General features: G+C 40.4%; 1 protein-coding gene across 1 annotated transcript; it reads right to left on the reverse strand.

Annotated features, from left to right (window-relative positions):
- Positions 1-14678: 14678 nt before the first annotated feature.
- LOC309975038 (myosin-8) lies at positions 14679-41812 on the reverse strand (the record flags this gene model as incomplete). Its single annotated transcript, XM_082859933.1, has 38 exons — positions 14679-14864; positions 16086-16181; positions 16747-16851; positions 17036-17206; positions 17290-17415; positions 18395-18598; positions 19788-20096; positions 21039-21163; positions 21259-21424; positions 21509-21692; positions 22850-23046; positions 23173-23291; positions 23626-23752; positions 24169-24558; positions 24645-24735; positions 24820-24965; positions 25042-25218; positions 25311-25553; positions 27223-27478; positions 28966-29102; positions 29194-29317; positions 29678-29795; positions 29881-29968; positions 31607-31674; positions 31783-32092; positions 32987-33157; positions 34650-34799; positions 34877-34995; positions 36084-36222; positions 36603-36706; positions 36798-36896; positions 37561-37624; positions 37759-37851; positions 37935-38043; positions 38144-38171; positions 40525-40681; positions 40767-40910; positions 41603-41812. 38 exons carry the CDS (start codon positions 41810-41812, stop codon positions 14715-14717), a joined length of 5814 nt encoding a protein of 1937 aa, XP_082716059.1. The 3' UTR covers positions 14679-14714.
- Positions 41813-72089: the final 30277 nt, after the last annotated feature.

Raw genomic sequence — 72089 nt, forward strand, 5'->3', positions numbered from 1 at the left:
TTTTAGAAGTTAGAGCCATTTACAGCAATACAGTTTGACTTGTTTATGTTGTATATGATCAATGTGTACTGAATTATACTCAATATTTTGTAATAACCTATAATGGAATATAATCTGAAAACAATATAACTGAGTCACTTTTCCATACACCTGAAACTAACACAATATTGTAAATCAACTATACTTCAATTAGAAAGAAGAAAAGATACTCTAGTTTCCCAGTGGGTAGTCTCATATAGGTGAGGCATTTCCAAGGACAGTTTGCATTAGTCAAAATGAAATTGTGGACAAAGGAGAAACAGATGGGGATAGGACTTCCACGTAGCATTTTCCGAAGTAGATTTGACAGAATGCTGACTCTGAGAGAAACTGTGAAATAAAAGGTCCCGTGTCTAAATGAGTTCAGGAAATGTGGCCAACTCTATTCCCTGTTGTTGGAGATTCACCATAAATACTAGCATGTTAAGGGGCCTGAGAAGCCTTGCAGTAAAAAAACACGAAGCACTTTTTTGTACCTGGTGATTTGATGTTGGAACACCATCTTACTCCCTGCTTGAGAAAACAAGAGGAGAAGGCTGAAGGCTGCAATCCACAGAGAACTTGTCTCATTCTTAATACCATTTGGCCCAGAAGAAAGCAACAGAGAGTGATCAGGCATAAACACAGCTGTTTTTATTCAAGGGACAGTCTTTTGTATGTAACAGATGCTCAGTCGATTTTGTTCCTGTGTGTAAATGAATAAGGACGATTCATGGGGAATCTGTGTTGAAAGATGGCTGAAGTGATAAGGCAGAAAAGAATGGAATCAGACTCAGTCTCACTTAATAGTAATAGTTTATATTTATTAAGAACTCACTACGTGCCAGGCTTTATCCAGATTGGCTCACTTAAGCATCATAATAGTTTTGTGGGGTAGGTGCTAACATCATTCCCATTTTTTTTTTTTTTTTTTTTTTGCACACTGCTCCACAGACTCATTTATTTATTTATTTATTTTCAACATCTTTATTGGGGTATAATTGCTTTACAATGGTGTGTTAGTTTCTGCTTTATAACAAAGTGAATCAGTTATACATATACATATGTTCCCATATCTCTTCCCTCTTGCATCTCCCTCCCTCCCACCCTCCCTATCCCACCCCTCCCATTTTATGGCTGAAGAAATTGGGTCACTGAGAGTTTAAATAAACTGCCTAAGGCCACACAACTAGTAAGTGACAGAAATGGGATTCAAATCCTCTCTGGCTCTAGAGCCAATGCCTATGACCTTTCACTTTTGCAAGCCCATCACTTTTGAGTGCTGGCAATGGGGAAAGGAGATATGAAATAGGGACATTGCTCCAAAGGAGGTGATAATGGACATGGGAAGAGAGTACATAGACACGAAAAGATAAATTACTTTTCCAAGGTTAAGTGCCAAGATGAGTGAGATGCACAGTGGACTAGATGTATGGACAAGGTATTTAAAACCCGTAAGGTATGTTGTGTATGTAATATATTCTCAGAATTGTTATTAATGATAATGATACTGCTTTGGAGGAGAGAAGAGATCTGAAGGGGATGGTGACTGTGGAGATAATAATAATGCTTTTCGTAATTCTTTCCAGTTTACATAGCATTTTTGTATATTTTATTATGTTTATTTTTCTCTGCAAGCCTTAGGGGGTTATACTGTTTATATTCTTATTATTCCCATTGTCCATATGGGGAACTGAGGCCTAAGGGAGTTAAGTGATTGACCAAAAGGCCCCACAGCTAGTAGGCAATGGAGCCAGAATTGGCATCCCAGGTTGCTGATTCCAAAGCCTTTTCCTCTATCCTCTACTCTCTCTTAAAGGAGGCAGATTTTAAGAGTACAGGGAGGAGGTTCCAGGCTTAGGGAACTTAGGGATTGTGGTTAGAAACAAGACTTCCCAGGGTGTGTTTCAGGAAGGTGGACCGGGCAAGCCTGGGTGGAAGGGTTGGGGGTAACATGGAGGTGAGGCTGGAGAAGTAGGCTGGGCTTGTCTGTGATGGGCTCCCAATGCCCATGGAAGGAGTCAGGACATTATTCTGAGATCATTGGGGAACCTTTCAAGGTTTTAAGCAGAAAAGTGAACGTGTGTGTGTGTGTGTGTGTGTGTGTGTGTGTGTGTAGACACACACATACATCTAAGATTAGTATAGAACTGATGGTAGAATAGAATGGAGAGGGAGAACCTGAGGTCCTAGAACCACTTAGCAACTATTTAGAAAATCTTGGTGTACAACTTGCCAAGATGATTATACAGGCTCTGATATGATTTATGGGAGTAGGTGGGCAGTTAGAATTAACCCCCGGATGACCCTATAAATTCAGATCTGTGTTAAAACTCTTCATGGCACCAGAGGGCTGGCTTTCACAGTGATTGTGCCCTGGTATCTCCTGGTCCATCCAGTAGATTCAAGAAGCGTATTGTGTGGGCTTGAAGTTGTCTGCCTCACTGTCCCGTTTAGGCCTGGCAAAAAGAGAACCCCAGGAGGTGAAAGGAATATGTTTAGCTCATTTAAGACCTCTCTGAGCTCTAGACTTATTATTATTATTTTTAATATTTATTTATTTATTTAGGATGCTCCAGGTCTTAGTTGTGGCATGCGGGATCTTTAGTTGTGGCATGCACGTGGGATCTAGTTCCCCGACCAGGGATCGGACCCGGGCCCCCTGCGTTGGGTACGTGGAGTCTTACCCACTGGACCACTGGGAAGTCCTCTAGACTTATTTTTTGAGGCCCTATCCCACATTAATATATTAAAATCCTCTCAACATATATTAAACATGCAAGTAATATCTATTTGCATTGAATATAAAAATAATCGTGGTGTCAAATGAAGAGGGCCTTGATTAAGCAGTACGGAAATGAGATGTAAAAGGAAAGAGAAAACCCAAGGGGTACCCTGAAGGCAGGATCCACAAGACTTTGATGATGCTGGGTTTGAGGAGGAAAAAGGAATCAGAGGATCCTACCTTTCGTCCAGCCTTCATTGCAGCCTAGAAATCTAGGGGCATGATAGCAGCCCAGGAGAAAGACTGAAAGGGGAGAAATATGAATTTAGATTTTGGACAGATTGAGATGGAGATGATGGTGATATCCAGCTAAGTAGGTAGAGATAAGGGTTCAGAGTTTACAGGAGACATTAAGACTGAAGATGTAGGTCTGTGAGTGTGAGGGTGTCACCTCTATGCCGTTGGTTGAACTTATTAAGGAAGTTGGGTTCTCAGAGAAAGGCTGCATGTTGAGGAGGTGAGAAGCGGAAATGAAGACAAAGAGAGTGGAAAAAAAAAAGGTTATTCTTCAGGTAAACAAATACCTGAGTGAGATCTTGTTCGAGTCAAAAGAGCCACGTGGATCCACATGTCACTTCTGTCATTTACTGCCGTAAATGGCAAGTCCCGTCACCTCCCTTCGCAGCTGTGATGTTTTCCCCTTCCGCTGCAAAATCAGAAACATAGTTCTGTTTCTGCCCAAGTCACGAGGATAGTGTGGGGATCCAATGAGGTACTGTCAAGATGTGGCTGTCTTCGCAGGCAGTCTGCTTCCAGCCGGTGCCAAACAGTATGCTTCAATCTGTAACAACCTTGACACAGACCTTGGCAAATAATCCACTAGCACAAAAAACGTAAGTGAGCAATGCAGACTTTACTGGAGATTTTGTAGAGCAGACTAGAAGAGGATTATATTACATCCCCTAAAGTATTCAGTTTCCAGCAGCAAGGACTTCCGCGAAGTCCGTTTTCCTTCACACTGATGCAGGTGGTTGATTTCCTTTCTTCCCCTGAGGTGTCTGCCCGACCCCTACGGGTACTCAGTTGTTCCTCTGTTACACGGGGCCATTTAGCTCTGCCACTGACCTGCATTCCTACTCATCTGGTTACTCAACAAAATAAAAGTCCTCAAGTAAAGAACACCACTTTTATCCTTAGAAAGTTTGGTGATCACCTATTTTTACTCACATATTCCCTTTGGGAGCTTCATCTTTATCCCACCACTATGCCCTGTAGTCCACAGCTCACACCCCACACCATCATTCCATCTCTCCCAGCCCTGAGAGGAGTTCTGTCAATGAGCGTTTTCTCCAGTCTTGTTACAGAATCATTTTGTCAACTCTAAAGTGATGGGAACTTTATTCTTAGCGTCAGAAGAAGTCAAGGGAGGTGGTATTTTCGAGAGGGTGGTATTTTCAAGAGAGAGGATGTAGTAAAAAGCTCTACAGAGAAGATGGAGAAAAGGAGGACCATGAAAAGGGCATTGGGTCCGTCAGAGAGGTGATCCTGACATTAATGTCAGCAGGATGGTGGGGGTGGAAGCTTTGAAGGCAAGGATTAAGGAGTGAGCAGGTGTTACGGAGGAGGAAAAACTTTTCCTGATTTCCCTGGGAGCAAATCTCTCCACCAATCGCTGTATAAGGCGCATTCAGAGGAAATGCAGATTTGGATGGAGAAAGCAGCAGCAGGGCCAAATAGAGAGGCCCAGGAAACAGGTGTAATCAATCAAGTTCATTCCGCAGAGAAGAAAGGGCAGTTAATTGTGCTGATAGGAGGCTCATCCCTTGCCCCTTACAACTATCTAAGAGCTTATGTAACAGATGAAATTTCCAAAAGCAGCAAGAAGTTCCCCAGCCAGAAACAGACATTTCTGGGCAAAAGTCACAGGACAGGTACATTAGTGAATGATACAAATTTATATTTAATCGCCTAATTAAAAATATTGAGTGAGGATATTAGATTCCAGAACTAGAGGGGAACCTTGAATATTACCTAATCTAACCCTGATGGTACAGAATCAGAAACTGAGGCTCTGGACAGGTTACCTAATTCATGCTAATTAATTAGACAGACCCCCCCCCCTTCCCATTCTACTCTCAGATCCAAGAGCGCTAGTTCAGAACTCTTTCAAGTGCAATACATAACCTTCCACACTGCTGGCATTTATACACTACAATTTTGCAAAGCAAAAAGTCGATGGGGGATTATCCAGAGAATTATTTAAACTGATTTTCCTTCAATCAGTGAGGACATAGATTTATCAGTTTTACAGGTTGGAAAACTGAGGCTTGGGAAGATCGACTAGTCATACGGCTAGTAAGCGGCAGAATGGGAGCTAGAACAAGTCTGGTTTGACTCCAAGTCCAGTCTGTGTTTTCACTACAAGACAGCTGTTTCTGGCTTTGCAAGATCCTGTTAAGACACTAACGCGCTCAGTATTATACATGCTTCTCAGCATTACACACAAACGAGGCATCTTTCTCTGAAAACATCATGGAGAGAGTGTGTGCATGGCGTGGGAACACTGTGTTCAGAGAAGAAATTCTACCAGTTAGGTCTGGCCAGTAAACTGGAGACTTTCTTCTCTGGCCTCATAATCCTGACTGATGCCTGTGAGAGTTAGGGTCTTCGTCATTTGCCCTTTTTTGTCTAGTAGTTGTATTTTGGTTTCTTCAGTGCTTAAAGTCTCATTAGAACTAAGAAAAGCGTGATCAGTTACTTTTAATTTCAACTGTTGGGGTATGAAACAACATAGCCAAAAAAAAAAAAAAAGATTTATGCCCTTGGCTAGGCCTAGCCCAAATGTATATTTACATTGTTAAGAGCTGCATGATAATGTAGTGACTAAGAGTGGAATTTTTTTTTTTTTTTTTTTTTTTTGCAGTACGCGGGCCTCTCACTGTTGTGGCCTCTCCCGTTGCGGAGCACAGGCTCCGGACGCACAGGCTCAGCGGCCATGGCTCACGGGCCCAGCCGCTCCGCGGCATGTGGGATCTTCCCGGACCGGGGCACGAACCCGTGTCCCCTGCATCGGCAGGCGGACTCTCAACCACTGTGCCACCAGGGAAGCCCTAAGAGTGGACTTTGAGAGTCAGAATACTGAGGTTCAAATCCTGACTTCACTATTTAAACTATTTGAATTTGCGCAACTTATTCTACTTTTCTGAGCCTCAGTTTCTTCACATGTAAAATGGGGATAATAACAATACCTAACTCATCGGGTTCTTGTGACAACTGAGTTAATAAATGCATGATAGGCTACTTTTTGAAAGTGACATGGAGTGGGTGAGGCCATGTCAACAGCAGAGCCTGAGACTTAGAAGCCAGGAACTTTCTCTAGAGAATGTACCAACCATTGCCTGTGCCAGAGGGCTCTGGAAGCCAGGACAGCATCTTCTACATTGTTCTTTCATCTCGTTTTTGTTGCTGTTTGGTAAGGCCCATCAGCTGACCACAGCCTGACTGCTGTCCATCCAGTCCTCCCACTCTACCCACGACATATAGCCAATTTCCTCTCCAGATGGCCCAGAACACTTTTAAGTCACCGCCACCCCCCACCTTCTCATTCCACACACTCACAACCATAACACAAGACGAGGAAGATGGAGCCTAGATACCTCAAAGCAGGGTTGACCAACCTTCCTAATTTGCTTGGAATTGAAGAGATTCCTGAGACTTCAGTTTTAAAATCAGGACAATCCTGGGCAAACCCAGATAAATTTATCACCCTACCCAAAAGGTGGTTGGGGGTATGATGGCAAAATCCTCAAACTTGACCAAGATGCGGCTAGATGGAACCAGCTTGAGATCTCTTACAAAACCAGGATGGTGATGAAATTCACATATGGTATTGCTAATTTTGAAGCTGTAATGCACAGAGCCGGTAACAGGGAGCATGCACTTATTCAATTTTTTATTCATCAAACATTCATTGAGGGCTTACTACATGCTGGGAAGATTTTAAGCACTAGGGAACAGAACAGGCAAAGTCTCTGCCCTCATGGAAATTTTATTCTAGTGTGTGCCTATGTGGGGACAGACAACAAAGATATCAAATGTCAATTAGGGATAAATTCTCTGAAGGAAAGGACAATTAGGATAAGGAAACAGTGGCTGTGTGGGTTTGAAATAGATCAATCAGGATAAGTTTCTCTAAAGAGATGATATTTGAGCACTTAGAGAAAGAGCAAGCCAGGAGAATGTCAACGGGGCACAGTATTCCAGGCAGAGAAAACAAGTGCAAAGGCTCTGGGAGGGGAACGTGCCTGCACAGGAACAGAATAAAGGCCAGTAGGGCAGGGATGAAAGGAGCCTGGGATACAGTAGCAAGGAATGAAGTGGCAGAAGCGGCTAGGGGCCAGATGCTTAGAGCCTTGCAAACTAAGGTAAGGATTTAGGGTTTTAAATGCCAGCTGTTATTATAAAGGTAACGCTATTCTTCCATATTCTCTGCTGAGGGTTGGCTCTGTTATCTGCTGTTTTTCTACTCAGCTTCGCTTCGTTCTGTCAAACAAAAAGTTTAGCATCTGCTCTTCATTTAACAAATGGCTTATAAAGACACTGTTCCAGGCATTGTGGATTAGAAATTGTTCTCTCAAACAGCTTACCATCTAGTTAGGGGAGGGTGGGTGGAGCACATTATTGAAAACACGTGAAAAGAATCAGTAGGCGTGGGCTTCCAAGGAAACACCTGATAACTACCAAGAAGAAACCAGGTTTCAATTTCCCAGGGAGGTGAGGAGTTGCTTCCGGTGCGCCCCAGGGCATCATGGGAGGAGTGCGCCACCGGGGAAGGGAAGGCTGGACGGGATTCCGCCGTGGTTGGGACCAGCCGGGAGACGCTGAGGGGCCGTAGCCGGTGAGTGTACGTTTGGAGTTTGTGAGAGAGGCAGCCTTTCCTCGTCAGCTCCGCGATTCCAGAGCGTAACTGTGTGTGTGGTGGGAGGGTGTGAAACTGGAAGTGGTGAGGGAATTCGAACCCCCGGCTCTTGACGTGACTGGGCCGCGAGGAAATTTCTGAAAATTCTCAAGTCGCCAAATCCCATTTGAAGTTTTTCAGTACGTTTATAGGCATTTGATTACATTGCATATACATATCCTTAGGGCTAAATCCATTTTGGGGTACTAAAAACTGTGGGTATCAATAGAATTATTTTTCAGAATATACCGGAAAAAAATATGATTCTTTTGTTCCAAAGATACCACCTTCCCATCCATCCTCTTAACATTTTTCGTAATTTGAGGGCTCTTTCTGTGTTGTACCTCAGTTTCCCCGAGAGAGAGCCATAAGCCATTGTTTCTGTGAGGAGCTGAGAAAATAGCCCGCCCTCTTGGGAAGGTCAGGCTACTATAATATAAGAAAAGCCCTGTTTTGGGTGTGTTCCCCAAGGGGAATGTTCTTCTTCATCAGCGAAGAGGCTTTTTTTTTCCTCTCGTGGGCTCCGGAAGCAGCATCTTGGTGGCGCTTGGAGCCAGGAGGGAGGAATCAGGCTGGTAAATTCCATCCTTAAGTAAGTTGAGGTTCTTTCCATCTGCCCACAGCTGATTCTTCAGCTTCCCACTTAGGAAGATGTGACCGGCTAAGTCCGCAGTGAAGGTGCCTGGGGACACTGGTGTCAGTGTAACATGTGGCCAAACCTCTGTCACAGCCAGGAGGCAGAATTTCAGTTTGCTCACTGACAGCTGCTGTGTTAGCCCCGGAATGTTAATGCTTTCCGAAAACTTGGATGAAAGGCAACAAACAGCTTTTAGTGGTTGTGCTAATGGTCTCACCCATTAAATGACCCTCTCCTCTTCACCTTTCTGTTGTCAGTTATACCCATGTCTTTGATGAGAATTGGATATGAAGTCCTGTTAAGAAGCACGTTACTTTTAGTGATTGTATTTAAAAAATATGAGCCTTTAAAAAAATTCCCAAAGTGAGGAACACATTGTAGAAAGATTGAAAAACATAATCAGACATACTGAAGGAAAAATTTAAATCACTTCTAAGATTTTAGCATAGAAGTAATCTCTACCTAAATTTGGATTAAGTCCTTTTACACCTTTTTTTTTGTTTGTAAACACATATACACTTTTGTTTGTTTTTTTTAAACGTGCTTTAAACAAATACACAATTAGGGTATCAGCCTGTAAGCATGATTTTGTGTTCTGCCTTTACAACTTAACAGATTATGGGAAATTTTATAATATTAACTTTTCTTCTACATCATGATTTTTAATAGTTACATATCGTTCCATCCTATGACAGTTTTCTATTTTGGGGCATTTAGGGTGAGCTAATTTGTTTTTCTTTTAAATATTCCTGTAAACATATGTGTGTATATGTTTATGCATATCTTTATGATATTTATAGAATAGATTTTCTGGGCAAAGGCTATGACTGTTTTAAGGTTTGCAGTAGTATAATGCCTGTTATTAGAGTCTCCACAGTAGTGATGTGGCATAAGAAAACAAAGTATTCTCTAATGATTGTTGCGGAACCCAAGCTCATATTGCTTGCCACACAACAGGTCAGCAAATCAAGAGACGAGTTGTTGGGGCAGGGAATAGTGACTTTATTCGGAAAGCCAGCAGACCGAGAAAATGGTGGACTAGGGTCCTCAGGTAAGATGGTCCAGAACCAGCTTCCCTGAGGTAGAATTCAGGCTTTTTTTTATACTAAAAGGGAGGGAGTGTTGTTAGCTGTTGCAGACTTGGTGTCAGAATCCTTTGTTTTTGCAGCTGTCCAAGTAGGTCAGATCATGGTGTTTCTGTAAACCTCCAACAAGACAAATGTTATTCTCTGTTCTGCAACTTTTTACTTCTATATGAATGGAAAAGTGTTACACTTGTAAAGACTAGAGCCTTGAGAATTGACTATCTTGTATATTTCAGGCTATAGGCAACAATTAAGTTGTAGCAAAAACAATAGAGTACAAAGGTTAAAGTAAAAGAAACAGATCTAATATGGAGTCAATTTTGTTATTCCCTAGTACATGAGCATGCTGATTTTCAGCTGTTGTAAATATGCAATAGTCAGTGCAACATGACTGCAAAGTAAAATGACAAATACTGCCAAATTTTCAGAATTTAATGAAGTTGTTGAAAGTGGTATTAGAAAACTGCTTGAATTTTGCAAAGCCACTGGCCAGGGTGATGCAGCAGCACTGAACTAGTTAATAATTAAAGTTCTGAACATTGACAATGATGATGATCCAATAAGTGCTTCAAGAGAGTGAGTTTAGGATCAAAGGATTAGGAAGACCCTTAAAATATCAATGAAGACATCATACAGTTTTTGCAAAAAAGGACATTCTTTATGATTGCATTGCAAAAGTTAAACATAAAGGGTGTCACATCATACAAGATTGTGAGAACGATGTTCCTTTCCTCTCAACTCCAACATTGATTCATTCTTTGTTCTAAGAATTAACAGAGATGCAGTTATAACGTAAATCTTGTGACGTATAAGAAAATAAATTTATTTCAGTACTTCTGGCTTGATTTTTATAATAAAATCCCAATCAGACTTTCCCCCCACAATTTACTGTATAATTTTGGACTTCATTTTAATTAATTTAGATTCACCTTAAGTGGTTGTTTTCTGAGGTACATGATTGTTGATGTAGAAAATCACAAAGAATTTCCCCCCAAACTCAGAACTATGAAGTGAGTTCAGTAGGGTTTCAGGGTATAACATAAACATACAAAAATCAGTTGTATTGCTTTATGCTGTATGCTAACACTGAACATGTGGACACCAAAATTAGAAATACAGGGACTTCCCTGGTGGCGCAGTGGTTAAAAATCTGCCTGCCAGTGCAGGGGATACAGGTTTGATCCCTGGTCTGGGAAGATCCCACATGCCATGGAGCAACTCAGCTCGTGCACCACAACAACTGAGCCTGTGCTCTAGAGCCTAAGAGCCACAACTACTGAAGCCCACGCGCCTAGAGCCCGTGCTCCACAAGAGAAGCCACCGCAATGAGAAGCCTGTGCACCACAACAAAGAGGGGTCCCCGCTCCCTGCAACCAGAGAAAAGCCCATGCGCAGCAACAGAGGCCCAATGCAGCCAAAAAAAAAAAAAAGAAATACAGTACAATTTACAATTACTTAAAAACAAAAAGAAAGAAAAAGAAGAATTTAGGTGTAAATCTAACAAAACATGTACAGGACTTGTATGCTGGAAACTGTAAAACAAGGAAGAAAGAAATTGAAGAAGATCTAAATAAATGGAAAAACATACTTTATTCATGAATTGGAAGAATCAACATAGTAAGTAAGCTAATTTTCCCCAAAGTGATAAATAGATTTAATGTAATTCCTATCAAAAATTATAACTCTGGCTTTAAAGTTTGACATACAGTATCCTAATTATTATTTTCCCAAAGCACTATAATTGTAGTATTTCCCCCAATGAAAAATTTTAACAGCTTTATGGGGATATAATTGATGTATGACGAACTGTACATATTTAAAGAGTCTCGACATATGTATACACTGTGACACCATCATCTGAATCAAGATAATGAACATGTCCATCACCCCCAAAGTTTCCTCCTGGTCCTTTGTAATACATCCTACTGTCCTTCTGTGCCTCCCATAAATCCTGCCTCTCTATCCCTAGGCAACCACTGGTCAGCTTTCAGTCACTATAGATTCATTTTTTTTCTAGAATTTTATATAAATGGAATAATAGAGTCTACACTTTTTTGGTCTGACTACTTTTCAATCAGCATTATTATTTTGAGATCCATCCATGTTTTTGTGTGTGTTAATAGTTTATTTTTATCATTTAAAAAAATTATTTTATTTATTTATTGTTGCTGGCTGCGTTGGGTCTTCATTGCTGCGGGCGGGCTTTTCTCTCGTTGCGGCGAGCGGGGGCTACTCTTCATTGCGGTGCGCAGGCTTCTCATTGCGGTGGCTTCTCTTGTTGCGGAGCATGGGCTCTAGGTGCACGGGCTTCAGTAGTTGTGGCTCCGGGCTCTAGAGCGCAGGCTCAGTAGTTGTGGTGCATGGACTTAGTTGCTCCGCGGCATGTGGGATCTTCCTGGACCAGGGCTCGAACCCGTGTCTTAACCAGTGCGCCACCAGGGAAGCCCAATAGTTTATTTTTATCATTTTGTAGTATTGCATTATATGGATTCACCACAATGTATTTATCCATTCACCTGTTAATGGCCATCTGGGTTGTTTTCAGTTTGGGGCTATTACAGATAAATATGCTGTGAACATTTGTGTTCAAAGTTTCTGTGTGGACATATGTTTTCATTTCTCTTGAGTAAATACCTAGAAGTGGAACGACTGGAACAAATGGGTAACTTCTTAACTTTTTAAGAGGCTGCCAAACTATTTTCCAAAATGGTTATGCTGTTTTACATGACCACTAGCAGGTGTGAGAGGTCCAGTTCCTCCACCTCTTGGCCAACACGTGGACTTTCAGTCATTGTAATAGGTGTGTTGTGATATCTCATTATGTTTTAATTATTATTCTCCTAATGATTCATGATGAGCGTTTTTCATGTGCTCTGTGTATATCTTCTTTGGTGAAATGTTTGTTTAAATCTTTTGGCTCTTTAAAAATTGGGTGATTTGTTTTCTTTTTAGTGAAGATACAGATTTCTGTATGTACTCTGGACACAAGTCCTTTATCAGGGGTATAATTTGCAAATACTTTTTCTCAGTCGGTGGCTTGTCCTTTCATTTTCTTTAACAGTGTTTTTCAAAGTGCAGAAACTGAATTTTGATGAAATCCAGTTTATCAATTTTTTCTCTCATGGCTTGTGCTTTTGGTGTTGGCATCTAAGAAATCTTTGTGTAAACCAAGGTCACAAAGATTTACTCTTATGTTTACTTCTAGAAGTTTTTGTGATTCTACTTTTGGTTTCCTCTTTGATCCAAAATTTAATTTAGGAGAGTATTTTGAATTTTTTTGTTTTAAACTTATTAATTTTAGACATTTTTGCGATTGAGGCCTGTGCAGTTTATACTGTAAAGGAATGAAGCTGATAGGGGTTGGGAGGCAGGGGAGTGTGGATGGTAGAAGGTGGAAGAGGGACAGGAGTGCATAAAGTACAATTTTTGTCTAGATTGTATTTTTGTTCTACTGCTTCCTTTCTAGATACCAAACTCCTCATGTTTATACTGCACTAAATCTTTCTTGTCTTATTCTTCCTCATTTTGTAAGTCCTTTCTCTCTCTTTCTCTCTCTCACCCACTCATCCATTCAGTCTGTCAGAAAACCCTATGTGCACTACCTTCACAGTACATCTAGAATCCATCTGCTTCTCGTCATCTCCCAGTGCTTATCTCTCTGGTCTAAGCCACTGTCATTTTTTATCTTTTATTTTGCAGTAGGCTCCTAACTGGTCTCACAGTTTCTACCTCTGCCCCCTTCAGTGTATTCTCAATGCAGCAGAGTGATTCTTTTTTTTTTTTTTAAAGACTTATTTATTTATTCATCTTGGCTGTGTTGGGTCTCCGTTGCTGCACACGGGCTTTCTCTAGTTGTGGCGAGCGGGTGCAGCGGCTTCTCATTGCGGTGGCTTCTCTTGTTGCGGAGCACGGGCTCTAGGTGTGCGGGCTTCAGTAGTTGCGGCACGCGGGCTCAGTGGCTCGCGGGCTCTAGAGCGCAGGCTCAGTAGTTGCGGTGCATGGACTTAGTTGCTCCACAGCATGTGGGATCTTCCAGGACCAGGGCTCGAACCCGTGTCCCCTGCATTGGCAGGCAGATTCTTAACCACTGTGCCACCAGGGAAATCCCCAGAGTGATTCTTTTAAAATGTGTGTTAATATCACTCCTCTGTTCAAAACACTCCAAAGATTTCCCATCTCACTCTGAGTGAAGAAAAAAGCCCTCAGGTGGCCCTGAAGCCCTGCATGATCCCTGGGGTCCCAGGTTCCTCTCTTATGCCATAACTATCTTGCTTATTCTCCTCTAGCCCTGCTGGCCTCCTTCCTGTCCCTGGGACATGCCAAACTGCCCCTGCCTCAGGGCCTTTGCATTTTCTTTTGTTCCCTCTGCCTGGAATACTCTTGCTTCCTTCAGGTCTCAGCTCAAATGTCTTTTTATTAGAGAGGCCTTGCTTGACTCCTCTCTACAGAGTACTAACTGCCTCCCTCTTACTTGTTTTATTTCTCATGAGCACTTATCTGACACATTACACAGCTTCTTATTTTTTTTGTAGATCTTTTAAAAAATTTATTTTATATTGGAGTATAGTTGATTAACAGTGATGTGTTAGTTTCAGGTGTACAGCAAAGTGATTCATTTATACCCATACAAGTATCCATTCTTTTTCAAATTCTTTTCCCATTTAGGTTATTACAGAATACTGAGCCGAGTTCCCTGTGCTATACAGTAGGTTCTTGTTGATTATCTATTTTAAATATAGTAGACACAGCTTCTTATTTGTTGACTGCCTTGCTTTCCTTGCAGAATATAAGTTCCCAGAGGGAGGGAACTATGCTTTGTTCACTGCTATTCCCATAGTACTGAGAGCAGTGCCCGGTGCATAGTAGCTGCTCAGCAACCACCTGTGGAGTGGGTGCATGAGTGTGCCCTGTCTGAAGGGGTAACCTCAGTGAGTGTTTTCCTTAGTAATTTGTATCAATCTAGAGAGATTTAATAAAATTAAGTCCAGTGAAAGATAATTGTGTGTGTGTGTGTGGTGGAGCTGGAGATTGGGAAAGGGATGCTGGGTGGTGAGAGAGGTACAAATATTGAATGTTCCACAAAGCCATATATAATGTTAAAAAAATAATAGCTAGGTGAGAACTGTGTTTGAGAATAAATAATTTTGGACATAACTGAGTCTGGTTCAGTTTATCAGTTCACTGTAGTTTTTATTTATTCAGCATTAAGAGAAAAACATCATAAAGCAAGTGACCCAAAATAGCACATTTTGTGCATTTCTTCAGCCCCTTGGCAGTATCATGCAGATGTGTTCACTCTGGACTGACTTTTGTGTGAACCTCCCGGCTCTTCACCCGCAGCTTGTTGACCTGGGACTCGGCAATGTCAGCCCGTTCCTCGGCCTCCTCCAGCTCATGCTGGAGCTTGCGGAATTTGGCAAGGTTAGCGTTGGATTGTTCCTCCTGAGAATAAAGTTGTGAGAGTTAGACTTTGTGGTTCTCATTGCACTTGTCACAAACAGGATTATTTCCTCAACTCAGATATTTCCTTCTTATCGTTTGTTTGTCATATCTGATTTCAAATCCAGACAGAGGGCTTCCCTGGTGGCGCAGTGGTTGAGAGTCCGCCTGCTGATGCAGGGGACACAGGTTCGTGCCCCGGTCCGGGAAGATCCCACATGCCGCGGAGCGGCTGGGCCCGTCAGCCATGGCCGCTGAGCCTGCGCGGCCGGAGCCTGTGCTTGGCAACAGGAGAGGCCACAACAGTGAGAGGCCTGCGTACCGCAAAAAAAAAAAAAAAAAAATCCAGACAGAACTTGTAACTTCAATTACATTTTTCACTCTAAAGAATGAAAGAAGAAACAGTTTTGAAATGGAAGAGACAAGCTCATTATGTCAAACTCATGTATACGTGAAATCTATTTATGATGTATGGACTGGGTGGAAAGGAGGAAGAGACCCACGTACGCTTGGTCACAGGGGTTAGAAAGTAAATGTAAAGTCAAATTCTAACTTTGGGAAAATGCCAGTTGAAATGTTTTTGCCATATATTTTGACTCTGGTATACAGAGATGGTGTGGATGGGGGGATGGGGATAGGAAGAAAGTATGCCCTCTGTTGGTTGGACTTACTACCGTTCGTACCTCTCCCTTTCGTGTTCCCTTTTCTTACCTCTTACCCACTACATTGTGTCTGGGAGGGTGGGGAACAACCAGGAAAAGTGAAGCTGGAGAATCTGCCAGTGCATCCTAATTTGCTACAGCGAATGTGCAGGGATAAGTCCCTGCTGATGACACTGGTAGTGAGGGAAGGAGTCAGCTGGGGTGAAAGATTTCTGTTTGGCTTTTGGGAACAGTTGATTTTGTGCATTTCTAGAGGGAGAGGAATATTTATCATGGTGGTAGATTTTCTGCTGGATGTTCTTTGCAGCTATCAAGTAAGGTGGGTTATTTGGAATTTTCTTTTTTTCCCCTGACCCCTACAAATTGCTTAATAATAAAAATGTCTTGAAGACTTATTCTATAATTAGGATTTGGGGGGAAATTCATATTTATATCATCTCTTTTAAAATAAGAATGACATATTCTTACTTGGTCTCTTTCTTTCTCATTAACACATTCTCTTAATACACTTTCTACCCTCAAAGAAGTTTTCTTCTTCCCTCAAGGGCTTAAAGATACTTACAGCCTCCTCAGCTTGTCTCTTGTACGATTTCACCTTCGCCTGTAATTTATCTACCAGGTCTTGCAGCCTGAGAACATTCTTGCGGTCTTCCTCAGTCTGGAAGTTTGAAAAAAATGGTCTGCATTGAATCCAACGAAATAAACCCACTACAGGTGGTGAAGTAAATCACTTTGATATAATGGCAGGTGGGCCTGGGGTAAATGTGGTCAACTCTGAGGCTTCCTTCATAGTATTAACAGTAGCCACTCTTGTTAAATGTCTGCTGTGTGCAGGCACTATATTGGAGAGTTATACACGTCTCTAATCCTTACCTCCCTACTCTGGTGAGTAGATGTTTTTATTCTGTTTTACAGGTGATGAATTAAGGTTTAGAGTGTTAGGTAACCTATCCAAGTTTATAAAAGTAAGAGAGGCCAAACCAGGACTAATACCAGTTTATCTGTCTTTGAAACCTATATTCTTTCCTCACTTACACTGTTTTCTAAAGGCCTTCCTGATTTTCCTAGCTTAGGAAAGGGTCTGTGATAGGTGATTGTGCCATTTGCCCCTTACATATATATCAAGTTAATATGTAGCTATTTGTGAGTACCACATAGTCACCAGGTTTTCAGTTTCCCTTTGTGCAGGAAGTCTGGATATTCTAGAAAGCTCTTCCACTTACCTGATAGGTGAGTTCCTTTACTCTTCTCTCGTGTTTCCGCAAACCTTTAACAGCCTCAGCATTACGTTTCTGCTCACTTTCAACCTCTCCTTCAAGCTCACGTACCTACAATCAAGAAAGATATTTATATAGTCAGTCTTGGGGGATGTTAATTAACTCAGGACCTACTGAAGATATTGGGTGGCTGTCCCCAGCCATAGGATAAGGATGGGAGCCAATATACAAGAAGAGAGAAGGATGGGGGAGTGCCGTTTTCACTTCCCGGATTCAGAGAGATTGAGAGACCCACCCTGGCCTCCAGCTTCTGGATCTGCTTCTTCCCGCCCTTCAGGGCCAGCTGCTCAGCCTCGTCCAGGCGGTGCTGCAGGTCCTTCACCGTCTGCTCCAGGTTCTTCTTCATGCGCTCCAGGTGGGCGCTGGTGTCCTGCTCCTTCTTCAGCTCCTCGGCCATCATGGCCGCCTAATTAGTAAATAAACCAGTATAATAAACCTGGTAATGGCAGGTAACACACAGTTTCATGAAACAAATGCTCATTTGCTCACATCAGTGATGGCCTTCTTGGCCTTCTCTTCTGCATTGCGCGATTCTTGAATTACTTCTTCCACTTCACTCTGGAGTTGTGAAACATCATTTTCCAATTTTTTCTTGGTGTTGATCAGGCTGGTGTTCTGTTAAAAGTAGTGGAAATTTACAAGACCTGCAGTTTGCACACTTGGGGTTTTACAAATGTATTACTCGTTGGCTTATGCAGGGGACCTAATGGCAACATTTCACTGAACTTTAAATATTTGTTCAGTGCAAAATGTTAATCATTTGCACGGTTGGTTCCCCCCGCCCTGCCACTGCCCCAATGTCCATCTGATTTATGCATAAGGACGTGGATGTTCAAGAATGTCTGTATTAGTTAATTGCTCTTTCAATTATATGTCAACCAGACATTGCTAGTGTTCTGTCCTTAAAAGGTTGGAAATATTAGAAAAGAGTAGATTCTTTTTGTGAGAGCCTGGTACTGAGAGTTTATCAGTTAGAAGGAATCTATTCTCTGTTAACTTGAATGGTTTGCTCCCTTGGGGAATACTGAATTACTCTTAGGAAAACACTTTCTTAAAATTTCAACCCAGTGGTTCTCTTAGGGAAGCAATATCACCTCAGTGGGTATTTGGAAATGTATGGGGGTGGATATTTTTGGTTGTCAGAATAACTAGGGCGTGCTGCTGCATTTAACGCCCAGGCTGGTCAGTGACGCTAAATGTCCTGCAAGGCACAGGGACTGTAGACATAGCAATGCTGAACGCTGAAGTGCTCCTGATGAGAAACACTATGTGGAACATTTTCAGATTTTGGAGTCAACAGATATCTTTATTCAAGTTTATTCCACACCATGGTTTTCAAAATAATCTAGAGTCAAATCTTATTTTTAAATAAAAAAAGTAATACCCCTGCCCCGTTTTGGTAGAAAATCTTAAAAAGAACAGCAAAAAATCATCTATAATCGCATCACTTCAAGGTAATTGCAATTAATATTTTAAAGCATCTCCCCAATCCTTTTAAATATACACATATTTATAAAAATAGAGTACTTCCATATTATAATTCTGAGTCGTCACTTTACGGTACACCAGCGTTTGTTTGATGTGAGGGTCTTACCTGGGTGTGCAGGAGCTGGACGCGCTCGCTGGCGTCCAGGAGCTCCTGCTCTGCCGTCTTCCTGCTCCTCTCCGTCTGCTCCAGGGTGGCCCGCAGCTCCTCGATCTCGGCCTGCAGCAGGTTGGCTCTGCGCTCCACGATCGCCAGCTGCTCCTTCAGGTCCTCCTGGCCCCGGAGAGCATCATCCAGGTGGAGCTGGGTCTCCTGTTAAGTTAATAAAAAGGCTTAGACAGCCTGAAGAGGATGTGCACATCCCAGGAGATGAACTGGAAGAATGGATTGGTGCCAGGAACGGGAAATGACAGGCCTGTCATTTGAATGAGCATGAAAATGGGGATGTCACCTGCTTAGGTGAGAGAGGATTATCAGGAGACTGATTCTTGTTGTGTTTTATGCCATCAACTGGCTATTTTTCATGTGCGAGTCACCAGTATCTATAATTTATGGAGCATTTTCCATATGCTGTACCCAGCACTTGACATCTGTCTTCTCACTTCATCCTCACAAGTAACCCTATGAGGTGGGTAGTTTCATTCTTAATTTGTAGAAGAAACAGAGGTTCTGAGAGGTTATAATAACTTGCCTAAAATCAGGCATCTAGTAAGTGACAAAACTAAGACTCAACCTCAGGCCTATTGGTGCCAAAGTCTTTTCATTTCACTCGTATCATAGCTTATCTCTGGGCTTCTGTTTGTTCTTTTATATAACGTTTCTTTAAAAGTAATATATTCGGGGCTTCCCTGGTGGCGCAGTGGTTGAGAGTCCGCCTACCGATGCAGGGGGCATGGGTTCGTGCCCCGGTCCGGGAAGATCCCACATGCCGCGGAGCAGCTGGGCCCGTGAGCCGTGGCCGCTGAGCCTGCGCGTCCGGAGCATGTGCTCCGCAACAGGAGAGGCCACAGCAGTGAGAGGCCCATGTTCCACAAAAAAAAAAAAAATATATATATATATATATATATATATATATATATATTCGGACTTCCCTGGTGGCACAGTGGTTAAGAATCTGCCTACTAATGCAGGGCACATGGGTTCGAGCCCTGGTCCGGGAAGATCCCACATGCTACTGAGCAACTAAGCCTGTGTGCCAGAACTACTGAGCCTGAGCTCTAGAGCCTGTGCTCCGGGACAACAGAAGCCACCGCAATGAGAAGCCTGCGCACCGCAACGAAGAGTGGACCTTGCTCGACGCAACTAGAGAAAGCCCGCCTGCAGCAGCCAAAAATAAATATATATTCTATGTGTATTTATTTTTAGCTACCTCCATACTATGAACTGTATAATTTGTTAAAAGGAAAAAAAAAGATGGTGTAACAAGAAGGTGTTGTGATGAATGGGAGATGGATGGGTCACTTCCCTGACTTGTCTGGGCTGTTAATGTGGACCCATCTACCTTCAGGATCCCTTGGGTGTTTCTGTAGTTCCTCAAGCTCTCTGCTGCCAAGCGGTTGGCGTGGTTCAGCTGGATTTCCATTTCATTCAGATCTCCTTCCATCTTCTTCTTGACTCTCAAGGCATCATTCCTGCTCCGGATCTCAGCATCCAGCGTGCTCTGCATGGTCTCCACGACTCTAATGTGGTTCCTCTTCAGCTGGTCAATTTCCTCATCTTTTTCAGCGATTTTCTTATCAACTTCAGACTTGACTTGGTTCAACTCCAGCTGGATACGCAGGATCTTTCCCTCTTCATGTTCAAGAGATGCCTTAACAAAACAGTGATCAATTAATTAATAATTAATAATGGGAAATGAATATTTGGAGGGTATTCCCTTGTGAGCCAAACTCTTACTAATATCAGTTTGTCTAATATTACAAAGTACAATAAAAGAGCTCTAGGACCCTACTAGGTAAATCATCCTTTAATTTATTCAGTCATAGACTTTATTGGGCAACTCTTTAATAAGGGTGCTTTGTAAAGTATAAAGGGCTATACAAATATTATTCATATGAGTAGTAACGAAAATTATATGATTAAACTTATGTGTAGTAAACAGGAATTCTCTCCCGTTCTGTAAATTAAAATGTTCACGTGATATACTAATTCCTGTTGTAGAAATTCTCAGTTTTAAAACATATATATAATTTTGATTACAAAATATGTGTCCATTGTAGAATGTGGGGTAATTTATAAAAACAAAAGTTTCCTATTTTTCCTCCACTTAGAGGCACAATTTTAATGTGGTACATTTTTTTTTCTAGTTTTTTTCCTATTTATATATATTTATACATGGTAAAGTTATATTGTATATGCAAATGTGTGTCTTGCTTTAAAAATTATCCTCTACCATAAATATTTCCCCATATTAACTACATTTAATGGCTGTAGAGAATTGCATCATATGGATGTTCTATAGTTTGCTTTACCTTGTTTTTGGATTGGACATCTTGTGTTTAAACTTTGCCTCCATTTAGGATAATTTTCTTGGGATAGATTCTTAGAAATAGAACTGATAGGTCATATTATTACATTTTTAAGACTTTTGATAACTATTGCCAAATTGTCCTTCATAAAGGTTATATGAGTTCAGATTCTCACCTGCTCTGTAATAATGGATCCATCTCATAGTACCATTGCCCAATGAAAACAGTGGTGTTTCCACCAATGTTTATCTTTGATTTTCCCCCCACAACATCAATATACGTACCTCTGCTTCCTCTAAGGCAGCCTGAATTTCACATTTCTCTTGTTCCACTTGCTTCTTTATTTTCTCCAGTTCATGGATTTGCTTCCCTCCCTCAGCAATCTGCTCAGTGAGGTCAGAAATCTCCTCTGTGGGTGAACAGAAGAGAGAAGTGGTCAGACTGATATAACATGGAAAGGTCTTTCCAGGGCCATATAGGGTAGGGAAGTTCAAGAGCACTCACGCTGCAAGTTCTTATTTTCTCTCTTTAGCATTTCAAGGTGTTCCAGGGATTCCTCGTAGGCATTCTTGACCTTGAACAGCTCCGTACTGAGAGAACGGGACTCCTTCTGGGAGCCCTCAAGTTCAGCCTGGGTTTCCTCATACTTCTGTTTCCATTCTGATAGGACCTGAAAAGCAGTAAATTGTCAGCTAATGGAAGGAGAAAGGGAGACTAAGTAAAACATCGATGGAGTTTGAGCAGGCTGGGCCACCTTGTCAAAGTTCCTTTGCTTCTTATCGAGAGCTGCGCAGGCAGCATTAGACCTCCCCATGTCAAGCATGAGGTCCTCCACTTCATTCTGGAGCCGCTGCTTGGTCTTCTCAAGGGAAGCGCATTTGGCATTCACGGCTTCTACATGTTCCTCAGCTTCCTGCAGACGCTGGGCCAGCTTCTTCCTAAAAAGTTAGCCAGGCAGTTAAGGAGAGAGGTCAGGAACAGGGGCAAGTGCTAAACTCCTCAGCCCCCTTTCATAGTCCTTTTTTCTACAATGTCAAGTAGCATGGTTTTCAAAACTGTGGTAGCCAGAACTGCTTTCTAGATGGATTAAACTGTGAAAAGGTCCAAAGCGGTGAACAGCTGGACTCAAGTCCTTTTAGTTGTTGAATTGTTAGAGGCCATTGTTGGAGCTGACACTGTGTGTATGTATCTTACAGACATTGTATGTATGTATCTTACAGCATATGATTTCAGGATATTCAGGGCTTCTGATTGAGTACGGTATGGAGAATGATTAGCCAGGGCAATTCTATTGATTGATTTATATCTCATCTCATTCCAAAAAGGATTTGAGACTAACTAGATATTTTATTGGTCACAGATATACTGGGCATATTCTTTTGCTTTCTCAGACTTTCCATTTTATTTTATATACTTTTCTTCCTAGAGAAAAATAGTCAGTTTCTTCTAATAATATATATTTGGTCAGTCTCACCTGAGAGGAATGGATACATAAACCAGGATAATTCATGTAGTCTAAGCAAAGGCAGGGTTTTTCTTTTTATTCCTTCTGAATTGTCTACGTTCTTGCTTTACTCCCAATTGTGTGCCAACTATACATGCCTAATGTACACAAAAACCTTTAGCCCTGATGCTCTAGAAGATCTACCTGAAGGTCTCCTTTGGTCTGTACCCAGACTAAGGCTTTACTTTATTCAGACTAACTCTGAACATTATGCACAGTTCGGATGGCCTCCAGCATGAGTTTTAAGAGATCTGTCTTTGTACTACAATACTTAAGAAGGTGGTCTCTGGAATCAGAATGTCTGATTCTAATCCCAGCTGTACTATTTATTAATCATATGCTCTTGTGTTAGTTGGTTAACCTCTCACAGTCTCAATTTCCTCATCTGTAAAACAGGGATACGAATAATAATGCAATGTAATGTTGCTAAGAAAACGAAATGAGTTAATATACGATAGTATTTGACACACAGCATGCACTTAGGGTAGCTTCTGCTTTTGTTATCATCATCACAGCTGTTTTCTGGGAGTTGCTGAGCTGGGCAGCTAGGAAACCATGTCATGTCCCTCCTCTAGAGTTCACAGCACACACTTGGCCTCCTCCAGCTCCTCCGTGCGCTGGATGGCGTCCGTCTCGTATTTGGTCCTCCACTGGGCCACCTCGCTGTTGGCCTTGGACAGCGCCCTCTGCATCTCAGCCTTGGCTTCCTGCTCCTCCTCATACTGTTCCCGCAGCAGGTCACAGTCGTGGCGGGAGGACTGCAGGGCGTGGGCCAGGGCGCTCTTGGCCTGTGGAGGTATGAGTTCAGTGACTTAATTCATTTCTTCAGTGATATTTAACTTACACACTTAAAGGAGAACCTAACTGAATATGTTTAGATTTGATCAGTCAAGAATACTTTTGGTAAAACTTACTTTAGTTTCTTCCTCTAGCTGACATTTCAGCTCCTCAATCTGCTGCGTAGATGCTTGTTTGGTCCTTGAAAGCTGAGAGACCAAAGCATCTTTCTCATCCAATTGTCGGGAATATTCACCTAAGAATTACCGAAGTAAAGGAATTTGTTTATGGCATAAACAAACAAGCCTAAAGTTTGTATATATAATTATACGTACATGACAAATATATACTTTATCTAATTATAAATATTGTTACAGAACTGGCTAGATTAAAAAGCAGTATTGCTATTGTAGTGTAACAAATAAACTAGTCTGCTGATTCTTTCTTGCTTTTTTAAATTTTTTCTAACCCGCTCAGTAAATTCCTATAGTTGATTACTCCCCTCTAATATGGGAGTATTGCTATTAATTCAGAACTCCCGGAATTGCTTTTGTCTAGGCCATAATCGCGGGCCTGAGGGAGATCTCTACCCGCTTCCGTCTGCAGGCGCGCTCTCTGAGCCGTCAGGTCACTGAGCAGCCGCTGCTGCTCTTCCTCCTTCGTCTTGAGTTCACTCACTTGGTCTTCTAGAGCGCGGCACATCTTTTCAAGGTTTCCCTGCGGCACAGGTACCCATGAAAGATGAGACATTGAATACAGTAAAAAAAAAAAAAGTTACCACTGGATTCTTAAAGTATTTTTAGAGTGAATAAATTTACATCAAGTGTGAGAAGAAACTGATGGCGCCAACTCTATGGAGCATGCTAGGATTCAGCTATGACGGGTGCGTAATCTCCCCAAAGTGCTCATTGTTGGAACTCATTCATTTATCCCAATGATACTTGACACTGACAAAGTAGATTTTGAAATAGTCTTAACAGATTATATCCAGCATTTAAAAAAAATGGAATATATTAGAATACAAAATTTTAGATCAGTGCTATAAACTGCCTACAAACAATGTTTAACGCCAGAGAGCAATGAGGGTTCTTACAGGTTATTAACTCTGCTCATTTGAAGACAGTATTGGGTACCTTGGCTTTGGAAATGGTCTCTGCATTACTGCTAAGGTCGTCGATCTCCATCTTCAGCTCACTCTTCTCCTTCTCCAGCTTCTGCTTGACCCTCTGCAGGTTGTCAATCTGCTCCCCCAGCTCGGCCACACTGTCCGCGTGCTTCTTCCTCAGCGTGGCTGCCGTGGCCTCGTGCTGCAGGGTGGCCTCCTCCAGGTCCCTGCGCATTTTCTGGAACTCGGCCTCCCGCTTCTTGTTCATCTCAATCTGGGCCGAAGTGGCCCCGCCGGCCTCTTCCAGCCGCTCGCTGATCTCCTCCAGCTCCCGGGAGAGGTCCGAGCGCTGCTTCTCTGCTTTGGCGCGGGAGGCCCGCTCTGCCTCGATCTCCTCCTCCAGCTCCTCGATGCGGGCCTGGCAGTGACACAGCACATTAACATGAACTCACCTCAATTTCAGTGTTTTTGGGTGCAGAAACAAATGGAGGTGAGATGACTCACCTGCAGCTCTTTGATTTTCTTCTGTAGTTGAATTTCTACTGCCTGCTCATCTTCAATTTTGCTTAGCAGATTGCTGATTTCAAATTCTTTCCTTTAGACAGAAGAACAAGGTGTATTAGTGCCCATAAGACTTGAAAGATGATGTCGCGTAGAATTTTTTTTCTGGCGTTCCTACTTTTTAAATTTCTCATCAAGTTGCTGTTTGTCATTTTCTATATCTACTATGGATTCTTGGGCCAATTTTAGGTCACCCTCCAGTTTCCTCTTGGCTCTTTCTAGATCCATTCGAAGTTTCTTTTCTTGTTCTAGAGACCCTTCAAGCTAATGAGAAAATAAACTTTGTTAAAAATTTAAAGTATATTAAAAAAAACCTTTCAGATGGATATTAAAAACACACATCATCCACTTGCTGTTCTAGCTTGGCTTTAGCTTTGTTCAGGGTGTTCACTTTGTCCTCTTCTGCCTGCAGGTCATCCAGGGTCTGCTGGTGGGCCTCCTGGAGGGCCTTCTTCTCCTTGGTCAGCTTAGCTATGACTTCGTCCAGGCCTGCCATCTCTTCTGTGAGGTTTTTCACCTAGAAAGGTTAAGGAAGAGATTATCTCTGCTCTAAAGCAGCTTAGTTAGATGGCAGAGTCTCTATATGCTGTATACAAATATATTTCATACCTTGTTCTCTGTGGCATGTTTCTCCTTCTCAACCTTGGCCAGTGTCAGCTCAAGGTCATCTATGTCTTTCTTCAGTTCCGAACATTCATCCTCCAGTTTCCTCTTCTTGGCCGTCAGCTCAGAATTGATCTCTTCCTCATCCTCAGCTCTCTCAGTCACCTCCTTGATCTTTGCCTCCAGCTGGATTTTGTTTTTAATCAGTTGCTCACACCTTTCCTCTGCATCAGCCAAGGCGTCAGCTTCCTGTGGAGAGATTTGCTGAGCTGGTTAGAGAACTTGTTACTTATTTTGAACTTGTTCTTTGCACAAAATAGTAGTGTTTACTGAATGCTAATGAATTTTTCAGTATGAATATAAATTAATTGAACATCATTCCATTGTCTGGAGAAACATAGCTAATTAGATATGGCACTATAGATTTAGAAGCAAATTAGCCTGAAAAATGACTGGATTGAAGCAATTGACTATTTTAAAAAGTATTGTGTAGAAGAGTGGAAGGACCAAAGGAAGCCTGGGTTCTTGTCCCAAATTTGCCTCCATATGTATGACCTTGCACAAATTGATTTACTCCTCTTACCCTCAGTTATCTCATGTAATTAAAGAGGATTGGAATAAGTGATTGCTAAGAGCATTTCAACTATATTATTCAAAGATTTTTGACTTAGTCAAATTGCCTCAAACAACTAGTTGCTACATTGAATTTTAAAAAGAAAAACTACGTAACATTATGCCTATAAATACATTTCCATGAAGCATTTTTCATATACTCAAAACCTCCCTGATAGACCATAACAGTGCTGTATAATTGCCCAGGGCTTCCATTTCCATTTCCATTTTAAGAATTACCTATTAGTCTCAAAATGAATATTAGACTGTATAAGAACTTGTAATTTTGAGAAACTACATAACTCAGTGAGGTTTTTATAAATGATTAAAGGACTCATAAAAATCAGTTCAGCCACGACCTTATTACTCTGGGCTGGGGAATTTCTTTAACTTCTCAGTGTTTGTTTATACCTTAAGTTTTTAAAATGCTTAAACATTTGATAATGAGGACTTCGAGGGTTCCTTTGCTTTTATTTTTAATAGTCATACACTCAGTATATATTTACTCACTGACTAATGATAATACCTATGAAAAGAGGTTAAGATGAAGAGGCTGTGATTGGGAAAATGTAACCTTCATATAAGTGAGCTTATCAGAAGGAAAAGTTGAAAATAGCTTAAACATTTTAAGAAAACTATCCTTTTTTTTTACAGATTTCTTCATGACATTGTTGGGCTTGTTGGGCCAAGGAAATGGGAGATTGTATTTGGCCACAGTGCTGATGCCAAGCCTGCCCCCACTCTGCTTACAACTTCTTCTTTAACGAATAAACAGAGGCCTTGAGAACTCAGGATCAGTATCACAGGAAGAATCACAGAGATCACTAGCTCTGTCTTCCACCGTGGTAGTTCAGTTCAAGTAACTGCAAATGAATTTATTGAGCTAAATCCTGGGGGTTGAGGAAAAGAGATACAGAGAGCAATAAGAATAACTGTCTTTTATGAGTGTAAATACAATCTCATACACTTGTATTCAGGAAATAGGGCTCTTAAGACTGGGATGAAGCAGGCAGGGCAGATGAGTAAAATGACTGAGATTTGGGGGCTTTGCCTTTCAACTGCTTCCTTCATGCCTGTTAAATTTGTGGTATTGTTAAATAAATTCTTCAATCTCCCATTTTCCATTTGCAATTTGGAAGTAGTTGGTGCCTTACTTCTTCACAGGAATATTGAAAGTTAAGTGAAATACTGAAAAAAGCAACTAGAAATTTTCTTTTTCAAGAAAAGGCCATTTGTAAATCCAGAGTGTATGTGAATTCCAGAAAAGCTTCCGTGACATGGTGCATTCAGCACACAGAGTACTCACAGATTGAACCTGGAGCTGCAGCTCATTTTTCTCTTTCAAGAGAGTCACCATTTTTTCCTCCAGTTCCTTCCTTTTGGCCTCTGACTTGGCGAGTTCATCTTTGGTTTTCTGGAACTCTTCCTTCATGGTGGTCATCTCCTTCTCGGTTTCTGCGCTCTTGAGGAGGGGCTTGATCTTGAAGAAGAGTTTCATCCAGGGCCAGTGCTTGACGTTCATGAAGGCACGTACATTATACTGGATGCAGAAAAGGGCTTCTCTGAAATGATGGAAAAGTATCAGTGTAGGTTGATCCATTAGAGACAATGTTATTGTTAGTAGTATTTTTTTACATACAAACTCCCCTTTTAATGACCCCCCCCACATGTAAGTGATGTGTCAAATTCTGTATATTTTATATGCAGGACACACACACACACAACACACACACCCTCACACTCAGAGCGGTCCTCAGTATGACCACTTTGCTAATGTGCACTGCTCATACTGAACTATTGTGTGTTCTCAAGTCCCTGTCACATTAGCAAAGAAGCTGACTTTAGAGGAGGAATCCTTTGTATATATGAGCAACACATACCATTTTAAGAACATTTGAGAAATCACAATATTAGTGACTTGGGAGTGGGTGTGGCAGGTGTAAGTTAATTGTGCTGCTTGGCCTTTGGCACACTGATGTGACCTGTGAAAGGGCATGGCTTGCTTTCCTAATTGCCCACCTAAATTGAGCTTATGGTTTACCCTGTTTTCCTTGAAACCTCTCCTCTTATTTTAATCACTGCCAAATTATCTACTCCATAAACAGCTTTTGTTAGTTCCTTCACATAATAGACTGGCTTTTCTCAAGTCCTTTCAAATGCCTACTTCTTACCTGCTCAGATAGATTGTTAATGTCTGCAGAGCATTTAGCATGGATTGAGCTACTAAATTCGTTTTATTTAAATAACATTTTAAAATAGTAATAAGAGATATTCCTTCTGCACACTGTAGCAATAGACTGGCAAGGTTTACCTGCCTTATAACAATGTGTGTGCCTCTTCAAGCTTGTTAAAATGGAGATTCTATTTCTATAGGTCCAATTTATAAGAACCATATCTCTGAGAAGGCAGATATCATGCCATAAACCATAATGTTGACACATGGAAAAGACTTGGGAACACTTACACCACAGAAGTAAATGAGTACAGATGAGCAAAATGAATGCAAAACGTGTGTGTAAGGACAGCAGTAGTGCTGGGTGGATGGGTTGGATGAGGTTAATTAGAGGAGGCGGAAATGGAAGTCTTGAATTGGTAAAGAGATAAATTAGGCTGAGAGGGGAGCGCTTGTGCAAACAGGAGAGAAGGAGATAAGCAAATTGTTTAGCCTGGCTGGAAAAGGCTGTGCGGTGGGAGATGATAGATGAGGTAGGGAATAGAGAGTGGCCTTGACAGACACACAGGCAACTTGGATTTGATGTGGGAGACCATGGGGAACTGCAAACAGATACGGTGTGATGGAAATAGTGTTTACTGCAAACGATTCCTGCTGCTGTATGTGAGATGAATGAAAGGGAGAAACTGAGGGAGGAGAGACGTTTTGAAGAGAATCCCAGTGTGAGGGGTTAAGCAGAGGCTGACGTGTTGTAAGAGTGAGTTCGGAACTGGGTGAGAAGTGCATATTAACCACAAGATGAAAGAGTTAATGAATAAGGAAGAGGGAGGTAAAGTCCCTAAGAGACCTTACAGTCCTTATCCTCTGCATGGTTACCTCCTTTGCAACATCTTCTGATATTCTGCCCTCATTAGGAATCCCCTACAGATGGCTTGAGTTCTTGTTATAATCTGGGCCAACTTTTCATCTCTCATTTCTTCCAGAAGACCCAGCAGGCCAGCTTTGAAGAAAACCTGGAGAAAGAGAAAGTTACAAATCATCCCCAGACTACAGGAGATACGGCTATGGCAGAGGACTTGGATCAGGTGTAAGTAACAGCCATACCTTTGTATGTCCAAATTTGTACTGGGTGTGATCAATATCAATAGAGGCAAGAAGTTTCTCGGAAGCCTTCTTGCTGTCAATGAACTGTCCATCTGGAATAGCGCTTGCATTTAAAACTTTGTATCTGTTCAGTCGAAGAAAGAAAGAATGATTAGGAAGGTGTGATCATATACGAAAACCAAACGACACCAAAAAAAAGTCAGTAAAAAGAGAAAAAGCAAAAGTAGAAAATCCAACTGTCCTTTTAGGTTCAGATAGTAAAACAATATGATTTTTCCACAAGCTAATGCATGCTTCTGTCCTATTTTTAAGAAATGCCACCTTCTCTAGCCTGTATTCTGTTCTAGCACCACAAGAGTATATTATTTGACTTAATTTCATCATATTGACGAAGCAGGATGCATAAAAACAATGAACAGAGGGCAACAGTGAAAATGATTAGTTAGTCACAGCATTCAGTGAAATATGACAGAGGGAGACTGGCCTTTGTTTAAAATCCCCATATAAGATTCTGCTTGGGAACCCCTTCCTGCAGATGCGGATGCCCTCCAGCACACCGTTACACCTCAGCTGGTGCAGGACAAGCTCATGATCCATGGCGCCTAAAAATAGATCAGAGTACTTACTACTGGGCACTGAATTTTCAGACCTGTGCCTGTGTGATTATTTCATGCTCTTAGATCTTACCAGGAGTTTTGGTTTCGTTGGGAATGATGCACCGTACGAAGTGAGGGTGTGTGCTCCTCAGGTTGGTCATCAGCTTACTTAAATTTTCCTAGAAAACCAGGTAGAAGGGACTTGATGAGAAAGTTCTATTTCAGATTGCTTTTTTTGGTAATTATATGGAACGAACCTAGGCACTTTCCTAACTATATTAGGTAAAAGTCTGTGAGGCTTCAGTTGCTCTGTGTTTTAAAGGTCTCAAGAGTTCTAGCCTGCCAAAAACTGAAAGGCTAAAGTGCTGGGAAGAAATGCAGCTCTCCCTGGTATTCATTTATGACACCTAGGATCTATCCTGTAAACAAACTGCAAATTCAGTAGCCTTGACACACAGGAAGTATTCTTGACCGGGAATCAGAGACAAAGGACTACAGTCTCACTTTGCCACTAATGAGCTGCTTGACTCTATAAAATCCCTTTTCTCTTTCTGGGCCTCATCTGAAAATAGTTGAGATTACCTCTAAGGCCTCTTTCATCTCTCTCAGTGCTAATATTTTTTACAGTAGTAGTTTACAGTGGTAACCTAGGTTAGCCACTGTCCCAATGTTTGCCATTCCTTCCTTGAGTGTATTATTCCCTGGGACCTGTAACCTCTTGGTTTTTGTTTTGTTTTGTTTTGTTTTTTCCTGAAGAGTCTAAAATCATAAGACTGTATGACCTTGTGTGAGTGGATCTTGAGTACCTGAGAATGATCACAGTCTGAAGCATATGGGGGGAGTTATTCCAGAAATAGAGTAACTGACTATGACACACAGTGGTGTTTTACTCCACCACAGAAAACTAGCAAGTAGCTATTTCTCAGTATTTCTTAGGTATATTCGTTGAGAAGGCAGAGTTGCTTTATTTTTCATATCTCAGTTAACTATTAGGAAATAAACAAAATAAGTAATGTGAGTTTCTAATCTTGCAATTATGTACAAGGATAAGTTGATGAAACACGGGCATATTTGGTGAAATAATGCAAATTGGTAGTGAGAAAAAAGGAACAGGGCTGTTTTCTTGTTTAGGTCATACATAGTATCTGCATTTTAGTCTTAAAAAGAACGAGACTTAGCCACGGAAATCCTGACAAAGCAGCCATTAGACCAGATGCTCCATATGTTTCCCTGTAGAAGCGCCAGCTGTTAAGCCATCTAAGAGAATCACATTATTTGCAGTAATGTTACTGTTACTGTTATTCTTAAGAGATATTTTTCTATCTTAATCATCCATCTAAATCACTAGGTTTGGCTTTAGATAATTTTCAGCTATTAGAAAAAATTAAATCCATCTCGGAGGACAAAGATGTGATTTGGTGGAAGGATGTCCTAAAGGGTGTGTCTTGGGCTCAATTCTCAAGGGGGGAACTCAGGAACATTCTCAAAGGGCAACATTGGTGGCTTTCCACAGGGAGACCTTTGAAGTTCAGCTGTGCTTCCTTAAAAATCGGCCTTATTATATAGCGAGAAAGCTTCTAAGGGCATTTTGGAATTCCTGAATACATTAGATGAGCATAGTAAGGAGTAAGAGGTAAAGCATTCAGCCCTACAGGAGGAGTATTGCTTTGGCTGTGCCCTGACAAAGAAGGAATACCTGAAGTCATTCCTATTAACGTTCCACTCCCTCCTAATTTATTCTAAATCCTTTATCCTTATCCTAATTATGATAAGTCATAGGAACTGAATAGATCTTTCGAATTAAATTTGTACTTTACCCTGAAAAGGGCTGACACGGTCTGGAAAGAAGAGCCCTTCTTCTTAGCACCTTTCTTTGCGCCGCTGTCTAAGATAAAAAGAAAACCCATCAACGAAAGTAGAATCCCAGAGGCTGGAATGGTATGTGAACATTCTGTGGGGATAGGTTAATTTAGATCAGGGGCTCAGAAAGTACCGGCTTCAGCACTAGCATATGTGGAAAAGAGACTGGCCAGAGTCTTCATTGCGGACTTCTGGTACAGCCCAACCACAGTGTCGTTCAGGGGGTCCTTGTTCTTGTCCAGCCAGCCGGCAATGTTGTAGTCCACGGTGCCCGCGTAGTGGATCAGTGAGAAGTGGGCCTCGGCCCTGCCCTTGACCACTTTGGGCTTCTGGAAGTTGGCAGACTTGCCCAGGTGCTGGTCATACAGCTTGTTCTTGAAGGAGGTGTCTGTGGCCTTGGGGAACATGCACTCCTCTTCCAGGATGGAGAAGATGCCCAGTGGCTGAATTCAGAAAAGTAGACATTGGTGTCAACCTATCTTGTCTCAAAAGATATAGACACAGTGGTTGTCATTTGATTGAATTATGAGCACTCCTAATTAAATACATTTATAAAGTAAACCAGGGTCATAGCTCAAAGAGGTCTTTTTGTTGTCACTAGAATGACTTTTCCACCATTCTTTCTCACATTCAATCCATAGCATTATTTTCAATTAAAAGAGTAGCCGGATATAAACTCCAAATGTCAGCACTGCCTAAGTGGGGGCGACTTATTAAAATGTTCTGTGATTACCACATTTTCCCCTGTTTGGTGAATTAATCTATTGTCAGAGTTTTGTTTTTCTATGCAAAGGACTTACGGACTTAGAAGGATGTTTACTTTATATGCAATAACTTAATGGTATAAATAATGCAAACCTTATTTAAGACATTTTGTGCATTTAATCCCTTAAAGATAGATTATGAAGAAGCATAGCAATTTGACTCTTGACTTCCAAACAGATTACCTTTGATATAAGCCCTAGCTGTGTTACCTGTGCATTAATTTTGATTTAGAAAATAGTTATTTCTATTGTTGACATCTTGGATCATAGTGGAGATAGATTTAGAACAAATGAGGTAGTCCTTCTAGTGAAGCAGACCATCTCAATAGAGATGCTGCTTTAAACTTGGATCTGAGCCAGTGTTAGAACAGAACTTATTATGACATAGTGAAGCTAAACACTCTCTGATTCTTCTTACGTAAAAGTTGAAAAGAGAAAGTCATTTCTAAAGTAATTTTCTAACTTGTTCTAATATCAGTCTAGTTAAGATTACAGTAATACATTCTGGAGTTGCTTAAGGCACTTGGGAAAGTTATCCTTTCAGTTCGGGTTTCCTTTAGAAGTCAAGCGGACCTTCTCGATGAGCTCAATGCAGGCGGCCAGGTCCATCCCGAAGTCGATGAACTCCCACTCGATGCCCTCCTTCTTGTACTCCTCCTGCTCCAGCACGAACATGTGGTGGTTGAAGAACTGCTGCAGCTTCTCGTTGGTGAAGTTGATGCACAGCTGCTCCAGGCTGTTGTACTGCACAAAACCAAATTTCCAACATTAAGTGGATTTTTATAGCAGTAGAATTCATTACTGAAGAAAAATCTTTTATCGAAAATATGTGGAATACAGTAATGAAATAAAGTTTAAACTGATTGTTGTCTCTTCAGAAATCCCAGGGACTAAAATGATCATTTTTGACATGAACCCTTTTCATGATTTCTGAGCATTATTTAAAGGCACAGCTGTCAGTCACGTAGCAAGAGTTCTGGTAGAATCTACCTCTTTCCACCTCTGAAGACTGCATGGGCAAAAATGTGCATTAAAAGTATAAGCATGATCCTGTGAGTTACGGTTCAGATTTAAGGCGAAAGTAATTCACTGCAAAGCCTCACTTCTTTTACCACCCCCCCCAATTCAAGATAAAGGTCACATTTTCACTTTTGGCGCCACATTATTAAGCAAAGCTTTTCTTAAGACCTTTAGTTGATGTGCAGAGTGAAATTAATAGGCTAATTGCTCTTCTATTCATACCAAACATTTGGTAAATCCTCATTGTCAGGTCTGTGAAAGGGGGGACCTGATGTGGTATAGAAATTGAAGATCTGATGGAGTCTTTTTTTTAAAATTTATTTATTTAATTTATTTTTGGCTGTGTTGGGTCTTCATTGCTGCCCACGGGCCCTCTCCAGCTGCGGAGAGCAGGGGCCACTCTTCGTTGTGGTGCATGGGCCTCCCACCGCTGTGGCCTCTCTTGCTGCGGAGCACGGGCTCCAGGCGCACGGGCTTCAGCAGTTGCAGCATGTGGGCTCAGCAGTTGTGGCTCACGGGCTCCAGAGCACAGGCTCAGCAACCGTGGCGCACGAGCCTAGCTGCTCGCGGCATGTGGGATATTCCAGAACCAGGGGTTGAACCCGTGTCCCCTGCGTTGGCAGGCGGACTCTCAACCACTGCGCCACCAGGAAAGCCCCCTGATGGAGTCTTTATAATAATTGACACCCTCATTTTATAGATGATAAAGCTGATGGCCCAGAGGGGAAATGGTGTGTGTCAGATGAATCTGGAAGAGGGAAGACTATGAACTGTCACTGCGCTTCTACCTCTAGGCTGTTTCTCCTCTACGGGAGGTGCCTTGTGTATGGACCAAACGTTGCATAGCCAGGTTCCTGTCGTGGCTTTGCCTTATATGGCTGGAGGATCTTTAGCAAGTGTTTTGATTTTCTTGCATCTGTTTCTCCACATGTAATTAGAAGTAATATTAGTTACTCCTTCATGGGTCGTTGTGAGGATTAAATGAGGTAACATTCTGAAGTGCTTAGTAGAGTGCCAGAAATACAGGCTTCGTGATAAATGTTAGCTATTATTATTACTTCTGTTATTATCTAGTTATCTCCTAGCTATTTCGTCCTAGGTGCCATGCTGGAGAAAGCAATGTAGACACTACAAGTGTAAATGAATAATAATACTCAGTATATCAAAACCCAAATTGCCTTTCTCCCACTTTTTATTAATATGAAGATAAACTCACATCAAAGATCTCAAAGCCAGCGATGTCCAAGACCCCGATGAAGTACTGCCTGGGCTGCTTGGTGTCCAGCTGCTGGTTGATGCGGGTGACCATCCACAGGAACATCTTCTCGTAGACGGCTTTGGCCAGAGCGCCCACTGCATTGTACACCTTCATGGACAGAGTAATGTTTGTTGGCACTATGAAAGGCCTGGGATGTGTGTGATTCATTGAGGTTGTGCACTTACCTGCTGCACAGTCTGGCCTTTGGTGACGTATTCATTGCCGACCTTGACCCTGGGGTAGCAAAGGGCTTTGAGTAGATCAGCAGAGTTCAGACTCTGGAGATAGGCAGCTTTGTCAGCAACTGCAGAGACACAATTCAAGGAATGTTGTTTAACAGCAGATACTTCTTCAAGGTAGTCTTTCCATTTTCCTCCATCCACTTTCGTTGTTATTTAAATAGAAAGCTTTAAATAATTCTAGAGAAGATCAGGTGAGGCTCTCTGTATATTAGAGCATATACTTGCTAATAAATGGTCAGTCAGTTACACTGGCCTTTGGTGATTTGTTGCAAGCAACTCCTGAGAAATTTAACAACAATAAAAATATGTCCAGTGTTTATGGAAATAATTTATGTAACACAAAAGCCAGAGTCCCTGCTCTTAAGACACAGTAGGTGGGGGTGGAAGGTAAGATAAATACACCTTATCTCAATTTAGCTCCTCCCAATTTAACCTCAGCGAATTAGTTTCTTTATCTGAAAATGTGAGGATTAAATTTTAGTGCATGATTCCTACAGAGTCCCCTTCTAAAATTTTGTCAATGACTATGATGTAAATGAGGGAGAGAGAATGTCGAGCCAGGGTGGTCAGGAAAGGCTTAAAGGAGCAGATAACTTTAGCTTCCGTGGTAGATCCTGTAAGTTCCATGTTCTTTCCATACATAGAGTATATGATTTTTCTTTCTCAGTTTCTTTTTTATCTTGTTGCCTAGATTGTCTGAGGGTTAAATGTAGACAACACACACACACATGGGCACAGATGTCCTCCAGCCCCAGCTCTGTGTTTGGGCAAGACCCTGTATCCCTCCACTAGGTTTGCCCAGCTGGTGCTGAAGTAGACCAATATGCCAAGTTATCCTATATACCTTCTCGCCATTGCTAAGGCAAAGCAAGCTCACGGTTCTGTCTCATTCCCTCTCTAATGATCTGGCCCCAGGTTGTGCTTTTTAGATATATCCTTACAAGTGGCTATTAGGGTTCATTTGGGCTGCATAGAAAGATGGAGATATGGAGATGTGAGGAGGGAAAGGGGGTGAGGAAAGCATGCAGTGTGTGTAAATGTGTACATGCCCCTCAGAAGTCCAGCTACAAAGGAAATGTGAGTTTAGAATAACCTGTCTTTTTCTTGCTCTATTCTCTAATTTAAACCCAGATGGAGGTTCATTTGGTACCTTCGGTGCCATCTGGCTCCGCTTGCTCCTCACGCTGCTTTTGCTTGAATTTCATGTTCCCATAATGCATTACTGCCCCTGTGAGCTTGTAGATGGACACTTTCTCCTCGGGAGTAAAGCCCAGGATGTCAATGGCTCTCTGCCAGGAGAAATGACAGGACAAAGTTAGGGCAGAAGAGACTAACGTATTTTGGAGCAGCTACACTATATTCTAAGGTAACCACACTTGCGGTGTGGTTGCTATTGTCATTTCCATACATAATGGATTTATTTATTTATTTATTTATTTTTTGCGGTACGCGGGCCTCTCACTGCTGTGGCCTCTCCCGTTGGGAGCACAGGCTCCGGACGCGCAGGCTCAGCGGCCATGGCTCACGGGCCCAGCCGCTCCGTGGCATGTGGGATCTTCCCGGACCGGGGCACGAACCCGTGTCCCCTGCATCGGCAGGCGGACTCTCAACCACTGCGCCACCAGGGAAGCCCCATAATGGATTTTTAAAAAGTGAGTGTGTGTCTTACATCAGTGGCCATCAGCTCTTCTTGGTCATCAATGCTAGGGACTGTGATCTCCCCTTGACTGACGAAGGCATAGTCATACGGGTTGGTGGTGATCAGGAGCATGTCTGGGTGCATAGAGTTCAGGGTATATGGTTTACATTAGAAGTTGTTAACAAAAATATTAACTTTTGTCTGTGAATTTAAGTTCATCCTTACCAATCAGATCTGGTTTCTTATTGGAAGTGATCTGATAAAAAATATGGTAGCTTCTTTCTGCCTTTAACTGGAAAGTAACTCTAGACTTTTCTAGAAGATCTGGAAAGAGAGGGAGATAGACATTGAACTAGAAAAAAATATTAATGCTGCTGAGATATTAAATGAACTTCAGTGTCTTTGGCTAAAATTGGGGCCTAAATTACGTTAGGCTCCATTGAGATTTCAACGTGATTATCGATCCTGTTGGTACTACATGTAAGAATTCCAAATACGTATGGCAATTACTCAAGGTTCTCACCATCTAAGAGCAGAGAGTGAAGTACGCATGCTCTAGTAAAAATGAACTTTGCACATGGATGACCTCTGTATTATAATTGATCCTTAATATCCCCTCCTTCCTCAGATCACCTTAGATTCTTTGGTGAGGGACTACCTTGGAAACACCTACCAAAGCCCACATCAAGAGCAAATCACAGAAATGTATTGTTAGCCTATAGATAACTCATAGGAGTCCATAGATAGTCCTACTGCTTTCCCTGGAGAAAATGTCATAGTTGCTTCTGAGGCAGGAATTGCAGAATGTGTTATAGAGCCATCAGTCTGAGACTGAGGTAAATAGAGCACACAGCGATTATGGATAAGTCTGGCATTAGCTCCTGGGCAACACTGCCAGCAGGCTCAGTGCTCAACAAGTGTTGCAAAATATCCCTGCAAATGACATCACTTGTTTCTCTGTTTGATTTTCAATGGTCCTGTTACTCACATGTTTCGATATCAGCAGAAGCCAGTTTCCCTGTGGTACCAAAGTGGATCCTGATGAATTTACCCTTGCAAGTGAAAAAGATGATGTTATATACAAGACTGTTAGCACACGAGTAAGAAGAGATTGAGTTAATAACTCAGACATGCCTTTTGGGGCATTTAAGGCCTGAGAAAACCCTTCTGTGACCCAGAGACTCACAAAGCGAGAGGAGTTGTCATTCCTCACAGTCTTGGCGTTGCCAAAAGCCTCCAGCAGGGGGTTGGCACTGATGATTTGATCTTCCAGAGTCCCCTGTAAAGGCAAGAGCAGTCCTCACATCTGGGGCTTCCTGTGTGCCCTGCCAGTCTTGATTCTGACACACCTGTCAGACCCACCTGCATTTTGCCAGTTTCATCCTTCTTCTTCTCTCCAGTAACTGCAATTGTTGCAAAGTACTGGATGACACGCTTCGTGTTCACCGTCTTTCCTGCCCCAGATTCTCCGCTGTCAGACAGAAACCAGAGAAGAGATCAGAACTACAGCTCACATTGTCGACATCTAAGACAATCACCACAAACCAGAGAAGAAGAAAAAAATCACATACGTGATCAGGATGGACTGGTTCTCACGATCTGTAAAAGAGAAATCAAGACCATCAGTTTTTAAAAATAGTACACATTTAGTACAAAGACGATTGACTCTGTAAAGATTAAGCAGTTTATCCTTTCTAACATTTTGAAGATGTTGCCTGTGATCTTGGTTTTGTGTGTAGCTCCCAGATAGTACTTGCCTCTTGGAGTAAAATTTGTGAAAATAAGAGGCAAAGAATCATGTGTTTCTTCTTAAAATATTATTAATTTTAAAACTTATGGGAAGTTTCAAACATATACAGAGGTAGAGGCAATAACGTATAAAGAGCTCCTATGTACCCATCATACATACAGTTTCAACAGTTATTATTTTGCCAACTTTGTATAACCTGTACTCCCATCCTAAACTCACTTGGTTATTTTAAAGAAAATTCCAGGCATCATATAATTTCATCTGTAACTACTTCAGTAAGAATCATACAATTTTGAAGTTTCATTTAACAGATGAAGAAACAAACCCAGAGAGAAATAAGTGACTTTTCTAATAGTTACATAGCTTATCAAGATGTTTAGGTCTATTTGACTTCCAGCTTATATATTTTTCTGCTACCTGGCCTCCTCCCGGTTTTTCATATTAATTTGACAGCTGGTAATACTAAAAAAGGAAGGGATCTGGAATTGTAAATGTTGGTGTTCATTTACTTATTTTCCTTTTTATTTTATACACGTTTCTAAGTAATGAAAACAAAAATTGTCACTAGTTATATGACTGATATGTTGGATATATACCAATTTTCTGATTTGTTAAATCTTTAATTCTATACTGATATAGATTTTAGAGCATTCTCAAATCTAAAAAAATCTATTCAGAGAAATAGATGCTAATTTGGGTGCTATTTAGTTGTAGATATAGACTTTAGAGAACTTCAAAGCTCTATTCAGGGAAGTAGAGACAGATTTTGGAACATACTCAGATTGATTTCTTTTTCCAATAGAAGAAAAATCAAGAAAGATCATATCACATCTAGTGGGAGCATAGATAAGAAAACAGTGTTCTAGTCCCTAACCGGTCAAATGCCACAGTTCTGGGTGTTTTTTTTACAAAAATCATGTTTGGAGATAAGTAATCTTGAATTCGGAGCAGGCCCAAAACTTGGGGGAGTGGGGGCCTCTGTAGGGGTGGTGGTGTACATAGCAGTGTAAATGCAACTGCTAAGTGTTAAAACCTCTGGAATGAGCCCACATTTGGATAATTTCTGGAAGGTAGCTAGCTTCTGCTGACAACCAAAGAACAGGTTCCTGGTATGATATCCTTGTAGAACTGCTGGCCAATTTGTAATGGAAGATTCCTATTTTATCCCTTTCTCTTCCCTCTTCTCCTTTAAAAGACAATTTAAAAACAGTGCATAAAAACAATCAAATAAAAAAACAAAAAGGAGCAAAATCCTCTCCAGTTTCTAATATCTCATGGAAGAACAGGAAACTCAGGAATTTAGAATATTTCCAAAGGCAGTACATTTGGTGTGTGCCGATAAAAGGTTTTCATGCTGTATTTGGGCCTACATTTTGCATCAAAGCCATTTGTTTATGCTCTGATAAGACAGGAATAACAGACTTTGATATAATTTTTAAAAAATATTTTCAGGACTTCCCTGGTGGTCCAGTAGTTAAGACTTTGCCTTCCAACGCAGGGATTGCAGATTTGATCCCTGGTCAGGGAGCTAAGATCCCATATGCCTCGCAGCCAAAAACCAAAACAGAAGCAATATTGTGACAAATTCAATAAAGACTTAAAAAAAAAATGGTCCACGTCAAAAAAAAAAAAAAACTTAAAAAAAAGTATTTTCAAAGAAAGAGGGATTTCTATTTTCTTCTATTCTTGTAGGAAAATGCTTCAAAATCTTTGAGAGGAAAGTCATGGCTCGCTCTTTACTCCTGTTCTACCCCAAAGGCTAGTGATGTTAGCTGTGTCTTTTAAAGATAAGGAATTCACAAAGCTTTCCCACTATGGCTGGTAACTGTTTTCCTTGATTGCTGTAGATGTGGATATTTAAAAAAAATCTACTTGAACTTTTTTTCTGTCCAAATCAGAAAGTAAAAAAATGGGAGAAAGCAACAACAAATATGTTTACAGAGGTCTACTAATTATTTCAACAAGGCTTCTGGTTACCAGCTGGGTTAGCTTCGGTAGGTCAATGAATTCAGTGAGCTTCACTTTACTCATCTATAGAATGGCTGCAGGGAAGAATATGTGATATTACAGCTCTGAAAGTTCCTTGAAAGCAGTGAAGCCCCATGTGGCTGCAATGTATTATTGTAATCAAAGCCCAAAGTCTGTTTGTTTGTTAAAGATTCTATTTCCACATTTCTGTAAATAGATGCATCACTCACTCACCAGTCAGCATGAACTGAAAGGCGTTGTCAGAGATGGAGAAGATGTGGGGCGGGGCCTCCTGGCGCTTTTTGCCTCGGTAGGCAGCCACCACCTCAGGGTTGTACACCGGCAGCCACTTGTAGGGGTTGATGGTGACGCAGAAGAGGCCCGAGTAGGTCTGAGAAAATCAGAATATTCAACATGTGGGATTTGTTTTTACTTGGAGAGATAGGTGGAATAAAGAGATGTTGAAAGGCGCTCACATAGATCATCCAGGCTGCGTAACGCTCTTTGAGGTTGTACAGCACTGCTGGCTCGTGCAGGTGGGTCATCATGACCATGTCCTCGATCTTGTCAAATTTGGGAGGGTTCATGGGGAAGACTTGGTCTTCTCTGACAGTTAGAGTCTGGCAAGTAAAGTAAGAGACAAGTTTGTATTAATGGTTGGAGGGAGGATTTATGTTTATCTGCTTTAATTATAAGACTACAGTTGTGGACACTTTCCATTATATTATTCGGTGTCCTTTAAATAAAGGCATGAAAATACATTCATCTTAGCGTTTGATGGTAAGAAAATCTGTTTCCTCTGATGAGCTAGAATACGTACTACTCTTTAAAAATTACTTTTCTCCTCCCACATTTCCTTGTCCCAGGTTTATTTATCAGTTTATATCATTTTACTTAAATGGGTTAAAATTTTCACTTTTCCTGGCCATTTATTACAAGAAACTTCAATTTGGGGGGAAGTAATGGGGATATTAATACATTGTTTATCTAATTAGATAGTAATTGTTTTGATAGGAGAAGCTAGTTTTTATTTCTCCCAAGTTTGGGGATTTAGACTGGGAGTGAGGAATTGAAGGAAGATGCTGGAGGCCAAGCCTAGTGGCTTTAAAGTCCTTTGGGTAGTTGGGAAAGGGAGAAATGAGGTTACTGCTGAGAATTTCTTTTACCTCCCAGATCTGATGTCTGTTAATGGACCAGAAGGGTGTCTGTATTGGCAATAGGCTTAGAGATTCTGAGCAAGGAAGGCTTCAACTTGAAGCGAGGAGGTGGAGGAATAGGGCGGAGAGTATTTTCTCCTTATGTTTTTACTTACTGCTCCACATTCTGTCTTTACAGTTACTTTCCCTCCTTCTTTGCTTTGTATGATGCTCTTCACATAGGATTCCTTGGACTCCACCGCAAAGACTGATGATTTAGCATCGAAGGGCTTGTTTTGGGCTTCAATCCGCTCCTTTTCCGATTTTCGAAGGTAGGGAGCAGCTTCGCCAAAAACAGCCATCTCGGCGTCCAAACTCGCACTCATGGCTGCGATTTATTTAGAGAGAATTTTGCCTTGGGGAAAAAATCAGGGAGAGGAGACATAGAAACCGGAAGTTATACATGTGAGCTAGGATTTGAAATGAAAGAAATGTTGAGGCTCCATCGCCTGCCTGGGCTGTAACTGTTCTTCCAAGCTGTTGCTGACCAGTGGTTCTCATACAGTAACCCTAGCGCAGGGCTGCTTTGGAATGAGACTGCAGTCTGAGGCTTCACTTTCAGGGCTTTGAAAATGTCCTTCCCAGATGGCATGTCTTGATCTTCAGGGCTAGGGCATCGACAACTGAGTGAGAACGGAATCCTTGCATGTTTTATTCTCTAGACTGTAACAATATCTATAGCTAAGACTGTTGTTGATGGATTGTTTTATAGCAACTGTCATTCTTTAATCCCCACTTTTCCTTCTGCATAATGTTTGCATCTGCCATTTGCCAGGACAATCATAGAGTTAGGAGGGAAAGTTTGTTTTGTGCAAATGGAGATTGATATTTTCCAAGCTATCGAAAACATCTTTGCCTTTTAGGTGGCCATTTTTTCTCTCATAAGCCAAATAATTATTTTTAACATCTACTTTATGTTGATATTTGGTGTTATATCTCTCGGTGGGTCATTAAAAACCCCATACTAAATTCTTGTCATTCTAGGTTTTTTTTTTTTTTTTTTTTTTTTTTTTATCATTTGGCTTGTTACCAAGAGACTTAGCATTGCCTTAATTCCAAAATCTCTTTTAACATTCTCCTTTTGGCATGAGAGATTTCAACTGTCAGTTAACAGATCTAACCACAGAGAAATGAGAGCTTCAGCACGAAGAAGTTTCTTCATCCCACATAAATTCCACAGGCTTCTTTTCTTTCCGTCCAGAAAAAGAAAAGAGGCAAAAATTTAAGAGTTCATCGCATGTATGTGAGCCACCGTCCTCCGTTGATAGATTTGTCTCTCAGTGTTGGCGTGTTACTTCGGTTGGGTCTTTCCTTTGCTCTCAGGCAGTGAATTACTTGGGGGGAGGGCCAGGATCTCTTCTAAATTAGGTACGATATTTAGCCCTCTGTGGGTGTAATACTTGTGATTTTTTAAACGAACAATAACAAACCTTTCTAAAAACTACAGTGAATCATGAAAAGGTAGCTAAAATACTATGGTTTTAATAAGATGTTTGTTTTTGTTTACATTTTTAGATTAAGAATTTTTCTGGGTATTTAAAAAATATTGGTAAAGTGTATAAGTATTCATTGCTTGTCAGGAGGGGGAGGTTAGCATGGAATAGTCCATTGCCCCTGGACAGTTCTAAGTGCAGCTGAGAACTCACTGTCAAAATTCATTCTTTCCTAAATGGTCCTTTAATCCTGGAATTCAGATGAGGGTGGTCTCTGAGAATAAGACATTCTGAAAAAATGATTTCCCAGCATTTATAAGCAGACATTTGGAAGCACAATCTATTTACATAACTGCAAAAATATGGAAATACTGTACAGTGAAGAGCTGTTCCCAGCATCGTTAGCCTAAATAAATCCCCTCTGTCATCAATAAATGAATAAAGCAGAGTCTTACCTCTGGATTCCAGATGAAGATGCAGGTTCAGAAGCGTCTAACACTGTAAAACAACAAGTTTCTTATTAGTGAAGCTCTGAAATTCCAGTAAGATAGTTATAGAATTAAAATATTTCCCTGGTCTAAAACTTGGCTGTATGAAAATAAAAGTCAAAGTTGGGAGGAACAGTCTCATGCTCAGAGATGGGCCACAGGGTAAGCTGTTTCTGCCCCCAGAGTCCTTCAGGGCCCAAGGCCCCCATCACTTACCTCTGGGTTCTTGGTGGAGATGAAGCAGGAGGGCTCCTTCGTGCTTATATAGGGGCTGATGTGCTGATGCTGCAGCTACCTCCTCTTTGTTAGAGCAAGACATTTGGCAGCATGAACCCTCAGAATAATTTGTACTGACATTTGTCACGTTTGGATATAATTAGAAGTATTCATATTATTTTGAGTATGTGAACCAATCTCCTATAAATAACTTGACAGCGACCAATATGCTGGCAGAGAATGCTTTCTAGTGTGCTGGGAAGGTAATCTTTGACAGTGCCTGGTGGGGCCTCCTAAAAGCTATATTCGTTTTGGCAAACTCTCTCGCACATGCCTGTGGTGACCCAGTGATCACATACTCAGCGACGCATTGCTTTCAGGACCCTATAACCACTTTTCCTTCTTTGGTACCACAGGAACCCCCACCTCCTCCACACCCTTGGGCCACTGCCAAGGCTCCCCCTTGGAGTCTGGGCTCAGGCAGCAGGGCCAAGGTGAGAGGAGATGCTATCCTGAGTCTCTACCGTCGGGTCAGTGCCCATCCACCCAACACTGAAAAAAATGATTATTTATTACAAAATAATATGTATTCATTGTAGGAAAAAATACAGATAAGCAAAGAGAAAAAATGTCTATAATCCCAATATGCAGAGGTAAGATATAAACATATAAGTGCATATATGTATAAGATATAGACATATAAGTACATATATGTCTTACAACCTACTTTAAAAATTATATCACAGGTAATTTTCATACCACTAATGAAATTTACACCCTTATTCTTTCTTTTTAAAAATAATTAATTAATTAATTTTGGCTGCGTTGGGTCTTCGTTGCTGCGGGCAGGCTTTCTCTAGTTGCGGCGAGCAAGGGCTACTCTTCATTGCAGAGCACGGGCTCTAGGTGCGCGGGCCTCACTAGCTGTGGTATGTGGGCTCAGTAGCTGTGGCTCGCGGGCTGTAGAGCGCAGGCTCTGTAGCTGTGGCGCACGGGCTTAGCTGCTCCGTGGCTTGTGGGATCTTCCCGGACCAGGGCTCCAACCTGTGTGCCCTGCATTGGCAGGCGGATTCTTAACCACTGCGCCACCAGGGAAGTCCCTACACCCTTATTCTTTAAACAAATTATATTATGATCATTCTTTTAAAATTAGAATCTTTTCTTCTTTTAATGGCTAGGGATATTGAGGTATAATTTATATACAGCAAAATTGACTCTTTTTAGGTGACGGTTATATAAGAGTTTTTCTGCTGCTATTTAAAAAATATTTTTAAATTTACAATAAAATTCACTTCTTTTGTTTTATAGTTCTGTGAGTTTTTGCATGTGTACTCTTTCTTGTAACCACTGGCATAGACAGGATGCAGAACTTCATTTCTGTGAGTTTCGATAAACATGTGCTGTTGTGTAACCTCTTACGTTCTAATTATATGAAAAACTAAAGCCTTGTAGATTAGACAAAAATTAATTGGATTGCATCTAATGTCTCATAAAATATGATATTTGATGTATACTTTATATCTGGTTTTCGAATAATTGTAATCATAAATGTGAATTAAACTGTTCCATTCGTAGATATAAGGCCAAGAGAATTGAAAACATACACTTCTACAGAAACTTGCACATAAATGTTCATAACAGCATTATCCATAATAGCTAAGTGGAAACAACCCACATGTCCATCAACAAATGGATAAATAAAATGTGGTATATCCATACAGTGGTATATTATTCAGCCATGAAAAAGAATGAAGTCCTGATACATGATACAACATGGATGAACCTTGAAGACACTAATGCTAAGTAAACGAAGCTGGATGCAATGTGTTCATATTTGAATAACAAGAACAGGCAAATCCACAGAGACAAAAAGTAGATTAGTGGTTGCCAGACAATGGTCTGGAGAGGAGAGATTAGGGAATGACCGCTAATGGGGTTTCTTTTTGAGGTGATGAAAATGTTCTCGAATTAAGTAGTGGGTATGGTTGCACAACTTTGTGAATCTCCTAAAACCACTGAATTGTTCATTCAAATGGTGAATTTTATAGTATGTGAATTATATCTAAAAAACTGCATTGGATTTTACCAGTGTTTTTTCTGTATCTATTGAAATTATATTTTTTTCTTCTCTCACTTGTTAATATAATGAACTGTGTTAGATTTCTCACTTTTACTGTTCTGCAATTCATGAAATAAAACCTATTGATGTAATGTTTAATTTCCTGCTGCTTTTAAGTTTATGCATTTTTTTAAAAAAATGTGGGATTTCTGCATCTGAGTTCATATGGGACTAGGCCATAGTTGTCTTTTCTTGTGCTATCCTTTTCTGGTTCTGATATAGGATCGTGCTAGTTTTGTAAAATGAGTGCCTCCCATTTGTTTCTATTTTCTTCAACAGTGTGTTTAGGATGTGAATAATCTGTTCCATGAAGGCTTAGAACAGTTCCTTCAGGAAACTCTTTTTGCCTGTAGCCCCTTTGGAGGAGAAATCTTTCACTCTAATTTAAGTTTTTTCATGACTATTGATTAGTTTGTTCAGAGTTTCTACCTTTTTTTTTTTTTTTTTGCCCATTTGGAGAATTTATATTTTCCTAGAAAATTGCCCATTTCATGTGGGTTTTTAGATATTTTTATGCCTTTTTATAGTTAAGAAACCTCCTGTGTAGGCATTTATTCCTTATAATTTTTTAACGTATTTTAATTTTTTTCTTTTTATTTTAAACCATATTTGCCAAAGTTTTGTCTTTTGTGTTGGTCTTTTTAATTTAGATTTACCAAATAAGTTTTTTTCTATTTTATTATTTTCTGCTTTTAATCTTATTCATTCCTTTATTTCTTTAGGTTTATTATATTGGTCTTTAATCTAGCATCTTGAACTGAAAGCTAACTTCATTTATTTTCATTCTTTCTTATGATCTTGCATGTTTATTTATGGTTATGAATTTTTCGTTGGTTACTACTTTGGCTAAATCCCATGGGTTGATATGTAGTACCCTTGTATGATTGTCCTTCAATTATAGTTTTTTTAAAGCTTCTATTTCCATTTCAACTCCCAAATTATCTAAAGTATTTTTTTTTTAATTTCCAGATGTATAACTTTGGGCTTTGGGAGGAGGATTCTCTTTTAGCTGATAGTTCCTTTTATCGTATGTGTGTGTGTGTGTGTGTGTGTGTGTATGCGTGCGCACATGCAGTTTATTTCCTGGTAGGTCCAGTAGGAATGAGGGATCTCATGTGTTTATTTTTGTGCATGTAAGTAACACAATAATTCAGATAGCATCCAGAGCAGAATATTATCAGGACCCCATAAACCTCTCTTGATCCTCCTCATTATAACTCTTATTTCCCTCTCCTAAAGGTAACTATGATTTTTACTTTATTTTTTATTAAGAAAATTTTTTTTACCATGTTTATTGGAGTATAATTGCTTTACATTGTTGTGTTAGTTTCTGCTGTATAACAAAGTGAATCAGCTATATGTATACATATATCCCCATATCCCCTCCCTTTTGCGTCTCCCTGCCACACTCGTTATCCCATCCCTCTAAGTGGTCACAAAGTACCAAGCTGATCTCCCTGTGCTACGCGGCTGCTTTCCACTAGCTATCTATTCTACATTTGGTAGTGTATGTATGTCAATGCCACTCTCTCACTTCGTGCCAGCATATACTTCCCGCTCCCCGAGTCCTCAAGTACATTCTCTACATCTGTGTCTTTATTCCTGTCCTGCCCCTAGGTTCTTCAGAACCATTTTTTTTTTTTTTAGATTACATATATATGTGTTAGCATACAGTATTTGCTTTTCTCTTTCTGACTTACTTCACTCTGTATGACAGGCTCTAGGTCCATCCACCTGACTACAAATCACTCAATTTCATTTCTTTTTATGGCTGAGTAATATTCCATTTTATATATGTGACACATCTTCTTTATCCATTCATCTGTTGATGGACACTTAGGTTGCTTCCATGTCCTGGCTATTGTAAATAGTGCTGTAATGAACATTGTGGGTACATGGCTCTTTTTGAATTATGGTTTCCTTAGGGTATATGCCCAGTAGTGTGATTGCTGGGTTATATGGTAGTTCTATTTTTAGTTTTTTGAGGAACCTCCATACTGTTCTCCATAGTGGCTGTATCAATTTACACTCCCACCAACAGTGCAAGAGGGTTCCCTTTTCTCCACACTCTCTCCAGCATTTATTGTTTGTAGATTTTTTGATGATGGCCATTCTGACCAGTGTGAGGTGATACCTCATTGTTGTTTTGATTTGAATTTCTCTAATGATTAGTGATGTTGAGCATCCTTTCAGGTGTTTGTTGGCAATCTGTATATCTTCTTTGGAGAAGTGTCTATCTAGGTCTTCTGCCCATTTTTGGATTGGGTGGTTTGTTTGTTTTTGGTATTGAGCTGCATGAGCTGCTTGTATATTTTGAGATTAATCCTTTGTCAGTTGCTTCATTTGCAAATATCTTCTCCCATTCTGAGGGCTTTTTGTCTTGCTTATGGTTTCCTTTGCTGTGCAAAAGCTTTTAACTTTCATTGGGTCCGATTTGTTTATTTTTGTTTCCATTTCTCTAGGAGTTGGGTCAAAAAGGATCTTGCTGTGATTTATGTCATAGAGTGTTCTGCCTAAGTTTTCCTCTAAGAGTTTTATAGTGTCTGACCTTACATTTAGGTCTTTAATCCATTTTGAGTTTATTCTTGTGTATGGCATTAGGGAGTGTTCTAATTTCATTCTTTTACGTGTAGCTGTCCGGTTTTCCCAGCACCATTTATTGAAGAGGCTGTCTTTTCTCCATTGTATATTCTTGCCTGCTTTATCAAAGATAAGGTGACCATATGTTCATGGGTTTATCTCTGGGCTTTCTATCCTGTTCCATTGATCTATATTTCTGTTTATGTGCGAGTAACATACTGTCTTGGTTACTGTAGCTTTATAGTATAGTTTGATGTCAGGGAGACTGGTTCCTCCATCTCCGTTTTTCGTTCTCAAGAATGATTTGGCTGTTTGGGGTCTTTTGTGTTTCCATACAAATTGTGCAATTTTTTGTTCTAGTTCTGTGAAAAATGCCATTGGTAGTTTCATAGGGATTGCATTGAATCTGTAGATTGCTTTGTGCAGTATAGTCATTTTCACAATGTTGATTCTTCCAATCCAAGAACATGGTATAGCTCTCCATCTGTTTGTATCATCTTTAATTTCTTTCATCAGTGTCTTACAGTTTTCTGCATACAGGTCTTTTGTCTCCTTAGGTAGGTTTATCCCTAGGTATTTTATTCCTTTTGTTGCAATGGTAAATGGGAGTATTTCCTTAATTTCTCTTTCAGATTTTTCATCATTAGTTTATAGGAATGCAGGAGATTTCTGTGCATTAATTTTATATCCTCTTACTTTACCAAATTCATTGATTAGCTCTAGTAGTTTTCTGGTAGCATCTTTAGGATTCTCTATGTGTAGTATCATGTCATCTGCAAACAGTGACAGTTTTACTTCTTCTTTTCTGATTTGGATTCCTTTTATTTCTTTTTCATCTCTGATTGCTGTGGCTAAAACTTCCAGAGCTATGTTGAATAATAGTGGTGACAGTCGGCAACATTTTCTTGTTCTTGATCTTAGTGGAAATGGTTTCAGTTTTACACCATTCAGAACAATGTTGGCTGTGGGTTTGTCATGTATGGCTTTTATTATGTTGAGGTAAGTTCCCTCTATGCCTACTCTCTGGAGAGTTTTTATCATAAATGGGTGTTGAATTCTGTTGAAAGCTTTTTCTGCATCTGTTGAGATTATCATATGATTTTTATCCTTCAATTTATTAGTATGGTGTATCACACTGATTGATTTGCGTTTATTGAAGAATCCTTGCATTCCTGGGATAAACACCACTTGATCATGGTGTATGATCCTTTTAATGTGCTGTTGGATTCTGTTTGCTAGTATTTTGTTGAGGATTTTTGCATCTATGTTCATCAGTGATATTAGCCTGTAGTTTTCTTTTTTTGTGACATCTTTTTCTGGTTTCGGTATCAGAGTGATGGTGGCCTCGTAGAATGAGTTTGGGAGTGTTCCTCCCTCTGCTATATTTTGGAAGCGTTTGAGAAGGATAGGTGTTAGCTCTTCTCTAAATGTTTGATAGAATTCGCCTGTGAGTCCATCTGTTCCTGGGCTTTTGTTTGTTGGAAGTTTTTTTGTGTGTGTGTTACGCGGGCCTGTCACTGTTGTGGCCTCTTCCGTTGCGGAGCACAGGCTCTGGATGCACAGGCTTAGTGGCCATGGCTCACGGGCCCAGCCGCTCCGTGACATGTGGGATCCTCCCAGAACAGGGCACAAACCCGTGTCCCCTGCATCGGCAGGCGGACTCTCAACCACTGTGCCACCAGGGAAGCCCTGTTGGAAGATTTTTAATCAGAGTTTCAATTTCAGTGCTTGTGATTGGTCTGTTCATATTTTCTATTTCTTCCTGATTCAGTCTTGGCACGTTGTGCATTTCTAAGAATTAGTCCATTTCTTCCAGGTTGTCCATTTTATTGGCATAGAGTTGCTTGTAGTAATCTCTCAAGATCTTTTGTATTTCTGCAGTGTCAGTTGTTACTTCTCCTTTTTCATTTCTAATTCTGTTGATTTGAGTCTTCTCCCTTTTTTTCTTGATGAGTCTGGCTAATGGTTTATCAATTTTGTTTATCTTGTCACAGAACCAGCTTTTAGTTTTATTGATTTTTGCTATCGTTTCCTTCATTTCTTTTTCATTTTTTTCTGATCTGATCTTTATGATTTCTTTCCTTCTGCTGACTTTGGGGTTTTTTGTTCTTCTTTCTCTGATTGCTTTAGGTGTAAGATTAGGTTGTTTATTTGAGATTTTTCTTGTTTCTTGAGGTAGGATTGTATTGCTATAAACTTCCCTTTTAGAACTGCTTTTGCTGCATCCCATAGGTTTTGGACCGTCGTGTTTTCATTGTCATTTATTTCTAGATATATTTTGATTTCCTCTTTGATTTCTTCAGTGATCCCTTGGTTATTTAGTAGCATATTGTTTAGCCTCCATGTGTTTGTATAGTTTACAGTTTTTTTTCCCTGTAATTGCTATCTAGTCTCATGGTGGTGTTGTTGGAAAAGATACTTGATATGATTTCAGTTTTCTTAAATTTACCAAGGATTGATTTGGAATCCAAGATATGGTCTATCCTGGAGAATGTTTCATGAGCACTTGAGAAGAAAGTGTATTCTGTTGTTTCTGGATGGAATGTCCTATAAATATCAATTAAGTCCATCTTGTTTAATGTGTCATTTAAAGCTTGTGTTTCCTTATTTATTTTCATTTTGGATGATCAGTCCATTGGTGAAAGTGGGGTGTTAAAGTCCCCTACTATTATTGTGTTATTGTCGATTTCCCCTTTTATGGCTGTTAGCATTTGCCTTATGTATTGAGGTGCTTCTATGTTGGGTGCATAAATATTTAGAATTGTTCTATCTTCTTCTTGGATTGATCCCGTGATCATTATGTAGTGTCCTTCTTTGTCTCTTGTAATAGTGTTTATTTTAAAGTCTATTTTGTCTGATATGAGAATTGCTACTCCAGCTTTCTTTTGGTTTCCATTTGCGTGGAATATCTTTTTCCATCCCCTCACTTTCAGTCTGTATGTATCCCTAGGTCTGAAGTGGGTCTCTTGAAGACAGCATATGTATGGGTCTTGTTTCTATATCCATTCCGCCAGTCTGTGTCTTTTGGTTGGAGCATTTAAGCCATTTACATTTAAGGTAATTATCGATATGTGTGTTCCTATTACCATTTTCTTAATTGTTTTGGGTTTGTTTTCGTAGGTCTTTTCCTCCTCTTGTGTTTTCCTCCATAGAGAAGTTCCTTTAGCACTTGTTGTAAAGTTGGTTTGGTGGTGCTGAATTCTGTTAACTTTTGCTTATCTGTAAAGGTTTTAATTTCTCCATCGAATCTGAATGAGATCCTTGCGGGGTAGAGTAATCTTGGTTGTAGGTTATTCTCTTTCATCACTTTAAATATGTCCTGCACTCCCTTCTGGCTTGCAGAGTTTCTGCTGAAAGATCAGCTGTTAACCTATGGAGATTCCCTTATATGTTATTTGTTGTTTTTCCCTTGCTACTTTTAATATTTTTTCTTTATATGTAATTTTTGATAATTTGAATAATATGTGTCTCAGCGTGTGTTTCTCTTTGGGTTTATCCTGTATGGTACTCTCTCTGCTTCCTGGACTTGATTGACTATTTCCTTTTCCATGTTAGGGAAGTTTTCGACTAAAATATCTTCAAATATTTTCTCAGACCCTTTCTTTTTCTCGTCTTCTTCTGGGCCCCATAATTTGAATGTTGATGCGTTTAATGTTGTCCCAGAGGTCTCTGAGACTTTCCTCAATTCTTTTCATTCTTTTTTCTTATGTTCCACGGCAGTGAATTCCACCATTCTGTCTTCCAGGTCACTTATCCGTTCTTCTGACTCAGTTGTTCTGCTATTGATTCCTCCTAGAGAATTTTTAATTTCATTTATTGTGTTGTTCATCACTGTTTGTTTGCTCTTTAGTTCTTCTAGGTCCTTGTTAAATGTTTCTGGTTTTTTCTGCATTCTCTTTCCAAGATTTTGGATCATCTTTATTATCATTACTCTGAATTCTTTTTCAGGTAGGTTGCCTATTTTGTCTTCATTTATTTGGTCTTGTAGGTTTTTACCTTGCTTCTTTGTGTGTAACATATTTTTTTGTCGTTTCTTTTTTTTTTTTTTTTGATGGGTGGTGCTGTATTCTCGTCTTACTGGTTGTTTGGCCCGAGACATTCAGCCCTGGAGTTTGCAGGCAGTTGGGTAGAGCTGGGTCTTAGTGCTGAGTTGAGGACCGCGGGAGGCCTCACTCCGGGGTCTCACTCTGATTGATATTCCCTGGGATCTGAGGTTCTCTGTTAGTCCAGTGGTTTGGACTTGGAGCTCCCACCACGGGAGCTCGGGCCCGACCTCCGGCCTGGGAACCAAGATCCTGCAAGCGTGCGGCAGGCGAAGTAGTGGTCCTCCAAAGACATGGACATCCGTATCCCTCGAACTGCCTGGCTGATGCACGGTGATGGGGACCTGGCGCCACTGGAGGGTCAGGGTGGTGGCCTGAGGCACACAGGGTGGCCTGGTGTCCTCGGGGTCAGAGCCGGGCCATCTGTGCCGCCCGTGCTGACCAGCGTGCCAGGGACGTTGCATGAGCTTGACAGGCATCTGCACCCCGGATTCACATCCGATGCCCCGGATTTGCTCTTAACATTTTCTTAATTGTTTAGGGTTTGTTGTTGTAGGTCTTTTCCTTCTCTTGTGTTTCCTGCCTAGAGAAGTTCTTTTAGCATTTGTTGTAAAGTTGGTTTGGTGGTGCTGAATTCTCTTAGCTTTTTGTGTCCGTAAAGATTTTAATTTCTCCATCGAATCTGAATGAGATCCTTGCTGGGTAGAGTAATTTTAGCTGTAGGTTTTTGCCTTTCATAACTTTAAATATGTCCTGCCACTCCCTTCTGGCTTGCAGAGTTTCTGCTGAAAGATCAGCTGTTAACCTTATGGGGATTCCCTTGTATGTTATTTGTTGCTTTTCCCTTGCTGCTTTTAATATGTTTTCTTTGTATTTAATTTTTCATAGTTTGATTAATATGTGTCTTGGCGTGTTTCTCCATGGATTTATCCTGTATGGGACTCTCTGTGCTTCTTGGACTTGATTGATTACTTCCTTTCCCATGTTAGGGAAGTTTTCAACCATAATCTCTTCAAATATTTTCTCAGTCCCTTTCTTTTTCTCTTCTTCTTCTGGGACCCCTATAATGCGAATGTTGGTGTGTTTAATGTTGTCCCAGAGGTCTCTGAGACTGTCGTCAATTCTTTTCATTCTTTTTTCTTTATTCTGCTCTGCGGTAGTTATTTCCATTATTTTATCTTCCAGGTCACTTATCCATTCTTCTGTCTCAGTTATTCTGCTATTGATTCCTTCTAGAGAATTTTTAATTTCATTTATTGTGCTGTACATCACTGTTTGTTTGCTCTTTAGTTCTTCTAGGTCCTTGTTAAACATTTCTTGTATTTTGTCCATTCTATTTCCAAGATTTTGGATCATCTTTATTATCATTACTCTGAATTCTTTTTCAGGTAGGCTGCCTATTTTCCCTTCATTTGTTTGGTCTGGTGGGTTTTTACCTTGCTCCTTCATCTGCTGCGTATTTCTCTTCTTCTCACTTTGCTTAACTTACTGTGTTTGGGGTCTCCTTTTTGCAGGCTGCAGGTTCATAGTTCCCGTTGTTCTTGGTGTCTGCCCCCAGTGGGTAAGGTTGGTTCAGTGGGTTGTCAAGGCTTCCTGGTGGAAGGTATTGGTGCCTGTGTTCTGTTGGATGAGGCTGGATCTTGTCTTTCTGGTGGGCAGGACCGCATCCAGTGGTGTGTTTGGGGTGTCTGTGAACTTAGTATGATTTTAGGCAGCCTCTCTGCTGATGGGTGGGGTTGTGTTCCTGTCTTGCTACTTGTTTGGCATGGGGTGTCCAGCACTGGAGCTTGCTGGTTGTTGAGTGGAGCTGGGTCTTAGTGTTGAGACAGAGATCTCTGGGAGAGCTCTCACCAGTTGATGTTACGTGGGGCCAGGAGGTCTCTGGAGGTCCAATATCCTGAACTCAGCTCTCCCACCTCAGAGGTTCAGGCCTGACACCTTGCCGGAGCATCAAGACTCTGTCGGCCACATGGCTCAGATGAAAAGGGAGAAGAAAAAGAAAAATAAAATAAATAAAGTTATTAGAATAAAAAAGTTTTAAAAATATTATTAAAAAAAAAGAGCAACCAAACCAATAAACAAATCTGCCAATGATAACAAGCACTAAAAACTAAACTAAGATAAACATATAAATCAGAAAGTAGTCACATACAGCAAACCCCAAGTCTACAGTTGCTCCCAAAGTCTACACCTCAGTTTTGGGATGATTTGTTGTCTATTCAGGTATTCCACAGATGCAGGGCACATCAAGTTGACTGTGGAGTTTTAATCCGCTGCTCCTGAGGCTGCATGGAGAGATTTCCCTTTCTCTTCTCTGTTCGCACAGCTCCTGGGGTTCACCTGTGGATTTGGACCCACCTCTGCACATAGGTCGCCCTCTGGTGTCTGTTCTTCGCCCAGACAAGAGGGGGTTAAAGGAGCGGCTGATTAGGGGCCTCTGGCTCACTCAGGCCGGGGGGAAGGAAGGATACGGACTGTGGGGCGAGCCTGCGGCAGCAGAGGCCAACGTGACATTGCACCAGCCTGACATGCGCCGTGTGTTCTCCCAGGGAAGTTGTCCCTGGATCACGGGACCCTGGCAGTGGCGGGCTGCACAGGCTCCTGGGAGGGGAGGTGTGGATAGTGACCTGTGCTTGCACATAGGATTCTTGGCTGCAACAGCCGTGTTAGCATTTCATGCCCGTCTCTGGTGTCTGCACTGATAGTCGCGGCTCGCTCCTGTCTCTGAAGCTCGTTTAGGTGGTGTTCTGAATCCCGTCTTCTCACGCACCCTGAAACAATGGTCTCTTGACTCTTAGGCAGTTCCAGACTTTTTCCTGGCCTCCCTCCTGGCTAGCTGTGGCGTCCTAGCTGCCTTCAGGCTGTGTTCATGCAGCCAACCCCAGTCCTCTCTCTGGGATCTGACCTCGGAAGCCCGAGCCTCAGCTCCCAGCCCCCGCCCGCCCCAGCGGGTGAGCAGACAAGCCTTTCAGGCTGGTGAGTGCTGGTCGGCACTGATCCTCTGTGCGGGAATCTCTCCACTTTGCCCTCTGCACCCCTGTGGCTGCGCTCTCCTTCGTGGCTCCGAAGCCCCCCCCCCCCCGCACACCCCCCATCTCCACCAGTGAAGGGGCTTCCTAGTGTGTGGAAACTTTTTCTCCTTCACAGCTCCCTCCGAGAGGTGCAGGTCCTGTGTCCCTATTCTTTTGTCTCTGTTTTTTCTTTTTTCTTTTCTCTTACCCAGGTACATGGGGAGTTTCTTGCACTGGGGAAAGTTTTGAGGTCTTCTGCCAGTGTTCAGTAGGTGTTCCGTAGGAGGTGTTCCACATGTAGATGTATTTGTGATGTATTTGTGGGGAGGAAGGTGATCTCCACATCTTACTCCTCCACCATCTTGAAGTTCTTCCCAATTTTTACTTTTATGTTAATAGTTTCTCTCCTTTTCTTTATAGTTTATTATTTTGTATGCTTCCATAAACAATGCATATACATTTTCCTTGCCCCCACCCTATGCATATACATTTTTTACCTGTTCTTAAGCTTCATATGAAGACAACTTTATTTATTCTTTAGTGTCTTGCTTCTTTTGCCCAACATTATTGAGAGATTTTTTTCCGTGAAGTTACGTGTAACTATTTTATTTTCATTACTGTACAGTATTTGATAATATAATTTATTTATTCATTCTACTGTAGACAGAATTTGGGGTTGTTCCCCATTTTTTCTATAGTTTAAATTTTATTTATATTTTGCAAGATGAATAGTGACCGTCATGTCTGTGATATTTTGTTCTAGAAATAGTTGATACTTCTTTTGTGGCTTTGTACGTGGGTCAGGTGTTGTTCCTCCCCTTCCTCCTTCTCCTCCTCTTCTTCTTTTAACAGGTTCATTCAGGTAGAATTTTATATACCTTAAAAGTCATTAATTTTAAGTATATAGTTCAGTGAGTTTTAATAAATTTATGCAGATGTGCAGCCATAACCACAATCCAGTTTTGTTCTTTTTCACAATCCAATTTTATAACACTTTCATCAACTGAAAAAGTTCCCTTTGCCCATTTGTAATCACATTCCAGCCCAGACTCCAGGCAACAACTCATATGCTTTCTGTCTCTATAGTTCTTTTTCTAGAAATTTCATATAAATGGAATCCTACAGTGTGTAGTCTTTCCTGTCTGGCTTCTTTCCCTCAGCATGTTTTTGAGTTCATCCATGTTGTTGCATGTATCAGTAGTTCATTCATTTTTGTTGCTAAGTAGTAGTCTATTGTATAGATGTGCCACATTTTCTTTATCCATTCAAGTTGATGGACATTTGAATTATTTCCAGTTTTAGCTATTATGCATAATGCTAATGATAATATTCCATACAAGACATTGTGTGGGCATTTGTTTTCATTTCTCTTGGGTAGATAACTAGGAGCTGAATTGCTAGATTGTATATGGCTACTTTCTTAAGAAACTGCCAAATTCTTTCCCCCCGTGGCTGGACCATTTTACATTTCCACCAATAATATGAGGCTTCCAGTTTTTTTACATATTCACCTACACTTGTATTGTCCTTCCTTTTGGTTATAGCCATTCGAGTGAGTGCAAAGTGGTATCTTACTGTGGTTTTAATTTGTATTTCCTTAATGAATAATGATTTTGATTACTTTTCATGTGTTTATTTGCCATTCATGTATTTTCTTTAGGTGAAGAGTCTATCCAAATCTTTAGCCCATTTAAAAAAATTGGATCATTTTCTTACTTACTTATTAGAGGTCTTTATGCATATATACATATATAGATATATGTTTTGATATAAGTCCTTTATCAGATATATGATTAACAAATATTTTATTTCAGTCTGTGGCTTGTCTTTTCTTTTTCTATTTATTTATTTATTTGCATCTGGTCTTAGTTGCAGCAGGCGGGCTCCTTAGTTGTGGCATGTGAACTCTTAGTTGAGGCATGCATGTGGGATCTAGTTCTCTGACCAGGGATTGAACCTGGGAGCACAGTCTTATCCACTGTGCCACCAGGGAAGTCCCTTCATTTTCTTAAGGGTGCCTTTTGAAGAGCAAAAGTTTTAAATTTTGATGAAGTCCAATTTATCAATATTTTCTTTTATAGATCATGCTTTTTGTGTCATATCTTACAAATATTTCCTAATGCAGAGTCACAATATTTTTCTTGTATGTTCTTTTGTATGTATTTTATATTAATAGCTCTTACTTTTAGGTTTATATACCGTTTCAAGTTAATTTTTGGGTCTGGTGTGAAGTAAGGGTCTAGGTTCATTTACTTTTATGTATAGATGTCCAGTTGTTTTAGTACCATTTGATGAAAGACTATCCTTTCCTTACTAAATTACCTTAGTATCTTTGCTGAAAATATTTAATGACTTTTCTTGTTTTAAAATTGAAACTATTTAGTATGATAAAACTACTGAGTTTTCCTCCCCAGAGTCAACAAGTTAATCAGATTCTCGTGTGCCCTTAAGAGGTATTTTATGCATGTATAAGCAAATATAGTTATGTTCTTTTTCTCCCCCTACATGACTCAATTTTGTGAATGTTTTAGATCAGTGTTTTTAACCTTTTTTCATAACTGCCCACTGAAGGGAAAAATTAAATTAAATTTATTAAGTTTAATTTCTCTTTAAGAAATGAATCCTAAGTAATAAGATTTTAATTAAATGGATTTAAATTTAAACTTTAATCCATAACGAAAGAGATTAAGCAATAAGGTTTTTTTCAGATAGGCTTGAGCTTTTTTCCTGGGGGAGAGGAGCAGCACAGACTATTATAATACTGAGACATTTTTGCTCCCTTAAGTACTAATTTTTACTTTCTAAGGAGTGATGTCACCTCCACTGAGAATGTATATATTAGATGTTTGAAAAGCATTTATGTTCCCTCATTGTTGGCTACAAAATTTTATTTATCTTTACAATTCAGCTTATTATTTGCTTTTCAAATCATCTGTATTTTAGTTTTGTCTGCTTGATCTGTGATTTTTCTAATAGCTGTAAGTTAAAATACTCCACTCTGATTATTCTCAGATTGTTCACATTTTTGTTTGTGTAATTCAAAGATAGTTGCCAACTCCAGAGAAATTTACAATAATTTTATCTTTCTGGTAGATTGTACCTTTTAAAAATGAAATATGAACTATCCCTGCTGCTTTTAGTATTATTTTGCTTTGAGTTGTGTTTTTGCTAATACTCTGCTATACTGTGTTGCTTTTACTTTTGGGTAGCATATATATGGATTATCTTTTCCCATACCTTTATTTTCAGCCTTTCTGAATATTTTATCTTATGTCTAACTTTAAAAAATTAAATAGCTACTTTAAAAATTCATTATGCAAACTTCTTTTAATAAGTAAGTTTTAGAGGCAACAAACTGGCTGGTGTGCGCATTTTATGGTGTGCACAGTGTTTTAAATATCCATGTAACTAGCCAGATGTTATTTTTGTATGATTTTAGGCAAGTCACCTAACCTCTGTAAGTTTCAGTTTGTTCATCTGTTAAAGGAAAATTATAATAATTTCCCACCACCTCACAGGATTAATGAGAAATATAATTAATCCTCACAGGATCAGTGAGAAATACGTGTAAAGTATCTAGCATAGTATCTGGAACTGTAGAAAGTATTTGATAAATATTGGCTATTACCACTCTATTTAAAACCATGTAAAAGATAGGGCTCTATCACCATGGGTCATGGGATATCACTGGAGTCTTTTAAACAAGGAACTGATGTTATAAGATTTCCATTTTAAACACAGTTATGGTGGCATCATGGAAGATGGATTAGAGGAGTGCAACAAAGATAAAGAATCTCTGCAGTTGTTGTACTATTTTAGGAAAGAGCTAAGAACCTAAACTAAGCCAGTAGCTCTTGGAAAAGAAAAGAGGTGGGGAGTGGGGAATTGTAGACTTGACTGTGCTTGTTGCTGGTGACATAGAAATAATTTTAGATGTTTAGGAGTCCTTTAAATTTATCCTACCCCAAGACAACGAAAACTAAACTGAATTTCCTGAGATTAGGGTAATGTTTCTCAGTAGAAAGGGAACAGACTTGGAAGTAATAGGCGAAGGATAGAGCTATAATTCAGCGGCAAATTGCAATATTAGAGTTTGTAGTAAAAGAACGAAAGTTTCCAGGAATAATAAACTTTTACCAGACGATGAAGTAGCAAGCCACCCTACCTGACATCAAACATATTTTAGAAATGTGGTGATGAAAACAGTGTGAAGTTAGTGTAGGTGAAGACAAGTAGATCAGTAGAACATAATATAGTCCAAAAATGGGTTCTTGCACGTATAGAAATTTAGTATATGAAAAGGTGGCTTTTCAAATCACTTGGAGGGAAAGAAAGGACTATTCAATAAATGGCATTGAAACTTAAAAAAAAAATTAAATTAGGTCCTTGCCTGACACATTTATAAAAATAAGTTCTAAATGAATTGAAGTCTTAAGCATGAAAACAAAGCAAAACCGTAAAAATCAAGAAGAAAGGGAGAGACAAGCAAATAGAAAAAATAGCCAAAAGATACAAATCGACAGTTAATGGAAGAGGCAATATAAGTGGTCAATAAACTTGAAAATACTCAACCTCAGGCGGTGTAAGACCAAATAACAGCTGGTATATTTCACCTCTCAGGTTGAACAAAACCAAAAACAACCAAAATTTCAGAAATGGAGACTTGATTGAAATAAAGAGTCATTATCTTGGGATTTACTAGGGCTGTAGCCCAGGAGACACAAATCCAAGAAGCACTTGAACTGTGTTCCGCTGGACTACACAATGGGGCCGGCGTGTATAGGCAAAACCCCCACAAGGTCGCATAAATTGTTTGTCAGGAAGTAGGATTGGAGAGGTAAGAAGTAAGGTGCTTGTTAAGCAAGGATTGGTTGGGGTCTGAAATGATTACATGGTGGGGAGAGTACTTTGAAACTCTAAGGTTGTAGCTAGTAACTGCTAGCTGGTATTGTTTTGAAAACGCCTGTTGGTGTCCTTGAGTTTGATACAGTTCAGAGAAAATTCAGGTTCTTTTGTAGGAATGTGTCTGAAACCACATCCACAATGTCTGCCTGGCTCCATTTTGGATGCCTGAACCATGGTTACTCCATTTTAATTTTTCAGTGATCTTAAATATGTCATCAAAATTGATAGTAGCAAAGGATGGTGTGGGGGAGTGGATGCTGTCGTATCCTGTGGATAAGGGCGTAAAATTCCAGGGCGATTTGTTATATCTTTTGAAATTTAAAATTGCAATAATTTCCCTCTTACTCTCTTTTCTATGGAAGCACAGGGGGACAAGAGGTATGCCAAGGTTATGCATTTAGCATTTCTTCTAATAGCAAAACTTTAGAAACAAATGTCCTTTCAGTTACTTTGTAATAAATTAAGTGGCCACCTGTTGAGTGGTGGTGCTCTGGTTATGTGGTGAGTGGTTGAAACCTAACACTTTAATCTAGATTTGGATCAAGATAATGTATTTTCCACTTGTTTTCTTTGAGATACAGCCCTGAAAATAGAAAACCTTATTTAAAATGACAAACGATGAAGTAAAGAGTTTTAATGGGCAATGTATAAGAAAACTAAACTATGAGCTATATTTTGCTAAAGCTTATTTATTGGTATATTCCAATCTTTCTCCAATGCAGATCTCTCTCTTTTTTAAAAAATTTATTCATTTATTTATTTATTTTTGGCTGCGTTGGGTCTTTGTTGCTGCATGTGGGCTTTCTCTACTTGCGGTGAGCCGGGCTACTCTTGGTTGTGGTGTGCAGGCTTCCCATTGCGGTGGCTTCTCTCATTGCGCAGCATGGGCTCAGCTGCTCCGTGGCGTGTGGGATCCTCCCGGACCAAGGCTTGAACCCGTGTCCCCGCCACTGGCAGGCGGATTCCTAACCACTGCGCCACCAGGGAAGTCCGCAGATATCTCTTATATAATTCTTGTGTGACAAGTCATTTCTTTTAACTTAGAGCAAAAGCTCTTCCAGGGTCTGGCTTATATCCCTTGTCCTTGCTCTTCTCGCTGGTATGTGCTTACAGTTAAGCCCAGAGTCAGCATTAGGTTACTGTATCTAATGATCCTTCTGCTCTGAGAGCCCTTGCCAAAAATTAGTTTACAATTTCCAAGACTCTCTTTGCCCTAAGGATTTCTCTGTATTTCTCTCAAGTGAGGAAAAGCAGAAGAATTATAGCCACTTAAGGCATCTCTACCTTTCTGATATGAGACTGTAGTTATCTCATCTTCAACCAAAGGAAACAACTACTCACTTTTCATGACTCATGCCAAAGAGGGATGTTCTTTAGATACATCTGTGTTCTTCCATGTAGTTCATTTCTTTTTATTGGTGAGTAGTTTTCCATCGTGAGGATTTACCGTATTTTTTTCACCTATTCTCTTGCCAATGGATATTCTTCCTTTCTGTGGACATATGTTTTATTTCTTTTGGTTGAATCCAAGGAGTGGAATAGCTATATCAAAAGGTGTAAAAGTATGTATTTAATTTAAAAGAAATGGCCAAACAATTAAAAAATACTTGAACCATTTTACATCCTCACTAGCAATATATGAGAAATGTAGTCGCTCAGAATCCTTGTCAACATTTATCATTGTCAATCTTTATAATTTTAGCCATTCTTACGGACGTGTAGTGGAAGCTCCTTGTGGTTTATTTAAAAAAATTTTTTTTTTACATCTTTATTGGAGTATAATTGCTTTACAGTGGTGTGTTAGTTTCTGCTTTATAACAAAGTGAATCAGTTATACATATACATATGTTCCCATATCTCTTCCCTCTTGCGTCTCCCTCCCTCCCATCCTCCCTATCCCACCCCTCTAGGGGGTCACAAAGCACCGAGTTGATCTCCTTGTGCTATGCGGCTGCTTCCCACTAGCTATCTATTTTATGTTTCGTAGTGTATATATGTCCATGCCACTCTCTCACTTTGTCACAGCTTACCCTTCTCCCTCCCCATATCCTCAAGTCCATTCTCTAGTAGTCCATTCTTTATTCCTGTCTTACCCCTAGGTTCTTCATGACATTTTTTTCTTAAATTCCATATATATGTGTTAGCGTATGGTATTTGCCTTTCTCTTTCTGACTTACTTCACTCTGTATGACAGACTCTACGTCCATCCACCTCATTACAAATAGCTCAATTTCGTTTCTTTTTATGGCTGAGTAATATTCCATTGTATATATGTGCCACATCTTCTTTATCCATTCATCCGATGATGGTCACTTAGGTTGTTTCCATCTCCTGGCTATTGTAAATAGAGCTGCAATGAACATCTTGGTACATGACTCTTTTTGAATTATGGTTTTCTCAGGGTATATGCCCAGTAGTGGGATTGCTCGGTCATATGGTAGTTCTATTTTTAGTTTTTTAAGGAACCTCCATACTGTTCTCCATAGTGCTGTACCAATTCACATTCCCACCAGCAGTGCAAGAGTGTTCCCTTTTCTGCACGCACTCTCCAGCATTTATTGTTTCTAGATTTTTTGATGATGGCCATTCTGACTGGTGTGAGATGATATCTCATTGTAGTTTTGATTTGCATTTCTCTAATGATTAATGATGTTGAGCATTCTTTCATGTGTTTGTTGACAGTCTGTATATCGTCTTTGGAGAAATGTCTATTTAGGTCTTCTGCCCATTTTTGGATTGGGTTGTTTGTTTTTTTGTTATTGAGTTGCTTGTAAATTTTGGAGATTAATCCTTTGTCAGTTACTTCTTTTGCAAATATCTTCTCCCATTCTGAGGGTTGTCTTTTGGTCTTGTTTATGGTTTCCTTTGCAGTGCAAAAGCTTTGAAATTTCATTAGGTCCGATTTGTTTATTTTTGTTTTTATTTCCATTTCTCTAGGAGGTGTGTCCAAAAGTATCTTGCTGTGATTTATGTCATAGAGTATTCTGCCTATGTTTTCCTCTAAAAGTTTGATAGTTTCTGGCCTTACATTTAGGTCTTGAATCCATTTTGAGCTTATTTTTGTGTATGGTGTTAGGGAGTGATCTAATCTCATACTTTTACATGTACCTGTCCAGTTTTCCCAGCACCATTTATTGAAGAGGCTGTCCTTTCTCCACTGTACATTCCTGCCTCCTTTATCAAAGATAAGGTGACCATATGTGCGTGGGTTTATCTCCGGGCTTTCTATCCTGTTCCACTGATCTATGTTTCTGTTTTTGTGCCAGTACCATACTGCCTTGATTACTGTAGCTTTGTAGTATAGTCTGAAGTCAGGGAACCTGATTCCTCCAGCTCCGTTTTTCGTTCTCAAGATTGCTTTGACTATTTGGGGTCTTTTGTGTTTCCATACAATTTGTAAAATTTTTTGTTCTAGTTCTGTGAAAAATGCCAGTGGTAGTTTGATAGGGATTGCATTGAATCTGTAGATTGCTTTGAGTAGTAGAGTCATTTTCACAACGTTGATTCTTCCAATCCAAGAACATGGGTATATCTCTCCATCTATTTGTATCATCTTTAATTTCCTTCATCAGTGTCTTATAATTTTCTGCATACAGGTCTTTTGTCTCCTTAGGTAGGTTTATTCCTAGATATTTTATTCTTTTTGTTGCAGTGGTAAATGGGAGTGTTTTCTTGATTTCACTTTCAGATTTTTCATCATTAGTGTATAGGAATGCCAGAGATTTCTGTGCATTAATTTTGTATCCTGCTACTTTACCAAATTCATTGATTAGCTCTAGTAGTTTTCTGGTAGCATCTTTAGGATTCTCTATATATAGTATCATGTCATCTGCAAACAGTGACAGCTTTACTTCTTTTCCGATTTGGATTACTTTTCTTTCCTTTTCTTCTCTGATTGCTGTGGCTAAAACTTCCATAGCTATGTTGAATAAGAGTGGTGAGAGTGGGCAACCTTGTCTTGTTCCTGATCTTAGTGGAAATGCTTTCAGTTTTTCACCATTGAGGATGATGTTCGCTGTGGGCTTGTCATATATGGCCTTTATTATGTTGAGGAAAGTTCCCTCTATGCCTATTTTCTTCAGGGTTTTTATCATAAATGGGTGTTGAATTTTGTCGGAAGCTTTCTCTGCATCTATTGAGATGATCATATGGTTATTCTCCTTCGACTTGTTAATATGGTGTATCATGTTGATTGTTTTGCGTATTTTGAAGAATCCTTGCATTCCTGGAATAAACCCCACTTGATCATGGTGTATGATCCTTTTAATGTGCTGTTGGATTCTGTTTGCTAGTATTTTGTTGAGGATTTTTGCATCTATGTTCATCAGTGATATTGGCCTGTAATTTTCTTTCTTTGTGACATCCTTGTCTGGTTTTGGTATCAGGGTGATGGTGGCCTCGTAGAATGAGTTTGGGAGTGTTCCTCCCTCTGCTATATTTTGGAAGAGTTTGAGAAGGATAGGTGTTAGCTCTTCTCTAAATGTTTGATAGAATTCGCCTGTGAAGCCATCTGTTCCTGGGCTTTTGTTTGTTGGAAGATTTTTAATCACAGTTTCAATTTCAGTGCTTGTGATTGGCCTGTTCATATTTTCTATTTCTTCCTGATTCAGTCTTGGCACGTTGTGCATTTCTAAGAATTTGTCCATTTCTTCCAGGTTGTCCTTTTTATTGGCATAGAGTTGCTTGTAGTAATCTCTCATGATCTTTTGTATTTCTGCAGTGTCAGTTGTTACTTCTCCTTTTTCATTTCTAATTCTGTTGATTTGCGTCTTCTCCCTTTTTTTCTTGATGAGTCTGGCTAATGGTTTATCAATTTTGTTTATCTTGTCAAAGAACCAGCTTTTAGTTTTATTGATCTTTGCTATCGTTTCCTTCATTTCTTTTTCATTTATTTCTGATCTGATCTTTATGATTTCATTCCTTCTGGTAACTTTAGATTTTTTTTGTTCTTCTTTCTCTAATTGCTTTAGGTGCAAGGTTGGGTTGTTTATTTGAGATTTTTCTTGTTTCTTGAGGTAGGATTGTATTGCTATAAACTTCCCTGTTAGAACTGCTTTTGCTGCATCCCATAGGTTTTGGGTCGTCGTGTCTCCATTGTCATTTTTTTCTAGGTATTTTTTGATTTCCTCTTTGATTTCTTCAGTGATCATTTCATTATTAAGTAGTGTATTGTTTAGCCTCCATGTGTTTGTATTTTTTCCAGATCTTTTCCTGTAATTGATATCTAGTCTCATAGCGTTGTGGTCGGAAAAGATACTTGATACAATTTCAATTTCCTTAAATTTACCAAGGCTTGATTTTTGACCCAAGATATTATCTATCCTGGAGAACGTTCCATGAGCACTTGAGGAAAATGTGTATTCTGTTGTTTTTGGATGGAATGTCCTATAAATATCACTTAAGTCCATCTTGTTTAATGTGTCATTTGAAGCTTGTGTTTCCTTATTTATTTTCATTTTGGATGATCAGTCCATTGGTGAAAGTGGGGTGTTAAAGTCCCGTACTATGAATGTGTTACTGTCGATTTCCCCTTTTATGGCTGTTAGCATTTGCCTTATGTATTGAGGTGCTCCTATGTTGGGTGCATAAATATTTACAGTTGTTATATCTTCTTCTTGGATCGATCCCTTGATCATTATGTAGTGTCCTTCTTTGTCTCTTGTAATAGTGTTTATTTTAAAGTCTATTTTGTCTGATATGAGAATTGCTACTCCAGCTTTCTTTTGGTTTCCATTTGCATGGAATATCTTTTTCCATCCCCTTACTTTCAGTCTGTATGTGTCTCTAGGTCTGAAGTGGGTCTCTTTTAGACAGCATATGTATGGGTCTTGTTTTTGTATTCATTCAGCCAGTCTGTCTTTTGGTGGGAGCATTTAATCCATTTACATTTAAGGTAATTATCAATATGTATGTTCCTCTTCCCATTTTCTTACTTGTTTTGGGTTTGTTATTGTAGATCTTTTCCTTCTCTTGTGTTTCTTGCCTAGAGAAGTTCCTTTAGCATTTGTTGTAAAGCTGGTTTGGTGGTGCTGAACTCTCAGCTTTTGCTTGTCTGTAAAAGTTGTAATTTCTCCAACAAATCTGAATGAGATCCTTGCTGGGTAGAGTAATCTTGGTTGTAGGTTTTTCTCCTTTATCACTTTAAATATGTCCTGCCACTCCCTTCTGGCTTGCAGAGTTTCTGCTGAATGATCAGCTGTTAACCTTATGGGGATTCCCTTGTGTGTTATTTGTTATTTTTCCCTTGCTGCTTTTAATATGTTTTCTTTGTATTTAATTTTTGACAGTTTGATTAATATGTGTCTTGGCGTGTTTCTCCTTGGATTTTTCCTGTATGGGATTCTCTGTGCTTCCTGGACTTGATTAACTGTTTCCTTTCCCATATTAGGGAAGTTTTCAACTATAATCTTTTCAAATATTTTCTCAGTCCCTTTCTTTTTCTCTTCTTCTTCTGGAACCCCTATAGTTCAAATGTTGGAGTGTTTAATGTTGTCCCAGAGGTCTCTGAGACTGTCCTCAGTTCTTTTCATTCTTTTTTCTTTATTCTGCTCTGCAGTAGTTATTTCCACTATTTTATCTTCCAGGTCACTTATCTGTTCTTCTGCCTCAGTTATTCTGCTATTGATTCCTTCTAGAGTATTTTTCATTTCATTTATTGTGTTGTTCATTGTTGCTTGTTTCATCTTTAGTTCTTCTAGGTCCTTGTTAAGTGTTTCTTGCATTTTCTCTATTCTATTTCCAAGATTTTGGATCATCTTTACTATCATTATTCTGAATTCTTTTTCAGGTAGACTGCCTATTTCCTCTTCATTTGTTAGGTCTGGTGGGTTTTTATCTTGCTCCTTCATCTGCTGTGTGTTTTTCTGTCTTCTCATTTTGCCTATCTTATGTGTTTGGGGTCTCCATTTTGCAGGCTGCAGGTTTGTAGTTCCTGTTGTTTTTGGTGTATGTCCCCAGTGGCCAAAGTTGGTTCAGTGGGTTGTGTAGGCTTCTTGGTGTAGGGGACTAGTGCCTGTGTTCTGGTGGATGAGGCTGGATTTTGTCTTTCTGGTGGTGTGTTTTGGGGTGTCTGTGGACTTATTATGATTTTAGGCAGCCTCTCTGCTAATGGGTGGGGTTGTGTTCCTATCTTGCTAGTTGTTTAGCTTAGGGTGTCTAGCACTGTAGCTTGCTTGTTGTTGAGTGAAGCTGGGTGCTGGTGTTGAGATGGAGATCTCTGGGAGATTTTCGCCGTTTGATATTATGTGGAGCTTGGAGGTCTCTTGTGGACCAGTGTCCTGAAGTTGGCTCTCCCACCTCAGAGGCACAACACTGACTCCTGGCTGCAGCACCAAGAGCCTTTCATCCACACGGCTATGTGCACATCATGGGAAAAGGAAGGCTTGAGACACTGAAACTCGCCCCTGCTGAACCCCGCAGGCCCTCCTTGGAGAGGGATGGAAAAGGGCGCTCGCTCGGGGGTGGGACGCCTCCAAGTCTCGGGCTGGGGGCGGAGCCTGCTCCTTGTGGTTTTAATCTGTATCCTCTAGACCAGTGATACTGAGCATCTTTTAATTTGATTATTGGACCTTCACATATCTTTTTTTTGAAAGTGTCTGTGAAAGTCTTTTGCCCATTTTTATTGGACTGTTTGCTTTTTTATTGGTTTATAACATTATATAACTTTTATGTGTACAGTATTACATTTCAACTTCTGTATGCACTATGGTGTGCTTACCACCAAAGGTTTAGTTTCTATCTAGTCACCATATAGTTGACCCCCTTTACCCATTTTTCCCTCCCCCAACCCCCTTCTCCTCTGGTAACCACTACTCTACTCTGTTCTCTGTATCTGTGTTTGCTTTTATTTATTTTGTTTCAGTTGTTTTTGTTTGTTTAGTCCACATATTAGTGAAATCATACAGTATTCATCTTTTTCCATCTGATTTATTTCATTTAGCGTAATACCCTCAAGGTCCATCCATGTTGTTGTATATGACAAGATTTCACCTTTTTTATGGCTGAGTAGTATTCTGTATATTACCACATCTTCTTTATCCATTCATCCATTAGTGGACACTTACGTCATTTTCATATCTTGGCTGTTGTAAATAATGCTGTGATGAACATAGGAGTGCATATATCTTTTTTTTTTTTTTTTTTTTTTTTTTTTTTGCGGTATGCAGGCCTCTCACTGTTGTGGCCTCTCCCGTTGTGGAGCACAGGCTCCAGACGCGCAGGCTCAGCGGCCATGGCTCACGGGCCCAGCCGCTCCGCGGCATGTGGGATCCTCCCAGACTGGGGCACGGACCCGTGTCCCCTGCATCGGCAGGCGGACTCTCAACCACTGCGCCACCAGGGGAGCCCCGCATGTGTCTTTTTTAATTAATGTTTTCATAATCTCTGGATAAATACCCAGAAGTGGGATAGCTGGATCATATGGTAGTTCTATTCTTAACTTTTTGAGCAATCTCCGTACTGTTTTCCGTAGTGGCTACACTAATTTACATTCCCATCAGCAGTGCATGAGGGTTCCCTTTTCTTTACATCTTCACCAACACGTGTTACTTCTTGCCTTTTTGATAATAGCCGTTCTAACAGGCTTAAGGTGATGTCTCACTGTCGTTTTGATTTGCATTTCCCTGATAATTAGTGATGTTGAAAATCTTTTCATGTGCCTGTTGGCCATCTGTATATCATCTGTGGAAAAAATGTCTAGTGAACTCCTCTGCCTATTTTTTAATCAGGTTGTTTATTTTTTGGTTGTTGAGTTGTATGAATTCTTTATGTATTTTGGATATTAACCCATTAATGGACATATGATTTGCACATATCTTCTTTTATTTGGTAGGTTGTCTTTTTCTCTCTCCTCTCTTTCTGGTACTCCCATTACACATATACTGGTGTGTTTAATGGTTTTTCATGTTTCTCTGATTTTTTTTTTCCATGTTTTTCTCCTCTGTTCTTTGGTTTGCATAGTCTCTATCACTCTGCCTTCAAGTTTGCTTATTCTTTCTTTCTGTTCAAATATACTGTTAAGCCCCTCTAATGAATTTTTTTTTTTTTTTTGCGGTACGCGGGCCTCTCACTGTTGTGGCCTCTCCTGTTGCGGTGCACAGGCTCCAGACGCGCAGGCTCAGAGGCCATGGCTCACAGGCCTAGCCGCTCCACGGCATGTGGGATCTTCCCGGACCAGGGCATGAACCTGTGTCCCCTGCATTGGCAGGTGGACTCTCAACCACTGCCCCACCAGGGAAGCCCCCCTCTAATGAATTTTTATTTGTTATTGTGCTTTTCAATTCCAGAATTCCATTTGGTTCCTTTAAAATAATTTGTCTTTAAAAAATATATATTTATTTATTTATATTTTGACTGCACTGGGTTTTTCTTTTTAATTTATTTATTTAATTTATTTATTTTTGGTTGCATTGGATCTTTGTTGCTGTGAGCGGGTTTTCTCTAGTTGCAGTGAGTGGGGGCTACTCTTTGTTGCAGTGCGCGGGCTACTCTTCATTGCGATGCACCGGCTTCTCACTGCGGTGGCTTCTCTTGTTGCAGAGCTCGGACTCTAGGTGCCCGGGCTTAAGGAGTTGTGGCTTGCTAGTTCTGGAGCACAGGCTCAGTAGTTGTGGCGCATGGGCTTAGTTGCTCCATGGCATGTGGGATCTTCCCGGACCAGGGCTCAAACCCATGTCCCCTGCATTGGCAGGTGGATTCTTAACCACTGCGCCACAGGGAAGCCCCTGCACTGGGTTTTAGTTGCGGCATGCAAGCTTCTTAGTTGCAGCATGTGGACTCTTAGTTGCAGCAAGGGAATCTTAGTTGCGGCGTGCATGTGGGATCTAGTTCCCAGACCAGGGATCGAACCTGGGCCCCCTGCATTGAGAACGTGGCGTCTTATCCACTGGACCATCAGGGAAGTCCCAATAATTTCTGTTTATTGATAGTTTCTATTTGATGTGAAATTGTCATCATGCCTTCCTTTACTTCCTTTTATCATGATTTATTTTATCTCTGTGAACATATTTATAATTGCTATTTTGATGTGTTTTCTGTTAAATCCAACATCTGGTTACTGTCACCGGCAGCTCATGTCACCTTCTTTTTTCAGTGTACAGGTCATAATTGTTTCTTTGTATGCCTCATAATTTTTTGTTGGAAACTAGACATTTTAGATAATATGTTGTAGCAACTCTGGGTACTGCCACCATTCTCAGGGCTTGTTAGTTTTTTTTTTTTTGTTTTTGTTTTTGTGGTATGTGGGCCTCTCACTGTTGTGGCCTCTCCTGTTGCGGAGCACAGGCTCTGGACGCGCAGGCTCCGGACGCGCAGGCTCTGCGGCCATGGCTCAGGGGCCCAGCCACTCCGCGGCATGTGGGATCTTCCCAGACCGGGGCACAAACCCGTGTCCCCTGCATCGGCAGGCGAACTCTCAACCACTGCGCCACCAGGGAAGCCCAGGGCTTGTTAGTTTTATTTGCTTTTTTTTTTTTTTTAAACTGGCTGACTTATTTTAATGAAGTTTATTTCCTACCGATAGGCTTAAACCTCTGATGTTACTCCCCTTAGAAGTGCAGTTTTGGTATGCCTACAGTCACCTTAGGATGGCAGTGGTTTTGATAAAGCTCTTTTTCTGTCTTTTCCTGACCACATCTGGCTGTTAAACTCCACTAATTTCTGGCTGATTACTTTATTGTTTTTAATAATGCCCTTGGGCATAGATTGTTCTACAGATTAATCCAATAAAATTCTGGCTCCTTTAAAAAAATAGCTTCTGAGGTCAGTGTTTGATATTTATTCTTACACCTGTAGGATTCCTCCTAACTAGTATTCCACAGTGTCTCCTGAATGCTAGCTGGCCTACAGGTTAACCTGTATCATGCATCTTTCCCAATTTCCTTTCACAACTTCTGCCGTCCTTGAGAGTGAAGTTAGGCTTGAACTTCTCTGCCCTCTTTTGCAAATGAAATCAGTTCCTTTGGGCAAATATTAGGAGCGCTCTGTTTTATGACCTGCTTCTCCCCTCAGGCAAAGTCTCTGAGCCAAGGCTTTGGAGCTGGTGGTAGGCACAACTGTTAACTTCTCTCCTAGTGATACTCCTACTCTAGGAGCTGAGCACTTGCTGGTGCCTGAGGTCCTCTTGGCTTATCCCTCTTGGAGTGGAACCAGCACCTTAGAAAGCAGATGTAGGTTTAATCAGGGCCTCAGTGCTCTAAGCACACTGGATCCATGAAAGAGCCTTTATTCCATGAGGGATGGCTGGGAAGGAGAGAGCCCCCACCTCATGACTGCACTTTCCAAGGAGTTAGCCTCAGAAACTGGTAGCTGGAGGGAGAATGAGAAATACTGAAGTCTTGTCCTTCCTGGGAAGAAAGTGCTCTGTCTGGGAGCAGCCTGTGTTCTTCTTGGCTTTAGTAATTGGGAGTGGAGTCCCTGTTTCTCTGAGCTGGGAGGGTGGAAGAGAGGAAGTGATCTTGATTCAAATATTGCAGACCCTTAGGGACTTCCCTGGTGGTCCAGTGGTTAAGACTCCACACCTCCAATTCAGGGGTCGGGGAACTAAGATCCCACATGCTGCGTGGCAAAAAAAAAAAAAAAAAGTCACAGACCCTTACCTTTCTTACAGAATTTTTATAGATTTTCTTGATAGACATTTCTTCATTTGCTGTTTTCCCTTAGGACCATTTCCGAAGGCTTTCAATATTGCTGTTTTTAAAGTAATTTTCACCAGTTTCACTGGGCAAAGGGTCAGTGGGACTCCTCAGGCTGTCTTACCAGAAATTGGTCCTTCCTGTAGTATTGGGGTGTGTGTGTGTGTGTGTGTGTGTG

This window comes from Leucopleurus acutus (assembly GCF_964270905.1).
Source record: "Leucopleurus acutus genome assembly, chromosome: 19".
Taxonomy (NCBI): domain Eukaryota; kingdom Metazoa; phylum Chordata; class Mammalia; order Artiodactyla; family Delphinidae; genus Leucopleurus; species Leucopleurus acutus.